At 47.2% G+C, this 72,089-nt stretch overlaps 1 protein-coding gene across 6 annotated transcripts; it reads right to left on the bottom strand.

Annotated features, from left to right (window-relative positions):
• Positions 1-39,463: 39,463 nt before the first annotated feature.
• On the bottom strand, positions 39,464-51,865 carry LOC100193888 (uncharacterized). 6 transcript variants are annotated; one of them, XM_035962055.1, is made up of 28 exons: positions 51,705-51,812; positions 51,221-51,409; positions 50,932-51,072; positions 50,670-50,849; positions 50,471-50,584; positions 50,188-50,346; positions 48,782-48,959; positions 48,553-48,673; positions 48,339-48,454; positions 48,071-48,227; positions 47,862-47,971; positions 47,704-47,773; positions 47,552-47,625; positions 47,343-47,438; positions 47,169-47,264; positions 46,937-47,064; positions 46,604-46,838; positions 46,330-46,494; positions 46,170-46,256; positions 45,927-46,073; positions 42,064-42,171; positions 41,745-41,924; positions 41,538-41,666; positions 41,366-41,461; positions 41,094-41,279; positions 40,842-41,008; positions 40,152-40,410; positions 39,464-39,749 (listed from the first exon to the last, which is right to left on the bottom strand). In XM_035962055.1, the coding sequence occupies exons 3-27, from the start codon at positions 51,009-51,011 to the stop codon at positions 40,200-40,202; spliced, it is 3,390 nt and encodes a 1,129-aa protein (XP_035817948.1). In that variant the 5' UTR covers positions 51,012-51,072; positions 51,221-51,409; positions 51,705-51,812; the 3' UTR covers positions 39,464-39,749; positions 40,152-40,199. The 6 variants fall into 6 exon arrangements, with proteins under 6 accessions (XP_035817948.1, XP_035817949.1, XP_035817946.1 ...); XM_035962056.1 differs by having other exon boundaries at positions 39,469-39,746; positions 48,071-48,224; positions 51,221-51,413; positions 51,705-51,814; XM_035962053.1 differs by having other exon boundaries at positions 39,472-39,746; positions 51,705-51,865.
• Between the last annotated feature and the right edge of the window lie 20,224 nt (positions 51,866-72,089).

Here is a 72,089-nt window from a genome sequence, read left to right as displayed (position 1 = left end):
GCAGCAGGGCGATCTCAGCACGAGCCCTACTCAGCTCGTCTAATGCATGGTCCAGCTCCGTGTTTAGCACGGCGGCTAGGTTGACTGTGCTGCTCAACCTAGGATTGCCCTCACCGACCGGTGAGACAATCACGCCTCCTGTGCTGCCAGATGGACGGCGGGGGTAATACTTCAGGTCAAGACCGTCAGCTGCCCACCGAAAACCGAGCAGTAGTGCGAAAGCGCACGCCGTGCAGCATCCTGCATGGCTGCCTCAGCTGAGTCCCGTTCAGAGATAGAATAGTGCTCTGAGCAGGCCTCCGCACCCTGGAGACTGTTCTCCGGGCAGCGCACCAAACAGGTTGCCTCCCAGCGGTCCGGGTAGACCCCGTGACTGTGCTGGTAGACCACACAGCGATACTCGACGGACCAAGTATGTCGGTTAAATGCCCGACGTAGCAGGGTGTCGAGCGCATCGTGGAAGTGACACCCACGAGCAGCGTCGCGAGTGATGGGTCGAGCAACCCATCCTTCCGGCTCAGGGTTAGCGGAGAAGTCGGTGTCGTGGCTCGAGCTGTCGTCGCCATCTCCGTCGTCTGGGTCTCCTCCAGCAGCTACTCCAGAAGCTGGGGCGCCCAGTGGTGGTGCAGGGGGCGGCTCCAGAGGAAGCACAGGGGAGCAGCTCCTCACAGACTCTATCTCCTGGTGGAGCGAGAAGGAAGAGCTCTGCTGCTCCTGTCGTCGACGCTCCTGCTCCTCACGCAGGCGGTGGTGTAGTCTCTCCAAGTGGCTGGACTGTCCGGCCACGGGACAGCGAAGCGGACGCTCAGCAAGGCGGGAGGGTAAGAAGGGGATGACTGACTTTCGTGCAGTGTGTCTAAGTCGAGCCATCTACAGAAGACATCGCAAGCAAAAGGGTGAGAACAGAATTAATATGACCAGCAAATAATGAATCATAAGTAAATGAAGGATTAGAATAAAACATGATTTTCAGCAAGGTATAATATATAGTAGAACATAGGTTTGGTCGGTATGACCAACTTTTGAAGGGATATCAAAGTCAAGGCAGAGACAGAGGTCTATAGTCCTTAGAATGACCATTCTATTCTAGGTTAGCGGTCCTACAGTCAGCACGGCTTTGATACCACTTATGTCACACCCGGTTTTAGAAGGCAAACCGAATGCGAACCATGTACGTGCCAGGATCAGTTATTCACGTACACAGCAGTTACATAATATGGACATCATCACACAGTGCTCAAATAGTATTAAGAAGGGAAATAGTCGATTACATCATACGTCTGAGACGTCCATATAGTCCTTACAATAAATCAAAGTGCGGAAAAGAAACGTAGATAACTGCGGCCTTCACAGGCAGCCGACTGGGGGTTGCCGCTAACCCACACCTAGAACTCGTCGTAATCTTGGAACTCCTGGAAGTCTCCTTCCACAGCTTCATCTTCGCCTGAGCAGTGGTTGCAATGCTGACAACCTGGGGATGGGGGGGTTTGGTGTGTAGAGCAAGGGTGAGTACACATCAACATACTCAGCAAGTATCCTGTTTGGCTGTAGTGGACTAGCTTTATGTGGGGATAAGTCAAGCAGTTGCTTTTAGTTGGTCAGATTATTACTTACTAGTAGAAAGCCAAGTTTTAGCATTAACCCAAGTTATTAACCCAAACGTACTCCTTTCCAAACGGAAAGAGTACCACTTACCAGCACCATAATCATAATCAAAACCATCAATCTCATATCCACCTGTACCAAAGTATCTCTGATCAAGTATCACTAATCACTGGAGCTCCCTTGGCCGCTCATAACCGTGAGCACGGCTGATATATCAGTTTTTCAAACACTCTGCAGAGGTTGTGCACTTTACCCACAAGTCGTGATTCCCATTCTGCCCGGAGATCATGACTCTCCATTGATCACTACCAAGGTGACCCAGCAGGGCATCACTACGTAGCCTTTACAAAGATTCCCCGGGGCTGTAGCCACCCGTTAGGTTTCCTAAATGCACCGCACTCCTCCCCAAGGGGCGAACCCAAACTTGGCAGAGCGAGCCGCATACACCGAGCCCCATTGACGGCACGACGGCTAAGTGAACTACACCCCGGATCCTCTAATTATTCAGCTAAGGGCACCCCATTCTACCCTCATGGTTGCACTGTTTTCCCGGGCGGTCATCCATAGAACAGGTCCTTACGGAGAGGCACTCGAGAAACCGCTCGAGCCCCCTTGATGACCACAAGTACAACATCATAATAAGAGAAGGGAAAACAGCGTATCATAGATAATCTCATCATGTTCATTGATTATAGTTGAGCAATAGCATAAAGCTAAACAGTAATAATCCAACCCAGATAGGTAAACAAGGACATGGATAACAAAAGCTAGTCAATCCTTAGGCATAAATGTGTAAAGCGGGAGGTGAATTAAATAATGAATAGGACATAGATAGGTCAAGGGACACTTGCCTCCACCAACCGACTGCTGCTCAGGGGCTTCTCCTGCGAGCTCCTCGGGCTCTTCGACCGGATCGTTCTCTATGCGATTGCAAGCATACATACATTCATCCATTCAAATTGGGAAACAAACAGTACATCATACAAGGGAACAAATAAGGTGAATATGCATTAGGTATGACATTCGATATCGCACTCATTATGGTTAGAAAGAAACGGGAAAAGGTCTCGCGGGGGGGGGGGTTAAAGCTTATGCACTAATGATTAGTTACAATTGGTTCTAACAAAAGAATTCAGTTATATGCACTAATGGAAACCTAGTCGTTTTTAGTTGATCAACATTGGACTGGATAAACAATTAATTGTATGAATATCTAGCATAACGAAATTCTAAATTAAGTTTCCTATTTCAATAATATGAACAATGATTAGCCTACCTAAAATAAAATAAGTAACAGTAATGAAAGAAAATAAAATAAAAAAAATAAAGAAAAAGGGGGGGGGGCGGTTGAACCGGCCAGGGGGCGGCTGGGCAGGGGCGGCCGAACCGGCGGGGGGCGCGGGGCAGGGGGGCGGCCGAGCCGGCCAGGGGGGCGGCCGAGCCGGCCGGGGGCGGGGCAGGGCGCGCAGGGGCGGCGGCGGCTGAGCCGGCCAGGGGCGGCCGAGCTGGGCGGCGGGCGGTTGGGCCGGGGCAGGGGCGGCGGCGGCCGAACCGGGTGGGGGGAGAGGAGGGGAGATGGGGAAGGGAGGAGAGGGGGAGGGGGACCTCACCGGGGACGGGGACGGGCGGCCGAGCGGCGGGGGCGGCCGAGCTGCAGGGGGCGGCGCTAGGGCAGGGGGCGGCGCTAGGGCAGGGGGCGGCGGTTGGGGTGGGGAAGAGAGAATGAGGGAGAGGGAGAGGGATTTTGGGGAAATTGGGGAAAAAGGGAGGGGCGGTTGGGCCAATGGGCCCAAAGGGGCGCGCGCGGGGGGCGGCTGGGCCGGCCAGGGGCGGCCCACGGCGCGGGAGAGAGAAAAAGGGAGGGGAGAGAGAAAGAAAAAGAAAAGAAAGGAAAGGGTTTTTCTCCTTTTCGAAATCCGATCTTCCTAGATGAATGCACTTACATTTCTAAGCAATCAAAGAATGCATGGTTCGGCATGGTGCATCAAACAACATAAAGTAATTTAGGGTTTTTCTGTACACGGGAAAATCCAAGCCAAACCCCGCTATAACTTTGGAAAAGGTCAAGGTTTAGCGAGAGAACGAGAAAAGAAAAGGGTAACGCCTGAATTTGGTGAGAGAAAAGAAGAAAAAAATTCTACCCCCAAATTCAGGGCGTTACAAGGCCTTTGCAGCTTTGTGCTGATGGGGGTTACCAGCTGAGAATTAGGAGCCTTGAGGGTACCCCTAATTATGGTCCCCGACAGTAGCCCCCGAGCCTCGAAGGGAGTGTTAACACTCGCTTGGAGGCTTTTGTCGCACTTTTTTGCAAGGGGACCAGCCTTTCTCGGTTGCGTTTTGTTCCGGTGGGTGCGCGCGAGTGCACCCGCCGGGTGTATCCCCCGAGGCCTCGGAGGAGTGGTTTGACTCCTCCGAGGTCTTAATGCCTCGCGCAATGCTTCGGCTGGTCTGGTTGTTCCCTCATGCGAGCTGGCCGTAGCCCGGGTGCACGGTCGGGTCCCAAGTTCTCGGGCTGGTATGTTGACGCTGTCAACGGTTTGGCCAGAGCCGGGTTTGCGAGAGCAGCCCCCGAGCCTCTGCATAGGGCGAGAGGACGGTCAGGGACAGACTCGACTTTTTTACATACGCCCCTGTGTCGCTTTTCCGCAAGGAGGAGGGGGAAAGCGCCATGTTGCCCTCGGAGGGCGCCGAACATGGTGTCTCTTGTGAGCTGCTGGCGGGTAATCCGAGTGAACGCCCGTGCCCCATTTGTTAGGGGTCGGCTAGAGGCCCGGAGGCGCGCTCAAAAGTACCTGCGGGTGATCTGCCGGACCCGGTCCCCTGTCGACGGGGTCCGAGGGCTCGATGCCTCCCTCTGATGGGATTCCGTTACAAGATCGTTCCCGCTGGTCTCGGAAATGTCCTAGGGTACCTCGGGAGCGTAGCCCGAGCCTTGGTTATGTATCGAACGTACCCATGGTCATCCCTCGCTCCGTGTCTGAGGCGGCTGTGAACCCTTCGAGGGCCAGCCTACGAACCCCTGATCAGTAGTGGGCGCGGAGCCCGAGTAGCCTGAGGCGGCCGTTGAACCCTTCCGAGGGGCCAGCCTTCGAACCTCTGACCAGTAGTGGGTGCGGAGCCCACGCGCTTTGAGGCGGCTGTTAAACCCCTCCGAGGGGCCAGCCTTTGAACCTCTGATCAGTAGGGAGGCTCGGAGCCTGTTTCCTTCACGGAGAAGGGTCCTTTTCGGGGTATCCCCCTTTCCCGGTCCCTGTTGTAAGAGAGAGAAAGAGGAAAAGGAAAAGGATACGAAATCAAATGATGTGGCGTACCTTTTTTGACGCGGTCATCATGGCGAAGGCGAAGCGTCGCTCGCTTCCCCTGTCAGAGGCGCCGCCTGTCCCGCCGCGGAGTTAATGCGACGGGGCGAGTAGTTCGCGGGGCGGCCGTTGCGCGTGCGCGAGCCGTTCGAGGAACGGAACACGGGCGCGCCGTCTTCACGCCGTGAGAGAGGGTTCTCTCACTGCCCCAGGATGGGACGTAGGCTTGGCTGACGACGTGACCGCTGCTCCCGCCCGCCTACCACCGCCATTACTACCGGCCCATTTTTGGTCGTATTGACCGTCGCGCCTGGCTGGCACTGCTGGGTCGTACGCAAGGTTGCCTCGAGTCGCGGTACTGGTTCCGCAGTCGAGGAGGCGTGGCAGTGGTGCGAGTGGCGGTGCAGTTGCTTGCACGTAGCGACCGGCGCGCCGGTTGCGTGACGCGTGGGCGTGGCCCCCCATGCTGGGTGTGTTGGAAGCCGGAGAGATGCGCCCACTTGGCGCGGTTGCATGCCGCCTGCATGGCTGCCCGCCCTTTCGCCCGCTGGTCTGGGCGAAGGTGGAGGAATGCCCGTAACCGCTGGGCGGTTGCATGCACCGCGCGCGGCGGTTTGGCTTCTTCTGCTCTGGGCCAGCTTGCATGACGTGTGGGACCCAGCCCCCGCGCCGTAGGGGGAGGACCTTGGAGCGTGTTGGAGAAGACTCAGCCCACGACGACTGGGGATGCAAGTAGGGAGAGTCGCCTTTAAAAGGAGGGTGACCCCCTTGAAAGGCGACCATGTCCTCGCGCTCCCTTATGCATCGTGTCTTTCCACCTTCCGAGCCCCCGGATGGGGGACACCCGCAATCCTTCCACCTTGTCGTTGGAGGAACGCAACTCCGTGGGAGTTGGTACCTTTCAGCCATCGTTCGGCTTCAAGGATTTTCATCATGCAGCCCGGCTGCACCCCCTCGCCGGTGGTCACCCAAGACGGTGACCACCAGCCCCTGGGTGGGGAGAAGCAAGCCGGGCCGCGATCATGGTCCCGCCCTCAGCTTCAAGGATGTTCATCATCCTCGCTGGGGCGGAGGCCGGGCTGAGCCGGAGCTCTACCTCCCGCGCGGGTTCGTGGGTCAGCCTCTCCTTCAGCATTCAAGGGAGAGGGCGCTCACTGGCCCTGCGAGCGGGGCGGACTTCGATAACGCGGGGCTGGTCAACGGCGGGCGTCGTCAGCTTTAGCGCGTTGGGCTCGCCGGCTTGGCTCCCGGCGCCCCCTCCTGCCGCAAGGCCGGTTGTCGCGCCGTGCGCACGGGAGGACCGCCCAAGACGTCGCGCGCTGCCAGGGCGGCGTTCGTGTTCTGGGGCGGTCCTGCCTTTGCACCGGTACGGCGCCCCCACGCGGAGGTCGGTGCTCCACTCGTCCGGGAGGATCCGAGTGGGGATCTGCCGGTGGGCTGGCGGCCCCTGTCGTCGGTGCCGAGGCGGAGGCGGCTCGAGAAGTCCTCGTCGCCGACGGGATCACTGCCACCATCCGCGCTTTGGGCCCCCGGCTCTTTGTACTTGTCCTCGCCCCTCGAGCGTCGGCGTGGGCGAGGGCAAGGTTGCAGCGGCGTTCACCCTGAGGCCATCGCTGCTGCAGTTCGGCCACCCGTAGAGGGGGTCGTTGTCGCTGCTGCTGGAGCGAGTGACGGTGAGCCGTTCGTCGGTCTTCTGTTGCTCCGCAGGCCCCCCAATCGAGTGGGGTTGTTCGTACCTGTTGGTTGTCTGAACCGCTTCACCAAGCGTGATTCGCCCCATACAAAGGTGACGAGTGAGGTATCCGTATCCCGGAGGTGTAGGAGTCCCTCGACTCGGTCGGCCTTGCTGTCCGAGGCTTCTCTTGCTTAGTTAAAGGAACCCCTCGGCCGCTCTTCAATGAGCCGAAGCCAGGGGTAGCGGTGTCAGCACGGACAGAGGCAGAGTTGGCTCGAAAAGAAGACTTGGTCGACTGGAGCCTGGCCGGGTCGTCCGTTAGCGGGACCGACGCCAGAGTTGATCTGCTGAGGCCTCAGGCCGGGCTGATGTCTTCGGGGGACAGCTGGCCGAGGCCTCGGGGTGACCAGCCGAGCCGCCTGCTCGAGCCGGATTCTTGGAGGAGACCCTGGCAGCGATGGCCCGGGCGTGATGATGAAGTCGTCCTTCAGAGTGGAGATCCTCGGACCGCGTCGCCGTCTGAGGCTAGGTCGGACCTCGCCGAAGGTGTAGTCGACGCCGAGGGTGCTGCTGCTCCCTTCGACTGTCAAGATCCGAGCCTGCAGGATCGGATTATCTTGTAGTGTGTGTTTTCTGCGGCCGCCGAGGCCCAAACACACCCTCGTCGTGTTGTAAAGTTGTGCTTCTTTTCCTCTTGTTTCGAGTCTCTGGACTTTTTCTTCGGTAACAGAATTGTCTGTGCGAGCGAGAGCTGCTTTTCACGGAAGGTAATGAGTGAAGTATCCGTATCCCGGAGGCGTAGGAATCCCTCGGCTCGGTCGGCCTTGCCGCTTACGCGCGCTCTTGCCCGTCCATGGGGTTCTGTCACCGGCGTAGTCGAGAAAGCCCGAAGAATCGCTTCGGCAGAAGAGCTTTCGAACGTGAAGACTTGTTCGGTCCGCGGAATCACTTATCCGAACGCGAGTTACTTATCGCAAAAGGTGATGAGTGAGGTATCCGTATCCCGGAGGCGTAGGATTCCCTCGGCTCGGTCAGCCTTGGCTGCTTACGTGTACTCCGTCGTTTTCAGGATCCACTTTCGAAGCAGTCGAAAAGCACGAAAAACATTCTGGCAGAAAAGATCTTTTTTCGAGGAAAATTTTGACGCAGAGGGGGTTCCCCCCTTTTAGCCCCCGAGGGAGGGTCGGGCTTTGCCGAGGCAAGGCTGACCCTTCCTTGATGACTAAACTTTGCGTGGGAGCGAGGTATATGAACAACTTGAAAGCATCTTAAGGGTAGAAGCGACGTAGCTGTTGGATGTTCCAAGCGTTGCTGTAGACCTTGCCTTGACTGTTGGCCAGCTTGTACGTTCCGGGCTTCAGAACTTTGGCGATGACGAACGGCCCTTCCCAGGGAGGCATGAGCTTGTGCCGCCCTCGGGCATCCTGTCGCAGCCGAAGCACCAGGTCGCCCACCTGGAGGTCTCAGGACCGGACCCCTCGGGCGTGGTAGCGTCGCAGGGACTGCTGGTACCACGCCGAGTGTAGTAAGGCCATGTCCCGAGCCTCTTCCAGCTGGTCCAGCGAGTCTTCTCGACTAGCTTGGTTGCTTTGGTCGGCGTAGGCCCTCGTCCTCGGGGAACCGTATTCTAAGTCTGTGGGCAAGATGGCCTCGGCCCCATAGACTAGAAAGAACGGCGTGAAGCCCGTAGCTCGGCTCGGCGTTGTCCTCAGACTCCAGACCACCGAGGGGAGTTCCTTCATCCATCGCTTGCCGAACTTGTTGAGCTCGTTGTAGATCCGAGGCTTGAGTCCTTGTAGAATCATGCCGTTGGCACGCTCTACTTGCCCATTCGTCATGGGGTGAGCCACGGCTGCCCAGTCCACCCAGATGTGGTGATCCTCGCAGAAGTCCAGGAACTTTCTGCCGGTGAACTGGGTGCCGTTGTCGGTGATGATGGAGTTCGGGACCCCAAAACGATGGATGATGTTGGTGAAGAACGCCACCGCCTGTTCGGACCTGATGTTGTTTAGGGGTCGGACCTCGATCCACTTGGAGAATTTGTCGATGGCGACCAACAGGTGCTTGTAGCCCCCGGGTGCCTTCTGCAAGGGGCCGACGAGGTCCAGACCCCACACAACAAAAGGCTAGGTGATGGGTATCGTCTGCAGAGCCTGAGCGGGCAGGTGGGTCTGCCTCGCGTAGAACTAACACCCTTCGCAGGTGCGGACAATTCTAGTGGCGTCGGCCACCGTCGTCGGCCAGTAGAAACCTTGTCGGAAGGCGTTTCCAACGAGGGCTCGAGGTGCTGCGTAATGGCCGCAAGCCCCCGAGTGTATCTCTTGTAGGAGCTCCTGACCTTCGGCGATGGAAATGCATCGCTGGAGGATGCCTGAGGGGCTGCGGTGGTAGAGCTCCTTCCCATCCCCCAGCAAGACGAACGACTTGGCGCGTCGCGCCAACCGCCGAGCTTCGGCTCGGTCGAGGGGTAGCTCTCCTCGGTGGAGATATCGCAGGTACGGGGTCTGCCAGTTTCGATTAGGCGTGACCCCGCTTCGCTCCTCCTCGACGCGCAGTGCCTCACCCTCGGGGGCCGAGGGTACCTCGGGCTGAACCGAGGGTGCCTCGGGCCGAGCTGAGGGTGCCTCAGGCCGAGCCGAGGGTGCCTCGGACTGAGCCAAGGGTACCTCGGGCTGGGCCGAGGGTGCCTCGGGCTCGGGCGTGTCGTCGATCTTGACGGAGGGTTGATGCAGGTCTCGGGAGAAGACGTCCGGGGGAACCGTTGTTCGCCCCGAGGCTATTTTAGCCAGCTCGTCCGCAGTCTCGTTGTAGCGCCGGGCGATGTGGTTTAGCTCGAGCCCGTAGAACTTGTCTTCCAGGCGCCGAACCTCATCGCAGTAGGCCTCCATCTTCGGGTCGCGGCAGTGGGAGTTCTTCATGACTTGGTCGATAACGAGCTGCGAGTCACCGCGAGCGTCGAGGCGTCGGACCCCTAGCTCGATGGCGATCTGCAACCCGTTGACTAGAGCCTCATACTCAGCCACATTGTTGGACGCCGGGAAATGGAGGCGTAGCACGTAGCGTAGGTGCTTCCCGAGGGGCGAGATGAAGAGTAGGCCTGCGCCAACTCCTATCTTCATCAGCGACCCGTCGAAGAACATGGTCCAGAGTTCCGGCTGGATCAGAACTGTTGGGAGCTGGGTGTCGACCCATTCAGCCACGAAGTCCGCCAAGACCTGGGACTTGATGGCCTTCCGAGGGGCGAACGAGATTGTTTTGCCCATGATTTCCACCACCCACTTCGTGATTCTACCCGAGGCCTCTCGGCACTGGATGATCTCCCCCAGGGGGAAGGATGACACCACAGTTACCGGATGAGACTCGAAGTAGTGTCGCAACTTCCGCCGCGTCAGGATTACCGCGTATAGCAGCTTCTGAACTTGTGGGTAGCGGATCTTGGTCTCGGACAGTACCTCGCTGATGAAGTAGACTGACCTCTGGACGGGCAATGCATGCCCCTCTTCTCGTCTCTCAACCACGATCGTGGCGCTAACCACCTGAGTGGTCGCGGCGACGTAGATCAAGAGGGCTTCTCCGGCAATGGGGGGCACCAAGATGGGCGCATTCGTGAGGAGCGCCTTCAGGTTCCCGAGGGCTTCCTCGGCCTCAGGGGTCCAAGTGAAGCACTTAGCCTTCCTTAAGAGGCGGTACAGAGGCAGGCCTCTTTCGCCGAGGCGTGAGATGAAGCGGCTCAGAGCCGCAAGACATCCCATGACTCTCTGTACGCCTTTTAAGTCCTTGATGGGCCCCATGCTGGTGATGGCTGCGATCTTCTCCGGGTTGGCTTCGATGCCCCGCTCGGAGACGATGAACCCCAAGAGCATGCCTCGGGGTACCCCGAAGACACACTTTTCGGGATTGAGCTTCACGCCTTTCGCCTTGAGACATCGGAATGTCACTTCAAGGTCGTAAAGGAGGTCGGAGGCTTTCCTCGTCTTAACTACGATGTCATCGACGTAGGCCTCGACCGTCCGGCCAATGTGTTTGCCGAACACATGGTTCATGCACCGCTGGTACGTCGCACCCGCATTCCTCAAGCCGAATGACATGGTGACATAGCAGTACATGCCGAAGGGCGTGATGAAAGAAGTCGCGAGTTGGTCGGACTCCTTCATCCTGATTTGGTGATACCCTGAGTAGGCATCAAGGAAAGACAGGGTTTCGCACCCAGCAGTGGAATCCACGATTTGATCGATGCGAGGCAGAGGGTAGGGAACCTTCAGACATGCTTTGTTTAGACCAGTGTAGTCTACACACATCCGCCATTTCCCTCCTTTCTTTCTCATAAGCACAGGGTTGGCAAGCCATTCAGGATGGAATACCTCTTTGATGAACCCTGCCGCCATTAGCTTGTGGATCTCCTCGCAAATGGCTATGCGCTTTTCTTCGTCGAATCGGCGCAGAGGCTGCTTGACGGGTCGGGCTCCGGCTCGGATATCCAGCGAGTGCTCGGCGACATCCCTCGGTATGCCGGGCATGTCCGAGGGACTCCACGTGAAAACATCGGCGTTTGCGCGGAGAAAGTCGACGAGCACTGCTTCCTATTTGGGGTCGAGCTCGGAGCCGATCCGGATCTGCTTGGAGGCGTCGCTGCTGGGGTCGAGGGGGGCGGACTTAACCGTCTCCGCTGGCTCGAAGTTGCCGGCGTGGCGCTTCACGTCTGGCGCCTCCTTAGAGAGGCTCTCCAGGTCGGCGATGAGGGCCTCGGACTCGGCGAGGGCCTCGGCGTACTCCACGCACTCGACGTCGCATTCGAACGCGTGTCGGTACGTGGGGCCGACGGTGATGACCCCGTTGGGGCCCGGCATCTTGAGCTTGAGGTAGGTGTAGTTGGGGACGGCCATGAACTTCGCGTAGCATGGTCTCCCCAGTACTGCGTGGTAGGTTCCTCGGAACCCGACCACCTCGAACGTGAGGGTCTCCCTTCGGAAGTTGATGGGTGTCCCGAAGCAGACGGGAAGGTCGAGTTGTCCGAGGGGCTGGACGCGCTTCCCGGGGATGATCCCGTGGAAAGGCGCAGTCCCTGCCCGGACCGAGGACAGATCAACACGCAGGAGCCCGAGGGTCTCGGCGTAGATGATGTTGAGGCTGCTGCCTCCGTCCATGAGGACCTTGGTGAGTCTGACGTCGCCGATGACGGGGTCGACAACGAGCGGGTATTTCCCCGGGCTCGACACGTGGTCGGGGTGGTCGGCTTGGTCGAAGGTGATGGGCTTGTCGGACCAGTCTAGGTAGACTGGCGCCGCCACCTTCACCGAACAGACCTCCCGACGCTCTTGCTTGCGGTGTCGAGCCGAGGCATTTGCCGCTTGCCCACCGTAGATCATGAAGCAGTCGCGGACCTCGGGGAACTCTCCTGCCTGGTGATCCTCCTTCTTGTCGTCGTCGCGAGCCTAGCCACCCTCCGCGGGTGGCCCGGCCCTGTGGAAGTGGCGCCGAAGCATAGCGCACTCCTCAAGGGTGTGCTTGACGGGCCCCTGATGATAGGGGCATGGCTCCTTGAGCATCTTGTCGAAGAGGTTGGCACCTCCGGGGGGTTTCCAAGGGTTCTTGTACTCGACGGCGACGACAAGGTCCGCGTCGGCGGCGTCGCGTTTCGCTTGCGACTTCTTATTGCCCTTCTTCTTGGCGCCGCGCTGAGTTGACGCCTCGGGGGCATCTTCCGGTGGGCGGCCCTGGGGCTGCTTGTCCTTCCGGAAGATAGCCTCAACCGCCTCCTGGCCAGAGGCGAACTTGGTGGCGATGTCCATCAGCTCGCTCTCCCTGGTGGGGGTCTTTCGACCCAGCTTGCTGACCAGGTCGTGACAGGTGGTGCCGGCGAGGAACGTGCCGATGACATCCGAATCGGTGATGTTGGGCAGCTCGGTGCGCTGCTTCGAGAATCACCGGATGTAGTCCCGGAGAGACTCTCCCGGCTGCTGTCGGCAGCTTCGGAGGTCCCAGGAGTTTCCAGGGCGCACGTACGTGCCCTAGAAATTGCCGGCGAAGGCTTGGACCAGGTCGTCCTAGTTGGAGATCTGCCCCGGAGGCAGGTGCTCCAACCAGGCGCGAGCGGTGTCGGAGAGAAACAGGGGGAGGTTGCGGATGATGAGGTTGTCATCGTCCGTCCCACCCAGTTGGCAAGCCAGCCGGTAGTCCACGAGCCACAGTTCCGGTCTCGTCTCCCCCGAGTACTTTGTGATAGTAGTCGGAGGTCGGAACCGGGTCGGGAACGGCGCCCGTCGTATGGCGCGGCTGAAAGCCTACGGACCGGGTGGTTCGGGCGAGGGACTCCGATCCTCCCCATTGTCGTAGCATCCCCCACGCCTAGGGTGGTAGCCTCGGCGCACCCTCTCGTCGAGGTGGGCCCGACGGTCGCGGTGATGGTGCTCATTGTCGAGGCGACCCGGGGCCGCAGGCGCTGTGTTGCGCGTGCGCCCGGTGTGGACCGAGGCTTCCCGCATGAATCGGGAAGTCGCGACGCGATGTTCCGAGGGGTACCCCTGCCTTCGAGAGGCGGAGCTTTCGGCCCGTCGGACCGCAGCGCCCTCCAGGAGATTCTTGAGCTCTCCCTGGATTCGCCGCCCTCGGTGGTTGATGGCTCCGGCATCGCGTGGAGAAGCATTGCCGCTGTAGCCAGATTCTGGCCGACCCCACTGGAAGCGGGTGGCGGCCTTACCCTGACATCGTCGGCGATGCGGTGCTGGATACCCTAGGGTAGATGACGCATTTCTCCGGCCGGAGGTTGGCCCGCCCATTCCTGCCTGATGTCCCAGCGGATCGGCTCAAGTGCTCCTGCTCCCTCGTCGAGCCTGGCCGGCACCCCGCGGATTTGCTCGAGCTGTGGGTCATGACCCCCCGCCTGAACGGGGACCACAGCTAGCTCCCGTAGGATGTCAACGCGAGGCACAGGCCTAGGGAGATCACCGTTCTCCGGCATACTGAGATGGTTGCCTTTGGAGGGACCCCCTAGATCGACGTGGAAACATTCACGACTTGGGCCGCAGTCCTCGTCGTCAAGGCTGCGGCTACCGTCGGAACAGTCGGAAAGGCAGTAGTTGCATGCGGTCATGAAGTCCTGCATGACACTGGGGTTACCAAGTCCGGAGAAATCCCAACAGAAGTCGGGCTCGTCATCTTCCTCGGACCCCGAGGGCCCGTAGGTCGAGACGTCCGTCAGCCGGTCCCAGGGTGACCGCGTACGATACCCCAGAGGGTTCGGACTCGCCTCTGCGAGAGCGTCCGCCAAAGCGAAGCCGCTTGGCGGGTCGAGGCTGAATCCAAGGGGCTTGAGATGGGAATCGGTCGGTACCTCTTGGTCGACGGGCGGTGATGAAGTCACGTCAGGGACTGACTGCACCGTCGTCTCAGGTACGAGGGTGACGCCCAGCAAGCCTTTCGCGAGCGTGCTGGCGTCGTCCATTTGCTTGGAATTGGTGTGTTGCGAGGAGACGACACACGTCTTCGTCTCAAACGCGAGGTCGATGCCCGACGTGCCCCCCGTTGGGGCGCCGGCGTCGTCGACTCGCTCGACAGCCGACGAGGTGTCGCCTCCTGCTTGGCCTTGGTTGCCCCGCCTCCTCCTCCGTCGGCGGGGGAGAGGGCGAGGAGAGCCCGAATGTTGTTCTTCCACCACGCGGGGAAGACGTCGTCGATTCCGCCGCCGGCGGGCGGGCTATCGGCCGCCATTGTCGTTGTCGCACGGCGGGGGAAGGAGTACCATGTCGTAGCTGCCGTCGAGGGACATGAACTCAAGACTCCCGAAACGGAGCACCGTCCCGGGCTGGAAAGGTTGCTGGAGACTGCCCATCTGGAGCTTGACGGGAAGCTGTTCGTCAACACGTAGCAGGCCCCTACCTGGCGCGCCAACTGTCGGCGTTTCGAGACCGGGGGGTCCCTGGACCGACGAGTGAAATGTCGCCGCGTGCCCCAGCCCAGATGGGTCGGCACGAGACGGAGCGTGAAGGGGGGAAAAGGCAGCCGGAGAGAGAGGGAGGTGGAAGTCCCGCGGCCTTCGTGTTTGTCCCGCGCCCAGGTCGGGTGCGCTTGCAGTAGGGGGTTACAAGCGTCCACGCGGGAGAGGGAGCGAGCGGCCTCACGCGAGCGCCTGTCCCGTCCTCTTCCCCACGCGGCCAACCCTCTGTAAGAGGGCCCTGGTCCTTCCTTTTATAGGCGTAAGGAGAGGACCCAGGTGTACAATGGGGGGTGTAGCAGAGTGCTAACGTGTCTAGCGGAGGAGAGCTAGCGCCCTAAGTACATGCCATCGTGACAGCCGGAGAGGTTTTGGCACCCGGTTCGTGTGATGTCGTGGCCGTCGGAGGAGCGTTGGAGCCTAGCGGAAGGATAGCTGTCGGGGCTGTTGAGTCCTTGCTGACGTCCTCTTGCTTCTGTAAGGGGGCTAAGAGCCGCCGTCTTCATAGAGCGTGCGAGGTGCCATCATTACTTGTTTGGCGGAGCAAGCCAGATGGGACGCTGGTCTTGTTCCCCGTAGCCTGAGTTAGCTTGGGGTAGGGTAATGATGGCGCCTCCTGTTGACGTGGTCGGTCCGCGCCCTAGGTTGGGCGATGTGGAGGCTCCTCCGAGGTCGAGGTCGAGTCTGTCTTCCGTGGCCGAGGTCGAGTCCGAGCCCCTGGGTCGGGCGAGGCGGAGACCGTCGGCTGAAGCCAGGGCTGAGTCCGAGCCCTGGGGTCGGGCGAAGCGGAGTTCGTCGTCTTCCGGGGCTGAGCCCGAGTCCGAGCCCTGGGGTCGGGCGGAGCGGAGTTCGCCGTCTTCCAGGGCTGAGCCCGAGTCCGAGCCCTGGGGTCGGGCGGAGCGGAGTTCGCCGTCTTCCGGGGCTGAGCCCGAGTCCGAGCCCTGGGTCGGGCGGAGCGTAGTTTCCTATGGTGCCTGAGGCCGGGCCTGACTGCCTGTCAGCCTCACTCTGTCGAGTGGCACAGCAGTCGGAGCGGCGCAGGCGGCGCTGTCCTTCTGTCAGGCCTGTCAGTGGAGCGGCGAAGTGACTGCGGTCACTTCGGCTCTGTCGACTGGAGGACGTGCGTCAGGATAAAGGTGTCAGGCCGCCTTTGCATTAAATGCCCCTGCGATTTGGTCGGTTGGCATGGCGATTTGGCCAGGGTTGCTTCTTGGCGAAGACTGGGCCTCGGGCGAGCCAGGAGTTTGTTCGTCGCTGGAGGGGGGCCTCGGGCGAGACGGAGATCCTCCGGGGTCGGCTGCCCTTGCCCGAGGCTGGGCTCGGGCGAGGCGTGATCGAGTCCCTCGAATGGACCGATCCTGGCTTAGTCGCACCCATCAGGCCTTTGCAGCTTTGTGCTGATGGGGGTTACCAGCTAAGAATTAGGAGCCTTGAGGGTACCCCTAATTATGGTCCCCGACAAGGGGGACTCAACACCACAACATCTCGCACAGTAGGAACAGGCAATACACAGATAAGTGTTTAATACTACTTAGTAGACAATATTTATTACTTTACAAAAATAGGGGAAGGCCTGGGGGCCGGTTCTAAAGAACGGATGCCCATTCCATAGGGTGGTCCGGAGCCTGTCTGGCCGGTTAGCCTGGTTCCGTATCCAAAATCTTGCACACTCCACCACTCCGTGACGGGTGTCCTAGTATTTAAAACTATAGTCCTGTGCGTCCAACAACCTGGAGGTCCGGCTCCGAAGAACGGGCACTTGTCTCCAGGGGGTCCATAAACCATGTAGCCGCTCAGCCTGGTCATGTACCGTGAGCCTGCATACTCCACCACCCTGCGGCAGGTGTCTTAGTACTTGAAGCCACCATCCAGGGGGTCCGAACACACAACTTGGCTTCCCAAGCTAAAATCCTGCGTACATATGTTATTACATTATGCTCTCAAGCAAATGTCATTACATTCCCTTACAAGCGGGACCCTAGCTCCATTTATGCAGGAATGGAATATGCTGCACCAGCAGGAGTCGCGTTGGAAGCTGGCTCCGGACAGCCCCACCAACGGCGGCGACCACCTCTGCATCGACGGATCGCTGGCGACAACGACCACCTCTGCACCAGCAGCGACAACGACCTCCGCTCTGAGCGGCTCGCTAGCAGCGGCAATCATCTCAGCATGTGCGCCGCTGCGAAAAGGTCCTCGTCCCTGTCCTCCTACGGGGGGCGACAACGAGGCCATTAAAGCCAAAGAGTTGGAGGCTCGGCGGCAGGTGGCACTGATAGTCGCACCGGTGGCGGCAACCACCTCTGCACAGGTGGGCGACAACTGCCTCAGCGTGCAACTGCCCCACAGTTATGTGCCCCTTCATTCTCGGGGCAACCAGCCGTCAGGAAGGTGAACCGCCGCACAAAGGAGCATGCAACCGCCCCGCGGTTAAACGCTCCCTCATCTTTGCCGAAACCAGCGGTCGAAAAGTCGAACCGCCACACGAGAAGCGTACAACCGCCCCGCGGTTATGCGCCCCCTCAGCTTCGCTGCAACCGGCGGTCCAACATGGGGGGCCAGGCCCACATGTCATGCAACCGGCGCACCGGTCACTGGGTGCGGAAAAGTCGCATCGCCACTCGCGCCAATGCCACGACTCCTCGGGGCCGTCGCGGAAAACTAAAAAGATAAGTTTTCAGAACCAGTGCGACGACTTGAGGCACCCCGCGCATGGCCCAGCAGTGCGAGCTAAGTGCGAGAGTCATGGGCCGGTCAACCGTGAAAACGGGCATGGCCGCCGACGTGACCATAGGCGGGCCGGCAGCAACTGCATCAACAGGCACGCAGGAGCAGTAGGCCAACCGCCAATAAGACTCTGGCCCCACCAACAGGGTCATATCCTCTCCTGAGGCGGGCCGGGGGCCACTGTCGGTACCCTAAAATAGGGGTACCCTCTTCTACAGCATGAAGACGCTGCACCCATGCGACGTCTCTAGGACACGCGGAGGACGGTGCCTGACCCCACCGCATGGGTAGGCCAAAGGGCGCCACGTGGCAAGGAAAGACAACACATCCCAGTATGTATCGTGGGGTCTGGACCTCCACAGAAGGGAACCGGACCTCTATACGTATAAGTTTGGAGCCTCCGAGTAAGGTCTGAACCTCAGCAAGGTCCCGGAACGAGGAGGACCCTGGCATGAGTAGGGGTCCGGGGCTGACACGTGTCCAGGCCTTGCCCTTCACTACCCGCTCAGGCGGAGACCCGCTGCTTATGGCCCATGACATAAGCCATCGGGCCGAGCCTGACGTAAAGTCGTGCAGCCCCTCCATTTATTGAGGAGAGGACGCGCCGCCTGCCACTGCGCTGACAGGCGACGTGCCCTCTCGGCATTTAATGCGTCTCGTCCCATCCGGTGGTAGGCGGCGTCAAGGTCATCCAGCAGGCACTGTGTTATCCCTTCTACAAGAAGCTTATCCTGCACGCCGAAGATACGCAGATCTCGGACGACAGGACACAAGGGGATTGCCCCGACAGCAAATATTTATAGTCCCAAGTGTTATATTCTCTATGTCCCTGGGCCCACATGTTGGGGCATAGTGCCTTTGTGCATGCCCCCCTTCAGCTATAAAAGGGGAGGCATGCAACGTTACAAGACAGATCCAGACCCAGACTCACAATACATTACACAGTGGAGTACGGTATTACGCCCCGGCGGCCCGAACCACTCTAAACCCTCGTGTGCTCTCGTGTGTTCATCCACCAACCTCGTAACAAGCAAGACGCTTAGGCCTCTCCTTATTTTTAGGAATTAGGGCGGGTGCAATCCGCCACCCGGCCGAAGAGATTTACCCTCCGACAGCCCCCAACATATTTGGCAACTATTTTGCCTGATTTGTTAGTTAAAACATAGGATGCATCAAAAGTTTTAAATGAAACATTAGGTTCATTTTATGTTGTAGGAGATTTCTTTTTAGGCATTTTAACATGAGTAGGATGCCTAGAGCTAGAAGCCTCATTTTTATATATAAAAGCATGATGAGAAACAGAATGAGTCTTCTTAGCATGAATTCTCCTAATCTTGTGCTCAGGATAACCAGCAGGATATAAAATGTAACCCTCGTTATCTTGAGCCATGGGAGCTTTACCCTTAACGAAATTAGACAATCTTTTAGGGACATTAAACTTGACATTGTCTCCCTGTTGGAAGCCAATGCCATCCTTAATGCCAGGGCGTCTCCCATTATAAAGCATGCTACGAGCAAATTTAAATTTTTCATTTTCTAGTTCATGCTCGGCAATTTTAGCATCTAGTTTAGCTATATGATCATTTTGTTATTTAATCATAGTAATGTGATCATGGATAGCATCAACATTAATATCTCTACATCTCATGCAAATAGAAACATGATCAACAGTGGATGTAGAGGGTTTGCAAGATTTTAATTCATCTATCTTAGATTTTAGCATGGCATTTTCATCTCTAAGATAGGAAATAGAAACATTGCAAACATTTAAATCCTTAGCCTTAAAAATTAGTTTATCATTCTCAATCTTAAGGCTAGAAATTGATTCATGCAATTTGTCAATCTTAGCAATTAAACTAGCATTCTCATTTTTAAGATTGGCAATTGAATCATCACATTCATTTGACTTCTCAACCTTAGCAATCAATTTGGCATTTTCAATTCTAAGGTTGGAGATAGTGTCATGACAAATGCTAAGCTCACTAGTCAATTTTTCACATTTCTCTATTTCATGAGCATAAGCATTCTTTACCTTAACATGTTTTTTATTTTCCTTAATAAGGAATTCCTCTTGGTTATCCAAGAGTTCATCCTTCTCATGAATGACACCTATCATTTCATTTAGTTTTTCCTTTTGTTGCATGTTAAGATTGGCAAAAAGACTAAGCAAATCATCCTCATCTTCACTAGAACTACCCTCATCACTAGATGTTGTATATTTAGTGGAGGCTCTAGATTTTACCTTCTTCTTTTTGTCGTCCTTTGCCATGAGGCACTTGTGGCCGACGTTGGGGAAGAGGAGGCCCTTGTTGACGGCGATGTTGGCGGCGTCCTCGTCGGAGGAGGGGTCGGTGGAGCTCTCATCGGAGTCCCATTCTCGGCATACATGGGCATCGCCGCCCTTCTTCCTGTAGTATCTTTTCTTTTCCTTCCTCTTTCCCTTCTTGTCGTCGCCCTGCCACTATCACTAGATAATGGACATTTAGCAATAAAATGGCTGGGCTTACCACATTTGTAGCACACTTTCTTGGAGCGGGGTTTGTAATCCTTCCCCCTCCTTTGCTTGAGGATTTGGCGGAAGCTCTTGATGATGAGCGCCATTTCCTCGTTGTTGAGCTTGGAGGCATCAATGGGGAGCCTACTTGATGTAGACTCTTCTTTCTTTTCCTCCGTCGCTTTGAATGTGATGGGTTGTTCCTCGGGCGTGGAGGTGCCACCTTGCTCGATGATTTGTTTGGAGCCTTTGATCATTAACTCGAAGCTCACAAACTTTCCTATTACTTCCTCGGGAGACATTAGCTTATATCTAGGATCACCACATATTAATTAAACTTGTGTAGGATTGCGAAAAATAAGTGATCTTAGAATAACCTTGACCATTTCATGGTCATCCTATTTTGTTCTCCCGAGGTTGCGCACTTGGTTGACCAAGGTCTTGAGCTGGTTGTACATCACTTGTGGCTCCTCTCCTTGGTTGAGGATGAATCGACCGAGGTCCCCCTCGATCGTCTCTCGCTTGGTGATCTTGGTTACCTCATCCCCTTCGTGTGCGGGCTTTAGCACGTCCCAAATCTCCTTGGCACTTTTCAACCCTTGCACCTTATTATACTCCTCTCGACATAGAGAGGCGAGGAGTATAGTAGTGGCTTGAGAGTTGAAGTGTCAGATTTGGGCGACCTCGTCCGAGTCGTAGCCTTCATCCCCCACGGATGGTACCTGCGCTCCAAACTCAACAATGTCTCAAATGCTAGCATGGAGTGAGTTTAGTTGATGCCTCATTTTATCACTCCACATATAATAATCTTCACCGTCAAAACCGTCGGTTTACCTAATGGGACAAAAAGTAAAGGAGTGTGTTTGGAAATGCGGGGATAGCGTAAGGGGATCTTACTAAACTTCTTGCGCTCATGGCGCTTAGAAGTAACGGACGGTGCGTCAGAGCCGGAGGTGGAGGGCGACGAAGAATCGGTCTCGTAGTAGACCACTTTCTTCATTTTCTTCTTCTTGTCACCACTCCGGTGTGACTTGACGCGGGGAGGTGAGTCCTCTCTTCCACTACAGGAATCCAGTTAATTCTCGTCGGCTAAAAACCGATGGGAATAATCTATAAACCGACGGGAATAACTAATTCCCGTCGATAATAGGCTAACTCCCATCGGCCTCAAGTCGTTGGCTGTCAGGTGTCGGGGATAACATTATTCCCGTCGGCGGTTGACGGGAATAAGTAATCCCCATCGGCCAACTACAAGCCGACAGGAATAAGCTGTTAACTCCCGTCGGCCAGGGCAACCGACGGGGATTAATAGTTAATTCCCGTCGGCCAGGGCAGCCGACGAGGATTAAATGGGCCGACGAGAATTAATAGTTAATTCCCGTCGGCTATGGTCAAACCGACGGGAATTAACTGGGCCGACGGGAGTTAACCTATAATGCTGCAAAAGCAACACCAAATTAGGTCACTATTTCTCCACAATTGCACACAAAACATACACAGAACATATACATCACAAACATATGACAAAACATATATATCATCACATGAACATACACATCACAAACGTATTGATATGATTCACACATCATAAACTTAAGATCAAGTGTTTACACAAACATAACGTCCACGAGTTAAAAAACATAACGAGCACGAGTTCAAGTGTTTAGAGATAACCACCACTTGTGTGGTTAGAGCTTTGACGGCTGCCGCCACCAGGAGGAGGGAACACGAAGAGGGAGTCAACAAATCCAGTCCCTGCTGCGGGATCAGACCCACTACCACCCGCTTCGGGCGTAACCTATGCAAGTTAGCAAATATCAACATTTGTTATACAAATATCAAAAAATATACAAGTGTATAAATTAATCGAGAGTTATCAAATGTACCCAATCTCCAGGTGTAGGTATATGTGTCGGAGGGGTGTTGAACTGTGGTGGCGGAGCTGGTGTGTTTACGAACTGGCTCACTTGTGGTGGCGGTGGAATATTTGTTGCCATGCCCTATTGCTGCATTAATTGTTAAACATATGTGTTACTATTTGAAAGTCGCCTAGAGGGGGGGTGAATAGACAAATCTGAAATTTATAAACTTTAAGCACAACTACAAGTCGGGGTTAGTGTTAGAAATAAAATCGAGTCCGAAAGAGAGGGCGAAAATAAATCACAAGCAAATGAAGAGTGTGACACGGTGATTTGTTTTACCGAGGTTCGGTTCTTGCAAACCTACTCCCCGTTGAGGTGGTCACAAAGACCGGGTCTCTTTCAACCCTTTCCCTCTCTCAAACGGTCACCTAGACCGAGTGAGCTTTTCTCCTCAATCAATTGGGACACTTAGTCCCCACAAGGACCACCACACAATTGGTGTCTCTTGCTTTGCTTACAAAGATGTTGAGAACAAGAATGGGAAACAAGAAAAGCGATCCAAGAACAAGAGCTCAAAGAACACGAGTAAAAACTCTCTCTCTAGTCACTATTTGCTTGGAGTGGAAATGGGACTTGGAGAGGCTTTGATTGTATTCAATTTGTGTCTTGTATTGATTGCACTAGCTCTTGTATTGAATGTGAAGTCTGAAAACTTGGATGCCTTGAAGTGTGGTGGTTGGGGGGTATTTATAGCCCCACCCACCAAAATGGCCGTTGTGGAGGCTGGCTGTCGATGGGCGCACCGGATAGTCCGATGCGCCAGCCACGTTACCCAACCGTTAGGGTTCGACCGTTGGAGCTCTGACAAACTGGGCCATCGGACAGTCCGGTGGTGCACCGGACAGTCACTGTTCACTGTCCGGTGCGCCTTCTGGTGCCTGCTTTGACTCTACGCGAACTGTCCGTGCACTATAGCTCACTGTTCACCTTTTGCAGACGACCGTTGGCGTTGTAGCCGTTGCTCCGCTTAGCACACCGGACAGTCCGGTGACACACCAGACAGTCCGGTGAATTATAGCGGAGTGGCTCTCCAAAAACCCGAAGCTGAGCAGTTCGGAGTTGATCTCCCTGGTGCACCGGACAGTCCGGTGCGCCAGACCAGGGCAGCCTTCGGTTGATTTTTGCTCCTTTCTTTTGAACCCTATCTTGGATTTTTTATTGGTTTGTGTTGAACCTTTGGCACCTCTAGAACTTATAATTTAGAGCAAACTAGTTTGTCCAATTATTTGTGTTGGGCAATTCAACCACCAAAATCATTTAGGAAAAGGTTTGACCCTATTTCCCTTTCAATCTCCCCCTTTTTGTGATTGATGCCAACACAAACCAAAGCAAATTTATAAGTCCAGAATTGAACTAGTTTGCATAAAGTAAGTGCAAAGGTTGCTTGGAATTAAACCAATTTATACTTTCACAAGATATGCATGGATTGCTTTTATTCTTTTAACATTTTGGACCACATTTGCACCACTTGTTTTGTTTTTGCAAATTATTTTGGAAATTCTTTTCAAAGTCTTTTTGCAAATAGTCAAAGGTATATGAATAAGATTTTGAGAAGCATTTTTGAAATTTTCTCCCCCTGTTTCAAATGTTTTTCCTTTGACTAAACAAAACTCCCCCTTAATGAAATTCTCCTCTTAGTGTTCAAGAGGGTTTTTACCATTTGAAAGAGAATCAAATATTTTAGACACTAATTTTGAAAAACTCCTCCTTAAAACATAGATACCAATGAGATAGAATTTCTTAGAGGAATACTTTTCAATTGAAAACAACTTTGTTACGAAAAATTTTAAAATTGGCGTGGTGGTGCTGTCCTTTTGCTTTGGGCTAATACTCTCCCCCCCTTTGGCATTAATCGCCAAAAACGGAGTCTTTTAGAGCCCTTATTAAATTCTCTCCCCCTTTGGCAAGCGATATATAAGTGAAGGATTATACCAAAGTGGAGAGTGATGCGGAGTGACGGCGAAGGGTAAGTAATACGATGGAGTGGAGTGGAAGCCTTGTCTTCGCCGAGGACTCCATTTCCCTTTCAATCTATGGCTTAGCATGAAATACACTTAAAAACACATTAGTCATGGCAAATGAAAGAGATATGATCAGAGGTATATAAATGAGCTATTTGTGCAAAGTATCAATCAAAATTCCGAAAATCAAGAATGTTTAGCTCATTCCTAAGTTTGGTAAAGGTTTTCTCATCTAATGGTTTGGTAAAGATATCGGCAAATTGTTCTTTGGTGCTAACATAAGCAATCTCGATATCCCCCCCTTTGTTGGTGATTCCTCAAAAAGTTATACCGAATGGCTATGTGCTTAGTGTGGCTGTGCTCAATGGGATTATCCGCCATGCAGATGGCACTCTCATTATCACATAGGAGAGGGACTTTGGTTAATTTGTAACCATAGTCCCTAAGGGTTTGCCTCATCCAAAACAATTGCGCGCAACAATGGCCTGCGGCAATATACTCGGCTTCGGTGGTAGAAAGAGCTACTGAATTTTGTTTCTTTGAAGCCCAAGACACCAGGGATCTTCCAAAAAACTGACAAGTCCCTGATGTGCTCTTTATATCAATTTTACACCCTGCCCAATCAGCATCTGAATAACCTATTAAATCAAAAGTGGATCCCTTGGAGTACCAAAGACCAAACTTAGGTGTATGAACTAAATATCTCAAGATTCTTTTCACGGCCCTAAGGTGAACTTCCTTAGGATCGGCTTGAAATCTTGCACGCATGCATACGGAAAGCATAATATCTGGTTGAGATGCACATAAATAGAGTAAATATCCTATCATCGACCTGTATACCTTTTGATCTACGGATTTACCTCCCATGTCGAGGTCGAGATGCCCATTGGTTCCCATGGGTGTCTTGATGGGCTTGGCATCCTTCATTTCAAACTTGGTGAGTATATCTTGAATGTACTTGGTTTGGCTGATGAAGGTACCCTCTTGGAGTTTCTTCACTTGAAATCCTAGAAAATACTTCAACTCCTCCATCATAGACATCTCGAATTTTTGTACCATTATCCTACTAAACTCTTCACAAGTAGATTTGTTAGTAGATCCAAATATGATATCATCAACATAAATTTGGCATACAAACAAATCATTAGCAATGGTTTTAGTAAAGAGAGTAGGATCGGCTTTGCCGACTTTGAAGCCATTAGTGATAAGAAAATTTCTTAGGCATTCATACCATGCTCTTGGGGCTTGCTTGAGCCTATAAAGCGTCTTAGAGAGTTTGTAAACATGATTAGGGTACTCACTATCTTCAAAGACGGGAGGTTGCTCAACATATACCTCTTCCTTGATTGGTCCATTGAGGAAGGCACTTTTCACGTCCATTTGGTAAAGCTTAAAGCCATGGTAAGTAGCATAGGCAAGTAATATGTGAATTGACTCAAGCCTAGCTACGGGTGCATAGGTTTCACCAAAATCCAAACCTTCGACTTGTGAATATCCCTAGGCTACAAGTCGTGCTTTGTTCCTTATCCCCACACCATGCTCATCTTGCATGTTGCGGAAGACCCACTTTGTTCCTACAACATTTTGATTAGGATGTGGAACAAGATGCTATACCTCATTCCTTGTGAAGTTGTTGAGTTCCTCTTGCATTGCCAACACCCAATCTGAATCTTTTAATGTGTCTTCCACCCTGTATGGCTCAATAGAAGACACAAAAGAGTAATGTTCACAAAAATGAGCAACACGAGATCGAGTGGTTACCCCCTTATGAATATCGCCGAGGATGGAGTTCACGGGGTGATCTCGTTGTATTGCTTGGTGGACTCTTGGGTGTGGCGGTCTTGGACCCTGATCATCTTCCTTGTCTTGATCATTGGCATCTCCCCCTTGATTATTGTCCTCCTCTTGATGGAGCTCTTCTTGATCTTCATTTTCATCATCTTGAGCTTGATCCTCATCTTGAGTTGTTGGAGATGCTTGCATGCAGGAAGATGGTTGATCTTGTGCTTGTGTGGGCTCTTCGGATTCCTTAGGACACACATCCCCGATGGACAAGTTCCTTAGTGCGATGCATGGAGCCTCTTCATCATCTAACTCATCAAGATCAACTTGCTCTACTTGAGAGCCAATAGTCTCATCAAACACAATGTCACAAGAAACTTCAACTAGTCCAGTGGACTTGTTAAAGACTCTATATGCCCTTGTGTTTGAATCATATCCTAGTAAAAAGCCTTCTACAGCCTTAGGAGCAAATTTAGATTTTCTACCTCTTTTAACAAGAATAAAACATTTGCTACCAAAGACTCTAAAATATGAAACATTGGGCTTTTTACCGGTTAGGAGTTCATTTGATGTCTTCTTGAGGATTCGGTGAAGGTAGAGTCGGTTTTATGGCGTAGCAAGCGGTGTCGCCCAAAACCGGTCTGAAGTCTTGTACTCATCAAGCATGGTCCTTGCCATGTCGAGTAGAGTTCTATTCTTTCTCTCCACTACACCATTTTGTTGTGGTGTGTAGGGAGAAGAGAACTCATGCTTGATGCCCTCGTCCTCAAGAAAGCCTTCAATTTGAGAGTTCTTGAACTTCGTCCCATTATTGCTTCTAATCTTTTTTATCCTTAAGCCGAACTCATTTTGAGCTCGATTTAAAAATCCCTTTAAGGTATCTTGGGTTTGAGATTTATCCTGCAAAAAGAACACCCAAGTAAAGCGAGAATAGTCATCCATAATTACAAGACAATACTTACTCCTGTCGATGCTTATGTAAGCTATCGGGCCGAATAAGTCCATGTGGAGTAGCTCAAGCGGCCTGTCGGTCGTCATGATGTTCTTGTGTGGATGATGAACACCAACTTGCTTCCCTGCTTGACATGCGCTACAAATCCTGTCTTTCTCAAAATGAACATTGGTTAGTCCCAAAATGTGCTCTCCCTTTAGAAGCTTGTGAAGATTCTTCATCCCAACATGGGCTAGTCGGCGATGCCAGAGCCAACCCATATTAGTCTTAGCAATTAAGCAAGTATCGAGTTCAGCTCTATTAAAATCAACTAAGTATAGCTGACCCTCTAATACTCCCTTAAATGCTATTAAATCATCACTTGTTCTAAAGACAGTGACACCTATATCCGTAAAAAGACAGTTGTAACCCATTTTACATAATTGATAAACAGAAAGCAAGTTGTAATCTAAAGAATCTACAAGAAAAACATTCAAAATAGAATGGTCAGGTGATATAACAATTTTACCAAGTCCTTTGACCAAACCTTGATTTCCATCCCCGAATGTGATAGCTCTTTGGGGATCTTGGTTTTTCTCATAGGAGGAGAACATCCTTTTCTCCCCTGTCATGTGGTTTGTGCACCCGCTATCAATGATCCAACTTGAGCCCCGGGATGCATAAACCTACAAAATAAGTGACTTCCTAGAATGATGAGAGCTAGATGCCTCACTCTTATTCATAAAAGCATGATGAGAGCTAGAGTGCGACTTCCTAGAATGAATTCTCCGAATTTTGTGCTCAGGATAACCAGCAGGATATAAAATGTAACCCTCGTTATCCTGAACCATGGGAGCTTTGCCCTTAACAAAGTTAGACAATTTCTTAGTGCATTAAGCTTGAAATTGTCTCCCTATTGGAAGCCAATACCATCCTTAATGCCAGGGCGTCTCCCACTATAGAGCATACTTCTAGCAAATTTAAAGTTTACATTTTCTAAGTCATGATCATTAATTTTAGCACTAAGTTGAGCTATGTGATCATTTTGTTGTTTAATTAAAGCTAGGTGATCATGGATAGCATCAACATTAATGTCTCTACATCTCATGCAAATAGACACATGCTCAACAGTGGATGTAGAGGGTTTGCAAGCATTTAATTCATCAATCTTAGCATGTAACATGGCATTCTCATTTCTAAGATTGGAAATAGAATCATTGCAAAAATTTAAATCCTTAGCCTTAGCAATTAAATTATCATTCTCAATCTTAAGGCTAGAAAGTGATTCATTCAACTTGTCAATTTTAGAAATCAAACTAGCATTATCATTTTTGAGGTTGACAAGAGAATCATCACAAACATTTAACTTCTCAACCTTAGCAATTAATTTAGCATTCTCATTTCTAAGGTTGGAGATAGTATCATGGCAAATGCTAAGCTCACTAGTTGATTTTTCACATTTTTCTATCTCCTGAGCATAAGCATTTTTAACCTTAACATGCTTCTTGTTTTCCTTAATAAGGAAGTCCTCTTGGCTATCCAAAAGTTCACCCTTATCATGAATAGCACTAATCAATTCATTTAACTTCTCCTTTTGTTGCATGTTGAGGTTGGCAAAAAGTGTAAGCAAATCATCCTCATCATCACTAGAGCTAGGCTCATCACTAGATGTTGCATATTTAGTAGAAGCTCTAGATTTTACCTTCTTCTTTTTGCCGTCCTTTGCCATGAGGCGCTTGTGGCCGACGTTGGGGAAGAGGAGGCCCTTGTTGACGGTGATATTGGCGGCGTCCTCGTCGGAGGAGTCGGTGGAGCTCTCATCGGAGTCCCATTCCCGACACACATGGGCATCGCCGCCCTTCTTCTTGTAGTATTTCTTCTTTTCCTTCCTCTTTTCCTTCTTGTCGTCGCCCCTGTCACTATCACTAGATAATGGACATTTTGCAATAAAATGACTGGGCTTACCACATTTGTAGCAAACTTTCTTGGAGCGGGGCTTGTAATCCTTCCCCCTCCTTTGCTTGAGGATTTGGCAGAAACTCTTAATGATGAGCGCCATCTCCTCATTGTCGAGCTTGGAGGCATCGATGGGGAGCCTACTTGACGTAGACTCTTCTTTCTTCTCCTCCGTCGCTTTGAATGCGACGGGTTGCACCTTGGGTGTGAAGGTGGCGCCTCGCTCGAGGATTTGTTTGGAGCCTTTGATCATCAACTCAAAGCTCACAAACTTTCCTATAACCTCCTCGGGAGACATTGGCTTGTATCTAGGATCACCACGAATTAATTGAACTTGTGTAGGATTAAGAAAAACGAGTGATCTTAGAATAACCTTGACCATTTCATGGTCATCCCATTTTGTGCTCCCGAGGTTGCGCACTTGATTCACTAAGGTCTTGAGCCGGTTGTACATGGCTTGTGGCTCCTCCCCTTGGTTGAGCATGAATCGACCGAGCTCCCCCTCGATCGTTTCCCGCTTGGTGATCTTGGTCACCCCATCTCCTTCGTGCGCGGTCTTGAGCACGTCCCAAATCTCTTTGGCACTCTTCAACCCTTGCACCTTATTATACTCCTCTCGACTTAGAAAGGCGAGGAGTATAGTAGTGGCTTGGGAGTTGAAGTGTCAGATGGGCAACTTCGTCCGAATCATATCCCTCATCCCTTATGGATGGTACCTGTGCTCCAAACTCAACAACATCCCAAATACTAGTGTGGAGTGCGGTTAGGTGATGCCTCATTTTATCACTCAACATACAATAATCTTCACCGTAAAAAACCGATGGTTTGCCTAATGGGACAGAAAGTAATGGAGTACGTTTAGAAATGCGAGGGTAGCGTAAGGGGATCTTACTAAACTTCTTGTGCTTTTGGCACTTAGAAGTGACGGACAGCGCGTCGGAGCCGGAAGTGGATGGCGACGAAGAGTCGGTCTCGTAGTAGACCACTTTCTTCATCTTCTTCTTCTTGTCGCCACTCCGATGCGACTTGACGCGGGGAGGTGATTCCTCCCTTCCTTTAGCGTCGGACTCCTTTGATGGAGCTTTCCCGCGGCTTGTGTCGGTCTCCATCTCCCTCTTGGCGGATGCTCCCAACATTACTTCGAGTGGTTAGACTCTAATGAAGTACCATGCTCTGATACCAATTGAAAGTCGCCTAGAGGGGGGTGAATAGGCAAATCTGAAATTTATAAACTTTAAGCACAACTACAAGTCAGGGTTAGCGTTAGAAATAAAATCGAGTCCGAAAGAGAGGGCGAAAACAAATCACAAGCAAATGAAGAGTGTGACACGGTGATATGTTTTACCGAGGTTCGGTTCTTGCAAACCTACTCCCCCTTGAGGTGGTCACAAAGACCGGGTCTCTTTCAACCCTTTCTCTCTCTCAAACGGACACCTAGACCGAGTGAGCTTTTCTCCTCAATCAATTGGGACACTTAGTCCCCACAAGGACCACCACACAATTGGTGTCTCTTGCTTTGCTTACAAAGATGTTGAGAACAAGAATGGTAAAGAATAAAAGCGATCAAAGAACAAGAGCTCAAAGAACACGAGTAAAAACTCTCTCTCTCTAGTCACTATTTGATTGGAGTGGAAATGGGACTCGGAGAGGCTTTGATTCTATTCAATTTGTGTCGTGTATTGATTGCACTAGTTCTTGTATTGAATGTGAAGTCTGAAAACTTGGATGCCTTGAAGTGTGGTGGTTGGGGGGTATTTATAGCCCCACCCACCAAAATGGCGTTGGGGAGGCTGGCTGTCGATGGGCGCACCGGATAGTCCGGTGCGCCAGCCACGTTACCCAACCGTTAGGGTTCGACCGTTGGAGCTCTGAAAAACTGGGCCACCGGACAGTCCGGTGGTGCACCGGACAGTCACTGTTCACTGTCCGGTGCGGCTTCTGGCGCCTGCTTTGACTCTGCGCAAACTGTCCGCGCACTGTAGCTCACTGTTCACCTTTTGCAGACGACCGTTGGCACTGTAGCCGTTGCCCCGCTAGCACACCGGACAGTCCGGTGAATTATAGCGGAGTGGCTCTCCAAAAACCCGAAGCTGAGCAGTTCGGAGTTGATCTCCCTGGTGCACCGGACACTGTCCGGTGGCACACCGGACAGTCCGGTGCGCCAGACCAGGGCAGCCCTCGGTTGATTTTTGCTCCTTTCTTTTGAACCCTATCTTGGACTTTTTATTGGTTTGTGTTGAACCTTTGGCACCTGTAGAACTTATAATCTAGAGCAAACTAGTTAGTCCAATTATTTGTGTTAGGCAATTCAAACACCAAAATCATTTAGGAAAAGGTTTGACCCTATTTCCCTTTCACTATTGAAGACGTTGTATTGAAATATAATAATTTAGAGTTCGGATTATGTATACTCACTTGATACATCGCTTGGGTATATGTATTGCAAGCCTCCATAAATTCATGTTGTTGTCTCATCTCTTCACGCATCCTCATAATCTCCAACTCTTGCTCGTTCGGTCCATGAGAGCATGAGCTACGGGAAGACGAACCCGTCCTCTGAGATCTCACCGACAACGAGTCAATGAATCCGTCGAAGAGTGTGTATCTATAAGTGATTCAAAAATTGTGATTACTGCATAATCAATTTAGTGTCAACCATATAATTTCATAAGTTAGAGCTTATCGTCCATGCGCTTTGTCACCACCACTTGCGTACACCACCGAGGGATCCACCGGTTCATATCGCCAGTCGAAGTCAGGGCCATGGTGACGAACCATCTCCTCCCCATATGCCACATATACATCATTCACAACCTTACAAATGCAGGAATTTCTATACTTTGAACGTTTGTACTTTTGGGCCAAAACTCACCAGCCGATCCGTGGTTGTCTGGCTGCAGAGCTGGTCAGGGTTGTTAGGGTCTGTTCCTTTGAGGCCCTCCTGGTAGACCTCAATGTCACTAGTCTTTTGGCCACTCGTAGCTTCCTGTATAAACAAAAAACATTCATAAGCAATCGTATTATTTGCTAATCGACATAGCTAGATCAAACTTACCATTCTTTTAGCTTTTCGTAGCATGTCGTCACCGCCAAACTTGTGGTTAGGATTGGTTCCTCGACATTGTCTGTGATGCGCTGACGCTTTCTAGAATCCTTCGGAAGCCCAATATCGACATCAAGCATAGTACGCTTCAGGCACGGGCGCCATCCATGGAACCATCACTTGCACACACAATGTTACTTATTATATCAATCACAACAATCAATAAAAATGGTAAAACAAATTGAATAATAACCTCACGATATTGATCCTCAGTCAAATATATTCGTCCTCACCAGGAGTGCATAGGCGTTCGCGAGGATTTACATCGTACACAACCCTCCATGTAGACAACTTTTTGCATGGATATGTCGAGAAATAAACTTGGTCTACCTGATGGGCAAGGATATACGTGTCGTGTCCTTGAAGCAATTTTTCAGGTTGGATCTGTGTCATCCCAAATTCGGTCCTATAATACTTCGTGTCATACCATTTACACTCAAAGAAAACTAGCGCTAAAGGCTTATTTCCAGCAAATGTAATCTCGATTATATTTTTGATTTCCCCGTAATAGCAGGCTTCGTGTCCTTCCATGTCGGTTGCCCTAGTAACGACTCCACTATTTTGAGTGGCGGTCATAGAATGACTCGATTCGAAAATGCTTGAACGAAAGCGATATCCATTGACGTCGTAACGTCCATAGCTTTTGGCAGTTACGCTTCCAATAGATAACTGACGTAAGTCATCATTCAAATTAATTTCATCCCCAAACTGTCAATTATGCCACAAAGCATTAGCAAATTCTGTAATATTAGTTAACTAAAATTAGGTCTCGGAGCCACATAATTAAGACTTACACGGTCCCGAAGCCACATAATGAAATTAGGTCGCCCATGCATACCATCACGTCGCAATTTGTCTATGTCTCTCGCTATTTGCCTACCGAGACACCTCATGTTTTGTTCATCAAACTCGCTGTCAAATATTATTGTATGACATGAGATATTTGATAACATAAACTAATTCACATATGAACAATTTAAGGAAATAAGTCTTACACAAAGTATTTCTCCACCTCAGGCATATTGGTGAACATGTACAGTAAAGCAGACTTCCGTTCTTCCATAGTGAGGTGATATGCCTTGGGTGGACCAACGGCTTTGCCGTTTGTCTGAAAAATCGAAAGATCACTACATGGAGGCATCTCTCGTTCATCATCATGGTACCTTTTCTTTCGAGCAAATACATTATGTTCTTCTGCAAAGTAACAACTTGTGAAGTGTGCTATCTCCTTCAGTTTAAATTGTTCCACTATACATCCTTTAACTCTTGCCATATTGCCCACCATTTCTCTAAGCTTCTTTAATGCTCTTTCTATATGAAACATCCACCTGTACTGAACAGGACCACCGACCTTAGCCTCATATGGAAGATGTATAAAGAGATGCTGCATAGGATTGAAGAAACCCGGTGGAAAGATTTTTTCCAATTTGCACAAAAGCACTGGTGCCTCTTTCTCCAGCTGTTCCATCACATCTCTTCTGATTTCTTTAGCACACAACTGTCTGTATAAATAGCTAACTTCAGCTAACGTTTTCCACACAGCTTCGAAAATGTACCCACGAAACATTACAGGCATGAGCCTTTCCATAATTATGTGGAAGTCATGGCTCTTCAGTCCATTCATCTTCATTGTCTTCAAGTTCACAGATCTTCTAAAACCAGCAACATAACCATCGGGGAATTTAATATCCTTCATCCACTTCATCACCTCTTTCCGTTGCTTAGGTTTCAGACAATAGTCAGCTTTTGGTTTGCCTCCGTTTTCTCTAAGCACTTGGGTTGGACAATCACATATCACTGCTAAGTCCATGCGTGCCTTGTCATTGTCTTTCGTTTTATCAGAGAAATCCATGCATGTATTTATGAGCGCTTGGCAAAAGTTACTCTCTTGATGCATGACGTCGATGTTGTGCATAAAAATTAATGACTTAGCATAAGGAAGCTCCCACAAGCCACATATGTGAGTCCAGTTATGCTCCTCACCAAAACCTTGATACCTTTTCCCACTCTTGTCTAGGACAAGTTTCATATGCTCTTCTGTAATTTCTATCCCACTATGTCGCTTGGGTGGTCCCTTCGTGACGATGGTGCCCTTCCTAAATTCCTTTCTTTGCCTTCTAAAGGGGTGATTGAAGGGTAGAAAACATCTATGGCAATCAAAGTAACATATCTTGCCACCAGCACTAAGACGAAAACAATCTATATCTGTAGCACAATAAGGACACGTCAATCTACCATGCACGCTCCATCTAGAGAAAATACCATACGCCATAAAATCATGAACCGAGAACAGATATGCAACACGAAGACTGAATTTCTACTTGAAGCAGTCATAGGCTTCCACACCTTGTCATAGCTTCTTTAACTCTTCAATCAGTGGTTGAAGCATCACACTGAGGCGTACGCCAGGATGCTCAGGCCCAGGTATAACAAGGCATAGGAACATAAACTCATATTTCATGCAAAGAGCAGGTGGAAGGTTGTACGGTATGGCAATGATAGGCCAACATGAATACGACGCAGCGGTCATATTGAACGGTGTGAAACCATCAGTTGCCAAGCCGATACAAACGTTTCTTGCATCGCTGGCAAAATCTGGATCGAAGTTGTCAAGAGCCTTCCATGCATCACCATCTGACGGGTGCACCATTAACCCATCTTATCTGTTCGTACAATCTTTATGCCACCTCATGTGCATAGTGGTCTTCCTCGAGAGAAACAAATGTTTCACTCTAGGAGTGAGAGGCATGTACCGAAGCTGTTTATGTGCAACCTTTGTCACCACCTTCTCACCATCTTCATTTACAAGCTCCACATACCTCGACTTCCCACATTTTAAGCATTTCTGCTCTCTGCCATGTTCCTTCCAAAAAAGCATACAGTTGTCCTAGCAAACATCAATCTTCTCATACTCCATACCAAGACCTTCAAGCAATTTCTTGGACTGGTACATGTCTTTGGGCATCTTGTGACCCGTAGGAAGAACCTCGCTAATCAAATCCACAAGCTCCTTGTAACAATTAATTGAGAATGCAAACTTGGACTTGATTGACATCAGCCGGGTAATGAATTCGAGGACGGTCACGTCAGTGTGCCCGTGAAGAGGCTCTTCTGACGCTTTGAGGAGGTCCAAGAACTTTTGAACCTCCGGTGTAGGTGAATCATGATGATCTGGGGCCAGTTCAGGCTGCAGATCCTCAAGCATCTGGTCCATCCTATCAACATCATCTTCACTGTCATCAACTTCTACTTCTGTTGCTCGTTCAACATCTTCACCGTGGAGATACCAGACCTTATAGCCTGGCACGAAACCATGTGAGTACAGGTGTAGTGTGACCTACCTCTTGGTGTGGCTCATCATATTTCTACATTTATTGCATGGACACCTAATATTATCTATTTGTGACAAAGCAGTTGCATGGTCCAGAAACATTTGCGTCTTGGCAAACCATTCACTTGTGTGACACTCACCCTTCTTGAAACCTTCATACATTCAATCACGTCTATCACCCATTATTGCGGTTGTGTGTACGAGTAAAGAGTGTGTGTGAGACAATCACGTTTCTAAACGTCACACATACATCTATAGGTAAGTAGTAAAACTATATATATACATAAATAACTATATATATACATAAATAACATTAAATTTATCAATATCGAAACCTTCATACAACCTAATATTATAAGTTAATCTAATCAATAAATAACATCAAATTCAACAATTTAATAGCATAAGTTAAATCTATTATAATAATAGAATTAATACTTATACCTAACATCAAGGCACACATGTGATATTAAACTAACTCTAATCACACTCTAATCACATGTGATATTAAACTAACTCTAATCACACTCTAATCACACCCTAAACTAACTCTAATCACATGAAAGTTAACTCCCGTCGGCCATAAAAAACCGACGAAAATAAACATTTATATACACATTTAACAATTAAACTCGCATTTACATTCAATAATTCAAAATTTTATATACCTCAATGGTCCGGGGCGGCGGCGGCGCTTGGGCGCGGCGGCGACGCTCGGGGAGGCGGTTGGGGCGGCGGCGGCTCTCCGGGAGGGGTTCGGGGGGGCGGGGGTGCTCTGGGGCGGCGATGTTGGGGGCGGCGGGCGGCGCTTCAGGGGCGGCGGCAATGGGAGCGGGCGGCGGTTTGGAAAGAGAGAGAGGAGAATGAGCCGAGCGGGATGTCCACCGGCCCATAAAGCAATAATCCTCGTCGGCTGGCGTCAGGGCTGACGGGAGTTAACTAATTCTCGTCGGCTGGCGTCAGGGCCAACTGTAGTTAACTTAAGGCCCGTCGGCCGGCGGCTGGGCCGACGGGAGTTAGCTAATTCCCGTCGGCTAGCCTCAGGGCCGACGAGAGTTAACTTCAGGCCCGTCAGCTGCTTTATAGCTGACAGGAATTAACTAATTTCCGTCGGCCTTTGCTCTGGCCGACGGGAATTAAAATGGCCGACGGGAATCTTCAGTATTCCTGTAGTGTTCCTTTGGCCCCAGACTCCTTTGATGGAGCCTTCCCGCGGCTTGTGTCTGTCTCCATTTCCCTCTTGGCGGATCCTCCCGACATCACTTCGAGTGGTTAGACTCTAATGAAGTACCGGGCTCTGATACCAATTGAAAGTCGCCTAGAGGAGGGTGAATAGGTGGAAACTGAAATATATAAACTTAAGGCACAACTACAAGTCGGGGTTAGCGTTAGAAATAAATCCGAGTCCGAAAGAGAGGGGAAAACAAATCGACCAAAGAAATATAGCGGATGACACGGTGATTTGTTTTACCGAGGTTCTGTTTCAAAGAACCTCGATAAAATAAATCATCGTGTCATCCGCTCTATTCCGTTGAGGTGGTCATAAAGACCGGGTCTCTTTCAACCATTTCCCTCTCTCAAACGGTCACCTAGACCGAGTGAGCTTTCTCCTTAATCAAACGGGTCACTTAGACCTCACAAGGACCACCACACAATTGGTGTCTCTTGCTTTGATTACAAGTTGCTTGAAGAACGAGAATGGGGAAGAAGAAAGCGATCTAAGAACAAGAGCTCAAAGAACACGAGCAAAACTCTCTCTCTAGTCACTAGGTGTTTGGAGTGTAATTGAGACTTAGAGAGGCTTTGATTCTTTTGAATTGTGTCTTGTATTGATTGCACTAGCTCTTGTATTGAATGGGATGTCTGAAAAACTTGGATGCTTGGAGTGGTGGTGGTTGGGGGGTATTTAGCCCCAACCACCAAACCAACCGTTGGGGAGGCTGTCTGTCGATGGGCGCATCGGACACTATCCAGTGCACCAGCCACGACACCCAACAGTTATGGTTCTGACGGTTTCGACCGTTGGAGCTCTGACATCTTGGGGCATCGGACTGTCCGGTGCCGCACCGGACAGGCATTGTTCACTGTCTGGTGCGCCTTCTGGCGCTGCTCTGACTCTGCGCGAACTGTCTGCGCACTGTTCACGTTTGCAGGCAACCATTGGAGTTGACCGTTGCACTCGATAGTCGTTGCTCCGCTGGCACACCGGACAGTCTGGTGGCCCACCGGACAGTCCGATGAATTATAGCGGAGCGGCTCTCCAAAAACCCGAAGGTGAAGAGTTCAGTCTATAAGGCCCCTGGTGCACCGGATATCTGATTTCCCCATTCCGTGGGTGATGGTGGGCTGCTGGGTATGTAAGTACTCACTCTTGCTTATTTGTTGTTTTACAGAGAAGGAGATCGCTAATCGGGTAAGTGTTACACATGTCCCCAACCATGCATGTGGCTGTTGGACCACTGATTTGCTTCGCTGCTAATATCGGGCTGCCTTAACCCCACTTTGATGATATGTCCCGAGTTATGGACCAACTCTTAAAGTTGATCACATTTATTGGTTTGTCTCGTTTAATTAGATCTGAAACCATTTAATGTATAAATGTGTATACTAGCCTCATGTGACTAATATTTGAATCACATTCATAGAGGATTGAGACGCTTTAGATCGTAATGTTAGCACGGGCTATGTACTAGTAAGAGACATACGACACGTATAAAATAAGAGAAGACACCCAGAGCTTGGTGTCGGTCTATGATAGCAAACTCGGCGTGACCATTACACTAAGGTGTTGTCACCTTCTATGATGATGTCGATACATACACCTATGCCGACGTCGTTACCTCGTTACAATTACAAATACCTCGTCACTATGATCTATGCCACCAAAAAGTTGGCTAACCTCGACGTTATTATGGCGCCAAGCTTGCACCAATATCCAAGGTCCAAAATGGACTTTTTGCACCAGAGATCTAAAAGTGAAACTATAATTTAGAGAGAGAGAAATAGTCAATAGTGCCACAATGTGCTCCAATTCCAACCATGTCCCCGCGAGGATGGACCACTCTGTAGTAGGGGTATATTCAGATGTCTAGAGATCCAAATTATTCATATTTATATTCGTTTAAAATGCTAATATCAATATTCGTATTCGTATTCGATTTTAATATGGATATTAAATGTATGTATATGAATTTGATTTCTAGTTTTTTCTCTACCTGAATCCATATTCGTATTCGACAAAACCGTGGAACATCTGTATTCGAGAAGAAAAAATATTCTATGAAACCATTAAAATTTTATTTTTATTATGAATTACTAATTAAAAATGATTTTATTTTTCATAATATGCTAGAAAAATTATGTACGTCATTTAAAGTATTAAAAATATTTATATGATAAATAAATAATTATAGTAGTCTTATATTACTAGTGATATAAAATAATAAAATTAAATAATATTTAAAATATTAATTATAAATACATTACATTATTGGAATTTTTTGAATCCAAGATACAAATATACCTAATATAAAAAATTAGAATCCAAAATACCTAATCAACTACAACTCTCCACTTTACAATATATATATATATATATATATATATATATATATAAATTTCTTCATTATTTTTTATTTAATTTTTTGTGCACACACCCATATACTTCGTTCATTTTGGAATGGCGGATTTAAATTTCTAGACATATTTACTACTACCTCCGTTCTCGAATATTTATCACCTACTAGCTAATTTTTGAACTAAACAGCGATAAATAAAAAAGAACGGAATGAGTATTTTATAACAATTAAATGAATCACTAGATATATATTTATAAAAATTGTAAAATAATATGTAAATGTGGTCATATATATATATATATATATATATATATATATATATATATATATATATATATATATATATATATATATATATATATATATATATATATATGACATAAGATAAATTTTGTTTTAATAAAGCATAAAATATATGTTTTCTATTGTTTAGGTGAGTTTGAATATGGAACCAACAAGCAAGGTTTAAACACTCACTTATACATAATTTTACCTTACTTTTTATATAAACTCTCATATTATAGTAGTACAGAAGAGATTATAGGAGTGCGGGTTGATTCTAAAAAAATGTAGGATTTTTTAAAAAAAAATATTGACACGAGACGACCGTTGAAACTGGTGTTTTAATATAGTAGAGAAACATGACATATTTTTATTGGTAAATAATATATTTTTATTAATGAATATGCTCATAAGGTATCTATTGCTATGCTTATAATTTACTTGTAACATGATTCTTTGTCAACTATAAATCTATAAAAAAACAAATTGATAATTATTACTTCATCCATTTTTTTTATTTGTCGTGGTTTAGTTCAAAAATAAACTAGCATACAATAAATATTTAAGAACGAAGGTAGTACAACATTATGTTCCAAGTCTTGTGAGTATCCAAATTCCAATCAAATTCAAACTATTCTTTTGTACTTTATCTGACAATATTCTAACAATATTCGTATCTGAATTCAAATTAAAATGTGATAAATAGTGACATCCTAATTCGTATCCGTGCGCATCAAAATCCATCCCTACTCTGTAGTGCAAATTTCATGCATGATTGAGTATACATGTTTCTTCTGACAATTTCAACACCTTGATAGAAAAACTGCCAATCAAAACACCGACGCAAAAATCACCATGGTGAGGCAGTTCATAAAAAACGGCGGATCGGGGCCAATAGGCAAATGAAACAAGATACTTTCACTAAGTCATAAAATGTAGGAGCCAAACTGATAGTTGTCTACAGCTTATCTACTGATAAGAACTCCTTTTCACAGCACAGTAAACAAAGCAAAATGAAATACTAGAACTATCCTCTTCACTCGATACAGTCAATAGAAATATATATAAGCAACGGATAAACTGCTGTTGAGCTTGTTTTTATTGAGCCCATTGTCCGAGTCCCTTGGAACCGATCTGCCAAGGTTAGTTGCACCACCTTTTGAAGCCCATCTGCTGAACAGGATGAGGTTATGAACTGAACAAAAACTCTTTCCTGCAGATCTGAATTAACAATATGTTTCCTTTGGTATTCATCAAACACTGGGGGCTTTTGTTCAGCAGTAAGGGCGTGTTTGGGAAGGATTTTAGTCCGCTCAATCCCTTTCCAATTCACTTGCTCCCAAACAAGTCCTAAAAGAAGTATTCCCAAACAAGTCCTAAAAGAAGTATTACCCTGTCGAGCAAAAAAAACTATATTCTTGGTTCACACGATTATATTGATCATGTTTTTATCTAAATCATAGCAGTTTATCGGCCAAACTTCTAAACTGCATCAATACGTTATAAATGCTCTATACAAACATGGCAAGAAATTTAAAATAAAGTTCCAATTTGTTTCATTAACTTAAGATATACCTTGGTTAGACTCATGCCACGAAAAATCTACCAGTTCCATCTTCTCAATCATCTTTCAGGTTGATCAGAACTTGAAGCTCCATTAGGAGGCGGTGCGGACAAGTTGCTAGCAGACCCATTTTCTACCGGTGGAGGATTTCCCCATTTTCTATCTGATTCCAAAGGTTCCAACACAAAAACACCACCATCAGTCAGCCCTAGAGCAAACTGACTCGCTTCCGAAGGGTGTGCCGCAACCACAACAGGATGAACACTCGGACTACAAGAGAAAAATATCAAAGCAACCATCAGCAATTTGTTCAAAGTTGAACACGACTGTGTTAAACACATGAGTTACTTATTACAGAAACATTTGAAAGAATGAAGACTCATACAAAATGTATAAGATGCAAACATACATGCTGCAGACAATCAAGTGGCACTAAGTGGCAAAATCCCAATGTTACCTTTTCTGAATTAGGAGTAATATAAAATTCCCCCACCCCACCCCCGCGTGCAGCACATGCAGGAGTTATGTCCTAGAGACACACACAAGGTGATGCGGCAACTAGAACAGGCAGGTGTTACGAGCATGTTTGCTCAACTTTTATCTTAATTTTATAATCTCAGAACAAGAATGTCAATTCAATCGAAGACAGACGTCATTCCTGAAAACAATGCTAAAAACAAATTTTGTGTTTTATAGAATACCTGATATTTGGGGGGAGATACGAAGCTGGAAGAATCCGACATTGAAGTCTCAAACTCGATGCATTAAATATGCCAACAGTGGCATCCATAAAGCTTGCATAGATCAGTTGACTGTCACACGAGAATGCAGCATGTGTGATTGGAGGTGAATTCTCTCGAACAGGCCACTGTAAGTGAAGTTATGGTGGGAAATGAGAACATACTGAACTCCATTGCAAGTGTAATCTGCAGACAAGTGAGGAGACAGTTTACCTGCTTCACTGGTTCTAGTTTTGTAGTTTCATAGATGGCAATCTGGGTTTCATGCACAACAAGAAAGTGCATTTGATCTTGGTGGAACTGAACACGAGTGTCCAAGATATTAGATTGGCGACCTGACGGTATCTGCAAAAATCTGTTCTTTTGCTTTTCCCATCCATCCGTGTTCCAAACACATAACTAAAAGTGGAAACGGTTAAAAATGGTGAAAATATAATACAATAAGTTTGTCAGATATGATCTGAATTGACAGTTCAGTAAATAACCTGAGCATCAGCTCCGGAAGAGACTAAGACATTTAGCACATTTGAAAAGGCAAGACCCGTGATTCTCTTAGAGTGACCCCTGAGCTTGCTTTTGACCTGTACAAAGAATAAATAAGCCATATACTAACTGTGTCCTGTTCAATGGAAAGAAAAACAAAGCCACTGTGAATACCTCATCAATTCGGACATTATAGATTTGGATGGTTGAGTCATCCATTCCAATTGCAATTATGTTGTTATCTTGGGGGTGAAATGCAAGAAAAGTTGCTGCCGGCGGTGCAGGCATAAATGTTGTCATTGTCTGCAGTAAAAATAAAGATCAAAGATTGTTTCTACAAAAAAAAAAACTAATTGTATGTAAGTGTAAAGATTTACCAACCTTGAAAGTCATCATGTTAAACAGAGAGATTTTTCCTCCAGAAGCGGACATGACATATGAATCATTCTTCGACAAAGCAAAGCAGTGAACAGCTTCTTCAGGATTGTTGTCAGTCGTGTCATTAGTCATCAAAATGCCACTTGGTGGTTGCCATAGTGTGGGAGACACACTCGCGCTTGCCTATAAGATTGATGAATAGCAAACTGAACAATTTAGTAACAATCTACCATACACAATTTTCACCAATGATATGCAGAGAAGATGAGCGATCTGAACACTATTTATGCACATCTATATGTACATAAGAATCGGATCTCACCTTTCCAGAATTCCGATCACTGCGTGGCCATTTCCAGAGTAGATGAACAGCACTTGAAGTTAAAGCCAAGATAGCAAGACCAGAATTTGTGTAAATCAATCTCGAGATCTGCAATTATAAATTTCTTCAAACAACCTTATGATAAAATCAGCATAGTCAATGCCAAGGATAATTGAGAAATAAAGATCACAAGTCATATATGAGATGGCATCCATTCCATTGAATTGAACAAGCATCACATATATTGAACTGAAAAATCTAAGGTGAACATGCAGACAAGAGCTTAGGTGCCGTTTGATTCACATATTTGTAACATGATGGATAACCGATAAAATCAAATCATGTTTGTTTAAGTCCAACCGTAATCAAATACCACACTAGAAACTAATATCGACATATTCAAATTTGTCGTTTTTTTGCTATTTGGCCCTTTTTCTGAAAAAAAAAATCACGTTTGGCCCCTGGACGACTTAATGTCATTTTTGGACCCTTTGCTCGGCTCCGAGGTAACACGTCTCGGCGCCATGACTTATGGCGCCGAGGTACCGAATGTGTTGGACTTTGCATGCTGCGCTGGCGTCTACGTGGTCGAGCTCGGCGCCATAGATCGTGGCGTCGAGCTTGCTGCCAAAGCTGCCTGTCTGCGAACGACACGCCTGGCCCGGGACAGGGCGGCCTCACATGTCCATTTTTAAGGTGGACGATGGTCGACGGGCCGGATAGACAAACAGACACCTAGAACAAATAATTTGCATCGTGCTTCATGTGCAGTGCAGGTTTATCCCATCACGCCGATCGTGTCCAAAATCAAAATTCATTTGTCACTAACTCAACGTATGGTCGATGGACTGCCGTGGCATTATGAGATGGACCGCCGTGGCATTAATTATTCGTTTTTTTTGTCGTTATTAAATTAGAAAAAGAAACCAAATGTACACATGCACGACGTGTGGCGACACTCACGCTATATATACGTGCACGTGCTACACTGATTACATGCAGTGCATGAATATCTGCTGCTGTTGCTGGTAAAAATATACAAAAATATAGTCCTAATGTCGTCTAAGAGCATCTTCAACAAGGTAACTCAAAATAGTGTCCTAAAAATTAAAATACTACTTCCACCGTTCCAAAATAAAATATGTTTTACCTTTTAGTTGATACATACAATAATTAATCCATTTGACCATGGACATACAATTCAAGAGCTAAAACGATTAATATTTTTGGGACTGAGGGAGTACATTATCTATGCTGATGATGTGGTCCTGTTTGTTAAACCCATTGAGGAAGATTTGAAATGTGTTAGATTGATTCTGAATTGTTTTGGGTCGGCCTCCGGATTGGTTACCAATATGAATAAGAGTTATGCTATTCCTATCAGATGTGAGGAGCATGTGGTTCAAGAGGGCTGCAATGTGCTGAGGTGCAGTTTGGCCTCATTTCCTTATTCTTACTTGGGTCTGCCAATCTCAGACAGGAAGCTGAAGCGAAATGATCTTAAGCTGTGGATAGATAAAATTGCAGACAGACTCCCTAACTGGAAGGCTCGTTTATTGAACCTGGCCGGGAGGATAACATTGGTGCGGTTTGTCTTATCTGCCATCCCGATTTATCTCCTTGTTGCCATTAAAATTCCCAAATGGGTTATTAAATCAATTGACAAGATTCGATGAGGGTTTCTTTGGAAAGGGCGAAAGAAGGTGAATGGTGGAAGTTGTATTGTTCCCTGGGAAAGTGTGACAAGGCCACTAAGTTTAGGGGGTCTTGGTGTTCCTAATTTGCAATTGATGAGTTGGGCACTGCAGGCTAAGTGGCTCTGGTTAGAGAAGACTGATCCAACTCGGCCGTGGCTTGGTTTGAGTATCCCCGTGCAGCAGCAAGTTAGACAATTTTTTAAAGCTTCGGTGATCTCTGTTGTTGGGAATGGGACCAATACTTTTTCTGGTCAGACAGATGGTTGAATGGGCAGAGGATACAGGATTTTGCCCCTGAAGTTGTAAGTATGGTGAGCAGCAGGCCATTTAGTTCGAGAACTGTTGCTCAGGCGTTGCATAATTGGCAATGGGTTTGCGATATCACGAATCCTTTATCTTTGATTGGTCTACATCAGTATTTGCAGCTGTGGGATACTTTAAGTGGAGTGGTGCTTAATCAGGAGGAGGACAGACATGTGTGGGTGCATTCGAGCTCCGGTGTTTTCTCATCCAAATCTTGTTATTCGGCGTTGTTTATGGGAGCTATTTCTTTCCAGCCATGGAAATGGGTGTGGAAGTCGTGGGCACCCCCCAAATGCAAATTTTTTGTTTGGCTGGCGATAAGGAATAAATGTTGGACTGTGGATAGACTTCAGAGGAAAGGACTACCGCACCCGGTGGTCTGTCCATTATGTGATCAAGAGCAAGAAACTATCTTGCACCTCTTGTGCTCTTGCAGTTTCGCTAGACAATTTTGGCATGTTATATTTTCAGCTTTGAGGATGGGACATCTTACGCCTACTAGAGAGGCGGGCTCTTTTGTGGATTGGTGGGACAAGGTGCATAGGAGGGTCCCCAAACATATCAGAAAAGGTATCCATAGTCTCATTATCCTGGGGGCCTGGTGTTTATGGCTGCATCGCAATAAGGCGGTATTTGATAGTGTCAACCCTTCATTGAGCACCATTCATAGGCTTTTCTTGGATGAAGTGGAGTGCTGGTGTATGGCTGGTGCGAAGCAGCTCGAGAGTCTTGGGCTTCTGACTGCTTTTGCTAGGGCCAGGGCTATTCCTAGTGCATGAGGCTGCACTGTTTTTTTCTTTTTATTTTTGCCTGTTATGGCATTGTACTTTGGTCCATTTCGGACCTTTCTCTCTTTCAATATAATGATGCGCAGTTCTCCTGCGTGTTCGAGAAAAAAAAACTAAAACAAATCATGCCCCAACAGTTAAGCCCCTAAACCATGTATTTAGGAAGTAAATTATATGATTAAGAAAATGTTGAGGATGATGTAGAAAACAAGGATAGATCACTAGTCTAGGGTGTAGTATATTTGGGTCGCTTCACGGTGTGCGACGTACGTACTATGTATTGTGTGTCAAGTAGTACGCATCAATTTGATACTTTAGTATACCCTGGCCGAGAAAACACATAAAATCTAACTTTTAAAATCGATTTTTTTTTCTATTCATATATATGTCTTGGAGCTTGACAAATAAAGGTGCATCGCCATCGGAATCTGGTGGTGTTTTTTGATTGGTTACCACTGGGAGGAAGTGAGATCAACTGGCACATTTGCTTGCCTAGCTCGGCGCCGTGATCTATGACGACAAGCTAGGCCACATAGGCGCCAGCGTATACTATGGCCGCCAGCACACCAGTATCTCAGCGCCATGGGCTATGGCGCCGAGCCATGTTAACTCGGTGCCATGGCCTATGGAGCCAAGCAAAGGGTCCAAAAACGACATTAAGTCATCTAGGGGGCCAAACTTGAATTTGTTTAAAAAAAGACTAGATAGCAAAAAATCGGTCAAATTTGTTACCGCTGGTACTCAGGCGTTAATCATTATCATTACTATTTACGTAACATTTGGTGAACCAAACAGCACCTTGGTCCCCTAATGTTCCCCAACTTCATGTATAGATGAAAATGGAGGGCTGTTCCCCATCTTCAATAGTAATGGAGGGTTGTTTGGTTCAAGGTAATAATTAGTTAATGTTCCAAGCTCAAATGACAGAAAGATCTGCCATACCAAAAAATGAATTCATGTATACATGAAAATCATGCCCAAATAATGATGTGCCCCAACTTCATGAAATAAGTTGTGAAAAGAAACCATATTTTATAGATTAAACAGAGAAGTGGAGGGTTTAAGATATTATTACCTTGCTCGTTCTCATGTTGTCTGCCAGTTTAATTGATCTGCACTGAGTTGACTCAGTTATCTCCATAAGCTTCCACGCCTTTGACTTGTCCAGTGACTCATCAGCTATTCTAGGTTTTACATCAACCAAACTTCTGGTATCCCCATTCTGTTCATTTTCCAGAGTACAACAAATGTAGTTGGGATCATAGTTGTTTTGTAATAGAAGAATACAGGATCAGCTGAAGAGGTAATATGTGCAGACCATTGCAGTTACAGCTGACGGAGCACCAGCTCCTGAACTGCTTGCTGCAGCTGCATTTGCCGCAGCAGTCAAGGGATTTATTAGAGGCTGCATAAACAAGGATTGATTAGATGATGCTTGCAGATATTCTTCTCAGAATTTTTGTGGTTACAAGCATAACCTTTGTTACAGCCTCAGATGCATTACGAGAAGCATCAAAAGAACGATTTTCCAGCGTGCGCAGCAACCGAAGTCCATCAGCATTTGCTAAGATCTTGATGCCATTGTCAACGGTAGAGACAGCCAAAAGAGTTCCTTCCTTGTTGAAGCGTATCCGTGGACTTGCCTGATGATTATGGGCCATGTTAATACAACAGGGAAATTCCATACTGTATCGTATGCAATCAACTATTCAACATAACAAAGCACGCAAGAGAATAAGAAAAACAACTCACAATTAAGCCACCATCTGCATCAATGGTAGTTAGAAGACCCGTGCTGTCCATGTCCCATATCTTAATCATGAATTCATCCCCAGCGGCCAAAAACCTGTTCCGTGTGGTATCGAATTGCACGACACCCATGGATCGCTTACGAAATCCCTGATATGTTCTCTTCACTGCTCCTTCACTTTCATTCCATTCTACTAGATGTGATTCACCATCCTTGCTAGTCCCACATGAAAATAACCTATGCATAAAGGATAAAAAAATTAGTGGAAGGCTGGAAATAAAATACAGACACCCACATTCTCCTAATTTCAAGAACAGAAAAAGAAAAGCAGGAACCTTGAACCATCTGCGCTATATGCCATTGTAGTGCACCAATGACCTGGTGCATCATAGTCAACTCTAGATCCCATATTATCATATAGCCATGCCTTGATCTTCCCATCTAAAGCAGTCGAGAAGATGAACTGAACAATAATAAGAAAATAAAAAGGCAAAACCATTAGGTTTCGATGGTTCAAAATAACCAAAACGGCTATCAATTAGTCTGTTGTAATAACTGGACAAATACCTGAATATTTTCCTTGTAATGTGGACAAACTGAATAAACAGGAGCTTCATGTCCTTCAAATGTAAATTGCTTAGCTCCACTGGTGGCCTCCCATACCTATTAATATAAAATATTCAGAGCTTCATATCTGAACAAAATGATTAGCCCAGGAGCTAAATCATCACAGAAACTCACCTTAATTGTCTTATCATCTCCACATGTAATTATACATAACTGCTTATTTGGATGAGCAAATGCAATGTCATTTACACCACCAATATGTGCATCAATCTGAAGAAAGCAAGCGCATTAGTCAAAAATATGAACCAACATAGTCAACTATACAAAAGAGAACACACCAAACAACTATGAGGTAGAAAGAATTAAGAAACATGCAGTCAAACCTCCAAGTGTTGTCTAATATCGTCGCCACCATTATAGGAATAAATTTGTACAATATGCCTTGAATAAGCAACACCTATTAAAATAATAAATACATCAGAATTGAAGCCATCAAAAGGACAACAAAAACACTGATTAAATCATCTCATCTTACCAAACAAGGTTCCATCAGGACTCCATATTATGCGATTAACTGACACAGCTGGATCCTTAACCAGTGATGCCTGTTGAATGTTGATCAATTTATTATGTGTTATATGAAGGCTAATAGAATATAACAAGTGCCTGAAACACATAGTGCAACAAACAGACCTGGAGAATCATTGTACATTTACTGAGGTCCCAGACTTTGAAGTTCCTTACAACGAGTCTGTCTTTGGTACCAACATCCCACAATCCAATGTCGCCAACATTGGTACCAACTGCAGTGAGCCAAGGGTAAATACAGCATACTGAGATGGTAGAACAGGGACTAACCCAAACTTTTATAATAAAGAAGCATTAATACAGTAAGAATTTACCAAGAAGAAGAGTTTGTTGAAGTGGATGAAAATCCATGCTCATCGGTGTTGATCCTTGGCTCAAGGTCCGTGCAACAGTTTTATGGAAATCATCTTGTTGGTAATTATGGCTCTGCGGATAAGTCACAGGCAGCATATTCACCGGAAGATTCACCTGCTACGTTAGATCATCATAAGTGCATGATTAGGTGTAACGAACAGCACCAAGTACTAAGAGCAAGAATCTAGTAATGGCATTGCATATTTCAGGGCAAGATATCACACATACCTCCTCAGACATGCCAACTGGTCTAGTTCTCTTGGAGATGTGATCAGAATCTCCTGATGGATAATCCATACCAGGATTAGCAGTTGTGGGTGTTCTAGGATGCTTCAACAAAGCGGCTACAAGATGTAAAGACAGATAGATATAGTCAACAGACACACACACTACTATGATTCAGGCCATTTCATTATTCTTTGCAACAAGATGACATAAATACCAGGATTTGTAGGAGTGCCAAATCCAATGGCACCACCAGACACAGCAGGATGTGTTACTGCTGGAGGGTTTGACATCCACCCAGCCAGAGGTGGAACAGGTGTTGGTGAAGGTTGAAAAGGCTGTAAAAGACATAAGTCATATTCTAAAGAACTGTACCGAACAAGCTCTAAAGAATTGTACATATGAAGCAGCCAAATCCAAATATGATTAACATTTAACAAACTTACTCCATGGGCACCCAATGGAGGGAAACCTCCAGGTTTGGGCATAGATCCGAGTAATGGATTGTTTGCTGGTGATGGAGCACGTGCACCATTTGGTTGTCCACATGAATGATCAACAAATAGAGTCTTGATGTCAGGATTAGGCCTGGGATTTTTGCAAAGCTGGTGCTGCCAGTTTAAGCTGTCAAACATATACAGAATAAGGTTACCCCCCATATAAAATGAAAAAGAAGACTTGAACAGAGCTCTTATTAATATTATAATCTCTTTGCACAAATTAAAACATATAAACCCAGATCAAGAGAGACAGCATGCCAATCCGAAAAGGCAAGACACACAGCCCATCAATATGAGGAGTCAAGAGACAACACGCCAGTGTGAAACTAAACCTAGAATCACCTACTGCTAACCCCGATCATCTAAGAGACGCCACACAGGATCTTGTATATATGAAAGATAATCAATGTAACTAGCAACATATAACAAGAAAACAGAAGAGACCATGTAGTATGCAAAGATTTCAGAGTCAAGAAAATGAAATGAATTCAAATAAATAAGTGGTATCCCAAGGTTATAAAATCTTGGCTTGGGTACACCAACAGTCTTATCTACATTCAACTTCAAAGCATATCAAACTGCCTAGAAAATGTAAATACGAGAAAAAATAAGTAGTTAAACATTAAAAATTCCTGAGCTCAATGTCCATAACAATCAGCATGTAAAATCAATCATCATAACAATGTTAAAACAAGATCAGAAGCTAAATGTGTTTAAGGCCCTGTTTGGGATAGCTCCGGCTCTAGAAAATTTGGTGAAGTTGGTAGAGCAGGTCATTAGATGCTCCAGAAAATCATGGAGCTAGAGTTGTAAGTCTTTAGAAGACATTTAGATAAGTTATTTTATTTATCATTTAGATTAAAAATATTTTTAAAACTATTTAAATTGATATTATAAACTACAGCTCCACACTGGAGCTGGAACCTGAAGCCATCCCAAACACCCCCTAAGTATAACTAGTTGTGGTGAACCAAAAATGTGTATTACACAGATACTTTTGAAGATCAAATGTACCAGATCCAGATGTGTTTGGAAAAAACCTGTTAAAACTAAAGATATTAATTCCGATTTTCATGCTTCATCTGTGAACTTCCCAAATCATCAAAACTTCTTCTGAAGCCCATCAAAAGCCTCTTTAGCTATTCATGTACGCTAACTCGCTAAAGTTGGCCTACTTTTCAGGTTTTGAAAGCTTAAGGGTGTTGCTCAACTAAACAAATATTCTAAACCAAAATTGATATTAATATCAGATTCAGTTGCTAAGGCCATAAGTGTAAACTTACAGGAAAAAATAAAATGGTGTAATGTCTGAGAGTAAAGAGCACAGAGATAATTCTTTTACATGGGACTACCTCTGGTTAATAAGTGTCCGCAGCCTAGAATTCTTCAGGCTAGGAAATTGTAGCTTATCACGGAACAAGGGGTTAGCTTCAATCAGCTTCTTCAGCTCAACAAACATTATTGCTCTTGCAGATTTTGTATCGCCATACTTAGAAAGCTGCTCATTTTCCCTATTAACAAGGCAAAAGCAGAAATCACTTGCTGAACAATCCAGAAACAGCTAAAAGCCACGATAATAATGACAACAGATCAATGCATACAAAAAAAAACAAGGCTGGTCAGTCCGCGCTTTACCTAAAGTTCTCCAAGGTCAGAAGCTGTGTGATCTCCTTAAACAACTCCTCATTAAAGGATGCAAATACCTTAAGGTCCTTGACCAAGATTTCAACAGCCTTTGACCGATCATGCCTGATAGGTAAGCAAAAAAAAACCTGGTCAGAAAGGCACACCACTCGAGCACCACAAACAACGCTGCACAACACCCTCCACTTACTTATCAAGAGCCTCGAGATACTTCTGTTTGCGGATCTCAAAGAATATCTTCATGGAGTAGCGGTTATCGTCGACCTTTGTGAATCCACCAAGGTAGCGCTCCACCTCATCCCAATTCCCATTGACGACCTCGTCCTCAAAGTACTTCATGTTGAAATAGAATCCGGACTCCTGCTCAAGCCTAAACAGCAACAAGAACGCGAACTGAGCGAGAAATGGACACTAAAGACAGGTCATTTTCATCTTTGGTTCAAATCACACACTTGTGGACGGTCTCTTTGAATTTCTCCTCATCGAGGAACTGCAGAATGAGGAAGACCAGCTCCCGGCTGAGCGACGACATCCTCCCTCCTCCGCCTCACCCACGTGGAGGCGGATGCTCCTAGGGTCACCCTATGGGGTCTCTGTACAGTACCAGGACGGAGTCAGTGTAGAGCTCCCCCGACTTCTCCCCCATGGATTAGAATTTGATTGCCCACGGCGAGCAAGAGATCTCCCACGATAAATAAATCTCAGGGGGGGAAACATCGAAGCAAAGTTAGGGTTCCTTACCGCAACCCTAGGTCCAGTCGGATCGCCGCCCCACTCCTATGCAGTGGAAACCGACGCCTCAGGGGCGAGGCAAAGGGCGGCCAGCGGAAGGGGAAGCTGGCGGCGGGGTCGCCGGCGACGAAGCGAACGAGGAGCAGAGAGAGAAGATGCGGTGCGATCGAGTCTTTGAGGTCTAGCGCAGGTCCAGGTCTGCCTGACATGGTGAGCCCGAAAGCCCAGAACGGTTATTAGTACTAATAGCTTTCCCAATAAATGTCTTCCGTCCATGGCAGAGTGAGAAAAAACAAAGCCATGGCAGCCTTCTGAGCAGAAACTTCAAAATAAAACATCGATATTGTCCGAAGCTTGGACTGGGAAAGAGCACGGAACTCCGCATAACCGCATAAATATTTTGCCCTAATTTTCACTCGGCTTCAGATCTGTGAAATAAAAACAGACAAAATCTACATGCATCTAAAAATAGACGGGGAATCATGGCTATCACCTAGGAAGCTCTCGATCGATCCGATCTCGCCCTGGGAACGACTGCCGGGCCGAGTTGTTTACTACGGAACCGCCTGGTAGAGGGAGATAATCACACCACCGAACCAGGTTGAGGAGTAGAAACTGTTAGGACACCGAGTTGAGCGATAATTTATACTGCTAGGATATGAGACAGTCTGATATGTGCGCTGACTTATCAATCTGCTTATCTAGTTATTGCCTGTGATAAGTCAAGTTGGAGAGAGTGGTAGGGCGCGCGGGGGCTATGGACATTGACGCGGCCACGCGGGGGAATGCCCGAATCCAGTGGTGGCTGTGGCCGTGGCTGAATTTCAGGCTCGCGATTGAGAGGCACTGTATCGGACTCGACCCATCCGCTTGCTGCGTATGCACGATAGTGTTTCTTAGTTAAGAAAAATTAATAATAGATTATGAATAAGTTTAAAAATAGTATTTTATGATTGTAATGATTATATGAGGAGAATTTAAGAGCGATGCACGAAAGAAAAAGTATGAGTGAAATCTAGGTGACGTAACTGTACATTGTATTTTAAGGGAAAAAAGAGGAGAACGTTGTGATCAATCTAATGAAGATAAAGATTTTTCTCAACCGGAGAAGAATGATTTGGTTTCAAAAGGATCCGAAAGGCAATTTTTTCAAAAGGATACGAGAGACATTTTCACACTTAACATCGGTGACTTTGGAAGCTATAGAATAATTATTCCGTCATAGCAATTAAAAAAAAGGCTCAATCCACGTTCGATCTCTATTGCGTCCAAACGGATCTAAACGATAAGATATGTTTATCTTCTTCTTCCTCGAGACGACTGGGGAGGGGTACGCAACTGATGAAGAACATTGTTGAGACAAAAGTGATCATCGTTGCCAGCTTAAGCTACAAGCAATTGATGAAGAACAGGGTTAAGTTTGTTAGAAGCAACCACATGTCAAAGATTTTCGCTTAACAACAACACTAGTGCACTAGCAAACAGCTACTGAGATGTGAGTTGTGACATTAATTGGGATTGTTGTTCTTCTACACCAATACAGTCTAATTGGCGAAGAAATAAGAACAATGATGACTAATAACAACGGCAAAAAGATTTGTTTACCTGGAGCAATGTATAAGTATCCATAAGAACCAGCAATGTGTGCACATGGTGTTTCCTTACTGTTAAAGCCGGATGGAAATGGGCCCAACGAGGCTATCCATGTCTTCACAATTACATGCATGCATTCGTTCATCCACCTACGGCTTCTATCGTACCAACACATCCCGTCTCTAGATACTTCTAGCTGACATTTGGTCTTCGTTTCGTCTACTTGCTTGGGAGGACCCTCGCTTCCTTCGCCTCTCTAGGTTTGCAGTCGACACTCTCCGTCCTCGTTCCTCTTCCTCTGTAATACTCAAAAATGTAATAAAGAGGATATAGATAATCTCAATGGTTTGTGTCCTCTCCTATTCATTACATGTGATCAACACTAGTTAAAAGTGGATAATTAGAACGAAGAACACATAAATGACTTGTGCATCATGCCGGATCTTATTTCGTGTGCATTTTTGTGATGATATAAAATATAGTAAACAAGAAAAATAATAAGATAATAGACATCAGAAGTAGAATTAAGCCCTAATTTTGAAAATAGGGTTTGGAAAATAAGAAAAAGAGAAATGATATAAAAATATAAAAACATAGATATCCTTAAACTTATTACTGTTAACTGCACAAATATAGTGTAAAAGATGAGCCACAAAGTTTGAATTTAAACTTGAATTCAAAATTTGGGATTAGAAAAGAATTAGGAATAAAAAAAAAGAAGAAAAAAAATGCTGGGACTCGTCTTGGGCCGAATTTGCCCTGGCCCAACTCCCCACCACGCTACTGTTCTCACTAAGCCGTGGGGCCCACATGTCAACGGTCTCAACCGGAATATGCGCGCGCCACTGGCTACATTTTTCACTGAAGCCCGGGTCCCGTTGGCGAGCTCAGCACGTTATCCTGGATCCACCTCCCTCTCGCTGACTGCGGGCCCGAATGACAGACCATCTTCCTCCTCGTATCGTTGCGCCTGATGCCGATGTCCGCGCCCCGCAACAACCCGCCGCGCAGATCTCGGGCCGACCTACCGGTCACCGCCTCCTCCTCGCTCGGACTCGGGGAAAATAAATACCCACATGTTCTCCCCTGCTCCCTCAATCCTCGAAGCCGAATGATTCCTGCGGCAGGGATCCAGCGTCGGGGGAAACCACCACGCCATAGCTGGGTTGAGCCCCTAGAACATCGAGTCGCTAGGTAGCGCTGAAAGAGAGAGAGTGCGGGCGCCATGGTAGGCCAGCCTCGCCGTCGACCCCCCCGGCACGTTCCTCCCTCGTCGCCAGTGGAACTCCCTCCGCTTACCTAACCATCCTTGCCCTGCGCCTTGGCTCTTGGACGTCGTGCTCATCCATGGTAGCAAATCCACACCCTCGTTCCCAAGCTCCTGCTCCACCGTACCCCTCTGCTCCTGCGCGAGGCTAGTCCGGCTTATGCTCTGGCATAGCGTCCGCCGCGGTGGGCTCCCTGGCCGCCGTGGGCCCCTTGCCGCGCTAAGAGAATGAGCCTCGACGCTGCTCCCTCTCTTCCTCGGTCCGCACCCAGCCACCGGCGTGGGATTAGGCAGGGGTGTGAGGAAGATGAACATGCCTGGTCTGTTGATGCTTTACCGGATGGTGGAGATCATACTGGGAACACCTCATCGTTCTGTTGAATCGGAACCGTGGGATGCTGAGTGAACGGCTGAGATCATATTGCCAGATACCCCTTCGCGAATAAATGTGAGTCATCGATCCATGATCATGTGAATCCCATTAGATCTCTGTTATTTTAAATCCATACCCTCGATATCAGATCTTAGGGCCGCTGCTGGATATCGTTCCAGTTGGTACCGATTTAATCGTGGTCGTAGAATCCTGATCGGGCGGCCCATATCCAACGATACCCCTTCACTAGCTTCTTTTGCGATTACACCCCTCCACTTTTCCCTAAACTAACTCGCAGTACTGCTCGGGTATAGTTGTGTCTGGAAAAATTTATATCTTGGCCCCTGAACTTTCTGGAATTTGACGCCCGGTCCAGTGAACCAAGAAAATAGTAAAAATAATATAGTAAATACTTTTTAGTACATAAATAAACCTAGAAACTCAATAAATTCATAGAAAATTCATATTAAAACATTTTTGGTCCATTCCAGTGGCATTAATTTTGTGTTAATATTTTCCACCCACTAGTAACACTATTTAGCCATGAAACTTGAATTAAAATTGTTCATTCGAATTAATCTGTTCTAGGTGCTAAATAACTTCAGAAATTCATAACCCAATAACCGTAACTCCGTTTTGATCCATTCTAGTTGCATCAATCTCACAATAATAATTATTATCATATGGTAACTTTGTTTTATCATGAAATATAGGTTAAAATGTTGCACTTACTCTATTCTATATTTAACCATGTAGATCTTCGGAAAACCATAACTTAATAATTGTAGCTCCGAATTTAGTGGTTCTTGTTCCCACGATCTTGTAGCAACGCATAGATCATTATTACGTAAGTTGTTCTTATGTTTGGTGTAATGTTAATTTTTCCTATACACTGTTTGTTTGTATTGCTACGACTAGCGCGAGGCTACGAGTCACCTGAAGATCATCCTGGTACCTGGAATCTCAAGACCCAGGCAAGTTGTGCCCTTGATCACTTCTTTTTACCCAGCCATGTTCTGATTAATCATAATGATCTGCATAGGTTAATTTTGATGGGACCCAATAGGTTACCCTAGTTTGATTATCTTTATACCTTGTTACCACTGAACTTTTTGGGTAGTACTTGCTAGTGCTTTATGTGGTTTTGAGAGCACCTAGAGGGGGGGTGAATAGGTGATCCTGTAAAAGTTCAAAACTTAAGCCACAAAAACTTGTTAAGGGTTAGCACAAGTATGGCCAAGTGGCTAGAGAGAACTCAAAACACGATAACCACAAGAAAGCAATCACAGAGTTGACACGGTGGTTATCCCGTGGTTCGGCCAAGTACAAAACTTGCCTACTCCACGTTGTGGCGTCCCAACGGACGAGAGTTGCACTCAACTCCTCTCAAGTGATCCAATGATCAACTTGAATACCACGGTGTTTTTCTTTCCTTTGATCTTTTCCCGTTTGCGAGGAATCTCCACAACTTGGAGTCTCTCGCCCTTACAATTGAGTTCACAAAGAAATACGGAGTAAGGTGGGAATGAGCAACGCACACAAGACTCGAAAATCAGAGCAACAACACGCATACAAGTCGCAACAAGAGCTCGCAACGCAACACAAAGAGTTCACAACTCCACAAGAGCTCTATATGCTATCACAACGAAACGAATGCGTGAGATTGATGTCTTGGTGCTTAGAAGAGTTGTAGGAATGCTTGGTATCCTCCTCCATGCGCCTAGGGGTCCCTTTTATAGCCCCAAGGCAGCTAGGAGCCGTTGGGAACAAATCTGGAAGGCCATCTTTGCCTTCTGTCTCGTGGCGCACCGGACAGTCCGGTGCACACCGGACACTGTCTGGTGCCCGATTTGTTTCCTTAAACAGCGCATCCGACCGTTGCTGTCAGAGTCAGATCTGCGCACCGTTGGCGCACCGGACATGTCCGGTGCACACCGGACAGTCCGGTGCTTCCTTCCGACCGTTGGCTCGGCCACGTGTCGCGCGCCGATCGCGCGGCCGACCGTTGGCCCGGCCGACCGTTGGCTCACCGGACAGTCCGGTGCACACCGGACAGTCCGGTGAATTTTAGCCGAAGTCGCCGGAGAAAAAACCCGAGAGCGGCTGGTTTGCTCCGCGCTGGTCTGGCGCACCGGACACTGTCCGGTGCACACCGGACAGTCCGGTGCCCCAGCCCGAAGCAGCCTTTGGCTGTACACAGCCACTCTCCACTTCTTTTCTTTTCTTCTTTCTCCTGTTTCTAACACTTAGACAAGATGTTAGTACACAAAACTAATGTACTAAGGCTTAGAAACATACCTTTACTTGTGATTTGCACTTTGTTCATCCATGAGCATATTATCACATTTAAGCCTTTGTGTTTGCACTCAATCACCAAAATACTTAGAAATGGCCCAAGGGCACATTTCCCTTTAAATCTCCCCCTTTTTGGTGATTTATGCCAACACAACATAGAGCAACTAGAACAGGTGCAAAATCACTTCAAATAAAAACTGACTTTGAGTTTTATTCAAATTTTGGCATATATGGATCATCTTTTGCCACCACTTGGTTTGTTTTTGCAAATCAAACTCAAATCTCTATCTCTAAGTCAAACACACATGTTGAAGCATAACGAGAGTCATTCCAAAAGAGATTGATCAAAGATTTCAAAAACTCCCCCTATTTCCCATAATCAACACTTCTCCCCACAAGAAGCCAACTTTTGACAATAGAGACAATAAGAGACAATAAAAGCTTTTGACAAAACAAAAACTCTATTCTACTATTTTCAAAATCTCTCAAGTGGTAGCTGATCCATTTATCACTTTGGCCTTTATTTTCTCCCCCTTTGGCATCAAGCACCAAAACGGGATTAATCTTGGCCTTCTAACCCCATTGCCTCACCAAAGTCTTCAATTAAGAGCAAATGGCAATAAGATTTCATGAGATGAACTTGGAATTAGTTACCCTCTCATCGGAGTGCAGTGGAAGTCTTTCATGGTCCAAGTCCACCTTTTCCCTTTCAATCCTCCTTCGAGACTAAATTACCAAACTCAAGCACATGGTTAGTCTCAAAGGGTCAAGTTGTAACACATCTCCCCCTAAACATGTGCATCACTTTGCAACGGACTTGTGAGGTCCAGGGAGTGTTTGTACAACTTGAGCACCATAATAAGCAACATAATGCAAAAAGGAACATGATCAAAAGCATAACTACATGTATGCTACAATTCAATCCAGGTTCCGCGAATCTAAGACATTTAGCTCACTACGCAACCTGCAAAAGGTCTTCTCATCTAGAGGCTTAGTGAAGATATCGGCTAGCTGGTTCTCGGTGCTAACATGAAACACTTCGATATCTCCCTTTTGCTGGTGGTCTCTCAAAAAGTGATGCCGGATGTCTATGTGCTTTGTGCGGCTGTGTTCAACAGGATTTTCCGCCATGCGGATAGCACTCTCATTATCACATAGGAGTGGGACTTTGCTCAGATTGTAGCCAAAGTCCCTGAGGGTTTGCCTCATCCAAAGTAGTTGCGCGCAACACTGTCCTGCGGCAACATACTCGGCCTCAGCGGTGGATAGGGCAACAGAGGTTTGTTTCTTAGAGTTCCATGACACCAGGGACCTTCCTAAGAATTGGCACGTCCCCGATGTACTCTTCCTATCGACCTTACATCCAGCATAGTCGGAGTCTGAGTATCCAACTAAGTCAAAGGTAGACCCCTTTGGATACCAGAGCCCGAAGCAAGGCGTAGCAACCAAATATCTAAGAATTCGCTTCACCGCCACTAAGTGACACTCCTTAGGATCGGATTGAAATCTAGCACACATGCATACGCTAAGCATAATATCTGGTCTACTAGCACATAAGTAAAGCAAAGAACCTATCATTGACCGGTATGCTTTTTGATCAACGGACTTACCTCCTTTGTTGAGGTCGGTGTGTCCGTCGGTCCCCATCGGAGTCTTTGCGGGCTTGGCGTCCTTCATCCCAAACCGCTTTAGCAGATCTTGCGTGTACTTCGTTTGGGAGATGAAGGTGCCGTCCTTGAGTTGCTTCACTTGGAACCCAAGGAAGTAGTTCAACTCGCCCATCATCGACATCTCGAATTTCTGCGTCATCACCCTGCTAAACTCTTCACAAGACTTTTGGTTAGTAGAACCAAATATTATGTCATCGACATAAATTTGGCACACAAACAAATCACCATCACATGTCTTTGTAAAAAGAGTTGGATCGGCCTTCCCAACCTTGAAAGCATTAGCAAGTAAAAAGTCTCTAAGGCATTCATACCATGCTCTTGGGGCTTGCTTAAGTCCATAGAGCGCCTTAGAGAGCTTACACACATGGTCGGGGTACCGTTCATCCTCGAAGCCAGGGGGTTGCTCCACGTACACCTCCTCCTTGATTGGCCCGTTGAGGAAAGCGCTCTTCACATCCATTTGGTACAACCTGAAAGAATGGTGAGCGGCATATGCTAGCAAGATTCGAATTGACTCTAGCCTAGCCACAGGAGCAAAGGTCTCCTCGAAATCCAAACCTGCGACTTGGGCATAACCTTTTGCCACAAGTCGAGCCTTGTTCCTCGTCACCACCCCGTGCTCGTCCTGTTTGTTGCGGAACACCCACTTGGTTCCCACAACATTTTGCTTCGGACGAGGCACCAGTGTCCAAACTTCATTGCGCTTGAAGTTGTTTAACTCCTCTTGCATGGCCAACACCCAGTCCGGATCTAGCAAGGCCTCTTCTACCCTGAAAGGCTCAATAGAAGAGACAAAGGAGTAATGCTCACAAAAATTAACTAATCGAGATCGAGTAGTTACTCCCTTGCTAATGTCACCCAGAATTTGGTCGACGGGATGATCCCTTTGAATCATCGCTCGAACTTGGGTTGGAGGTGCCGGTTGCACTTCTTCCTCCATCACATGATTATCTTGTGCTCCCCCTTGATCACATGCCTCCTGTTGATGAACCTGTTCATCGTCTTGAGTTGGGGGTAGCACCATGGTCGAGGAAGAAGGTTGATCTCGTTTATCTTGTTCCTGTGGCCGTACTTCTCCAATCGCCATGGTTCGTATAGCGGCTGTCGGAACATCTTCTTCATCTACATCATCACAATCAACAACTTGCTCTCTTGGAGAGCCATTAGTCTCATCAAATACAACGTCGCTAGAGACTTCAACCAAACCCGATGATTTGTTGAAGACTCTATACGCCTTTGTATTTGAGTCATAACCTAACAAAAACCCTTCTACAGCTTTGGGAGCAAACTTAGAATTTCTACCCTTCTTTACTAGAATGTAGCATTTACTCCCAAATACACGAAAGTACGATACATTGGGTTTGTTACCGGTTAGTAGCTCATACGATGTCTTCTTGAGGAGGCGATGAAGGTAGACCCTGTTGATGGCGTGGCAAGCAGTGTTAACGGCTTCCGTCCAAAAGCACTCGGGGGTCTTGAACTCTCCTAGCATCGTCCTCGCCATATCGATGAGCGTCCTGTTCTTCCTCTCTACCACACCATTTTGCTGTGGTGTGTAGGGAGCGGAGAACTCGTGCTTGATCCCTTCCTCTTCAAGGAACTCCTCCACTTGAAGGTTCTTGAACTCGGATCCGTTGTCGCTCCTTATCTTCTTCACTTTGAGCTCAAACTCATTTTGAGCTCTCCTGAGGAAGCGCTTGAGGGTCCCTTGGGTTTCAGACTTATCCTGCAAAAAGAACACCCAAGTGAAGCGGGAAAAATCATCAACAATAACTAAACCATACTTACTCCCTCCTATGCTCAGATAGGCGACAGGTCCGAAGAGGTCCATATGCAGCAGCTCCAGGGGTCTTGAAGTGGTCATCACGTTCTTGCTGTGATGCGCTCCTCCCACTTGTTTACCTGCTTGACAAGCTGCACAAGGTCTATCTTTTTCGAAATGCACGTTAGTCAAACCTATCACGTGTTCTCCCTTTAGAAGCTTGTGAAGGTTCTTCATCCCCACATGTGCTAAGCGGCGATGCCACAGCCAGCCCATGCTAGTCTTAGCTATTAAGCATGCATCTAGACCGGCCTCTTCTTTTGCAAAATCAACTAAATAAAGTTTGCCGTCTAATACACCCCTAAAAGCTAGTGAACCATCACTTCTTCTAAAGACAGACACATCTACATTTGTAAATAGACAGTTATACCCCATATTGCATAATTGACTAACAGATAGCAGATTATATCCAAGAGACTCTACTAAAAACACATTAGATATGGAGTGCTCATTAGAAATTGCAATTTTACCTAAACCTTTTACCTTGCCTTGATTCCCATCACCGAATACAATTGAATCTTGGGAATCTTTATTCTTGACGTAGGAGGTGAACATCTTCTTCTCCCCCGTCATATGGTTTGTGCATCCGCTGTCGATAATCCAGCTTGAACCCCCGGATGCATAAACCTGCAAGGTAAATTTAGGCTTGGGTCTTAGGTACCCAACTCATGTTGGGTCCTACAAGGTTAGCACATATATCCTTAGGGACCCAAATGCAAGTTTTATCTCCCTTGCATCTTGCCCCTAACTTCCTAGCAATTACCTTCATACCCGTTCTACAAATTGCAAAGGAAGTATTTAAAGCACAATAAATTGTAGAAGGTTCATTTGCAATTTTCCTAGGAGCATGAATAACATTCCTTCTAGGCACATGATGAATAGCATTTCTTTTAGGAACAACATTTCTCCTAGTAACATTTCTATCATACACATAAGAGGAACTAGGAGCAAACATGGCATGAGAATCATAAACATATGAATCAAAAGCATCATGACTTACATTTCTAGTTTGTCTTCTATCATGATACAAAAATGCATGGTTCCTTTTAGCACTAGTAGCCCTAGGGGCCTTCCCTTTCTCCTTGGCGGGAATGGGATCCTTATGGCTTGTTAAGTTCTTGGCTTCCCTCTTGAAGCCAAGCCCATCCTTAATTGAGGGATGTCTTCCTATTGTGTAGGCATCCCTTGCAAATTTTAACTTATCAAATTCACTTTTGCTAGTCTTAAGTTGGACATTAAGACTAGCCACTTCATTATTTAGCTTTGCAATAGAGGCTATGTGTTCACTACAAGCATCAATATCAAATTCTTTACATCTATTGCAAATAGCAACATTTTCTACACAAGTTGTTGATTTACTAGCTATTTCTATCTTAACATTCAACTCATCGTTAATGCTCTTTAATTTAGAAATTGTTTCATGGCATGAGGATAATTCACAAGTAAGCATCTCATTTCTTTTAACTTCTAGAGCATGAGATTTTTGAGCTTCTAAAAATTTATCATGCTCTTCATACAATAAATCCTCTTGTTTCTCTAAGAGTTTATCCTTCTCATTCAATGCATCAATTAATTCATTAATTTTGCCAATTGTAATTCTATCTAGACCTTTAAATACACTAGAATAGTCTATTTCATCATCGTCACTAGAATCATTATCACTAGAAGAAGCATAAGTAGAGTTTCGAGTACTTACTTTCTTCTCCTTAGCCATGAGACACGTGTGACGCTCGTTGGGGAAGAGGGCCGATTTGTTGAAGGCGGTGGCGGCGAGTCCCTCATTGTCGGAGTCGGAGGAGGAGCAATCCGAATCCCACTCCTTGCCTAGATGCGCCTCGCCCTTGGCTTTCTTGTAGTGCTTCTTCTTCTCCCTTTTGTTCCCCTTTTCCTGGTCACTTTCATTATCAGGACAGTTAGCAATAAAATGACCAAGCTTACCGCATTTGAAGCATGATCGCTTCCCCTTGGTCTTAGTCTTGCTCGGCTGTCCATTGCGACCCTTTAGCACCGTCTTGAATCTCTTGATGATGAGGGTCATTTCTTCATCATTAAGACCGGCTGCCTCAATTTGCGCCACCTTGCTGGGTAGTGCCTCCTTGCTCCTTGTGGCTTTGAGAGCAAAAGGTTGCGGCTCGTTGATCGGTCCATTCAAGGCGTCGTCCACATACCTTGCCTCCTTGATCATCATTCGCCCGCTGACGAATTTTCCTAGGACTTCTTCGGGCGACATTTTGGTGTACCTGGGATTCTCACGAATATTATTCACCAAATGAGGATCAAGAACGGTAAAGGACCTGAGCATTAGTCGGATGACGTCGTGGTCCGTCCATCGCGTGCTTCCGTAGCTCCTTATTTTGTTGATAAGGGTCTTGAGCCGGTTGTATGTCTGAGTTGGCTCCTCGCCCCTTATCATCGCGAATCGTCCAAGCTCGCCTTCCACCAACTCCATTTTGGTGAGCAAGGTAACGTCATTCCCCTCATGAGAAATCTTGAGGGTGTCCCAGATCTGCTTGGCGTTATCCAAGCCGCTCACTTTGTTATATTCATCCCTACACAATGAAGCTAGAAGAACAGTGGTAGCTTGTGCATTCTTATGGATTTGCTCATTAATGAATGAAGGGCTATCCGAGCTATCAAATTTCATTCCACTTTCCACAATCTCCCAAATGCTTGGATGGAGAGAAAATAGGTGAGTACGCATTATGTGACTCCAAAATCCGTAGTCCTCTCCATCAAAGTGAGGAGGCTTGCCAAGTGGAATGGGGAGCAAATGAGCATTTGAGCTATATGGAATGCGCGAATAATCAAAAGAAAAGTTTGAGTTAACCGTCTTTTGTTTGTCGTGGTCGTCGTCCTTTTGGGAAGAAGAGGACTCATCGCTGTCGTAGTAGACGATCTCCTTGATGCGTCTTGTCTTCTTCTTCTTCCCATCTTTTCGCTTGTGGCCCGAGCCCGAGTCATTGGACTTGTCATCCCTTGGCTCGTTGACGAAGGACTCCTTCTCTTTGTCGTTGATCACAATTCCCTTCCCCTTAGGATCCATCTCTTCGGGCGGTTAGTCCCTTTTTGAAGAGAATGGTTCTGATACCAATTGAGAGCACCTAGAGGGGGGGGGGGTGAATAGGTGATCCTGTAAAAGTTCAAAACTTAAGCCACAAAAACTTGTTAAGGGTTAGCACAAGTATGGCCAAGTGGCTAGAGAGAACTCAAAACACGATAACCACAAGAAAGCAATCACAGAGTTGACACAGTGGTTATCCCGTGGTTCGGCCAAGTACAAAACTTGCCTACTCCACGTTGTGGCGTCCCAACGGACGAGAGTTGCACTCAACTCCTCTCAAGTGATCCAATGATCAACTTGAATACCACGGTGTTTTTCTTTCCTTTGATCTTTTCCCGTTTGCGAGGAATCTCCACAACTTGGAGTCTCTCGCCCTTACAATTGAGTTCACAAAGAAATACGGAGTAAGGTGGGAATGAGCAACGCACACAAGACTCGAAAATCAGAGCAACAACACGCACACAAGTCGCAACAAGAGCTCGCAACGCAACACAAAGAGTTCACAACTCCACAAGAGCTCTATATGCTATCACAACGAAACGAATGCGTGAGATTGATGTCTTGGTGCTTAGAAGAGTTGTAGGAATGCTTGGTATCCTCCTCCATGCGCCTAGGGGTCCCTTTTATAGCCCCAAGGCAGCTAGGAGCCGTTGGGAACAAATCTGGAAGGCCATCTTTGCCTTCTGTCTCGTGGCGCACCGGACAGTCCGGTGCACACCGGACACTGTCCGGTGCCCGATTTGTTTCCTTAAACAGCGCATCCGACCGTTGCTGTCAGAGTCGGATCTGCGCACCGTTGGTGCACCGGACATGTCCGGTGCACACCGGACAGTCCGGTGCTTCCTTCCGACCGTTGGCTCGGCCACGTGTCGCGCGCCGATCGCGCGGCCGACCGTTGGCCCGGCCGACCGTTGGCTCACCGGACAGTCCGGTGCACACCGGACAGTCCGGTGAATTTTAGCCGAAGTCGCCGGAGAAAAAACCCGAGAGCGGCTGGTTTGCTCCGCGCTGGTCTGGCGCACCGGACACTGTCCGGTGCACACCGGACAGTCCGGTGCCCCAGCCCGAAGCAGCCTTTGGCTGTACACAGCCACTCTCCACTTCTTTTCTTTTCTTCTTTCTCCTGTTTCTAACACTTAGACAAGATGTTAGTACACAAAACTAATGTACTAAGGCTTAGAAACATACCTTTACTTGTGATTTGCACTTTGTTCATCCATGAGCATATTATCACATTTAAGCCTTTGTGTTTGCACTCAATCACCAAAATACTTAGAAATGGCCCAAGGGCACATTTCCCTTTCAGGTTTTGGGTATGAAGATACATTACTCATGATTATACTTTTGTTATCCGTTGTTATTTATCGTTCATGATAAGATCATTATGTTAATTGGAACATGGAGCGACCACCCGGGAAAACAGTGCTACCACATGGGTTTAATGGGACGCCCTTGGCCGATTAATTAGGAAAGCTAGTGGAAGACTACCTTACCCGAAAGGGGCAAGGGCAGTAGGGGAGTGGTCAGTGTAGGGAGGCCCTCAGGAGGATTTTGCTGCGATGGCGGTCCTGCAAGGGATTCCTGCATTGGAGCTTCCTATAAACTGTAGCGGGTTTTCTGAAGCTAGTGGAACTTTGTAAAGGCCTCGTAGTGTTACCCTGCCTCGCCTCCTCGGTAGAGGTGTATGGGAAGTCGCGATCCCTTGGCAGATGGGTAACATGACTTGTGGGTAAAGATGCGCAACCTCTGCAGAGTGTAAAACTGGTATACTAGCCGTGCTCACGGTCATGAGCGGCTCGGACACTCACATGATTAAATTATGGAACTTAAACTCAATTTGTCATATGCATTGCATCGCAGGTGAGGTTGTTACTTTTGTTCTACTACTTAATTGGGTTGGTATTTACTTACACTTAGTAACTGCTAATAAAATTTTGACCAACTTTAAAAGCAATGCTCAGCTCTAACCATCTCCTTTGGTAAGCCTTACACTTCACGTGAGCTCCCACCTTTGGCGAGTTCATGCACATTATTCCCCACAACTTGTTGAGCGATGAACGTATGTGAGCTCACTCTTGCTGTCTCACACCCACCCCCACAGGTCAAGAACAGGTACCGCAGGATGAGGCGCTTGGAGGATGCTGCGATGTGTTCGTGAGAGGTCTAGGTCGTCGTCTCCCAGTCAACTTTGGGTTGCTGGACCGTTGTCTCCTTATAATGTAATTATTTATTTTGTACAGAACTCCTATTATATAGTAAAGATGTGACATTCGATCCTGTGCCATGATTCATCATATGTGTGAGACTTGGTCCCAGCACACCTGGTGATTATGTTCACACCCGGATTTTGGACATATAGGCATAAATATAAATAAATAAAATTCATAAGATAAAAAAAACTAGATTATCCTCCATTAAAGTGGTATCAGAGGAATGTTGACTGTAGGACGAAACCTAGATAGAACTGGACAACCATTATCTACTTACCTCTGCTACTCTGATTCTTTTCTAAACTTTTCTTAATCTTTTCTCATCTATTTCCGCTTTACTCTGATTATTCTTACCTTTTCTTTCTAAATAACAAATGTGGATTTCACACTTTGAAATCTCGTACCTAAAGTGACTCTTAGGACTAGGAGACCTACTCTTAGGAAAAAAACAAAACTATTTTTATAGTTATCTATTAACTTGAATGTTTGTTCTTATGATACTTGTTTGATCTGGATCTTTTATTGAGTGTGATGAGTTGTGGAGTAGTGTCCACAATTGCATCTACATATACTTAGGCATATATATATATAAGATAACAAATCAAACTTAGATTGTTTGTCATTAAAAATGTATCTACCTTAATAGATCCACCTTATCTTAAAAGACTCTCTCTTATCTTAATAGATCCATCTCATTTTAAAAGAGTCCCTCTTATCTTAATAGATACATCTTATCTTGAAAAGATTTAATCCTTATCCTAATAGATCTAACTAACCTCAAAAGATTCTACCTTATCCCTATGAATGCATCTTGCCCTAATAAGCATACTTACCACACTCTAGTGTAACAACCATGATCTAATCCAAAGTAATTAGACATTATCTAGTCTAACCTAGTTGTACCGATCTAATCTAGATCCCATCTAATCTACTATGATCCAATTTAAAGAGAGTGACCTAAGAAGTTAGTTAATCCTGGTGAAATACATTAGACCCTGCTCCTATAAACAAGTTTGAGATCCTAGATCAACTCGGCCATACCCAACAACTTGACCTACATAATAGATCTATCTTAAACCTCCTGTCCCAAACCCGGATGGAGACACCAAAGAGCAAGAAGGAGGAGATCAACCTCGACATGGAAGAATAGGAGTCAAATCAGATCTCGAGATGATTCAAATTTACCACCTTGGACGGAGTCTTCCCTTACCAAGTTTTTCTTACCATCAGCTAACCTCACTCTGACCATCTCTCTTCTTACCTGTGTGTCTAAACATAGAAAATACCCATGCATTTCTAAGTACTTGCTAAATAGTATTTTAAAAAGAGAAAGAGAGAGACTCTTAATTTTTTAATCAATTAGAAACTACAATCTCAATTATAAACCAACCTCGGTATAACCCTTCGGCTTACTAATCTCGAGGACGAGATTATTTTTAAGGGGGGTAGGATTTGTAATACTCAAAAATGTAATAAAGAGGATATAGATAATCTCAATGGTTTGTGTCCTCTCCTATTCATTACATGTGATCAACACTAGTTAAAAGTGGATAATTAGAACGAAGAACACATAAATGACTTGTGCATCATGCCGGATCTTATTTCGTGTGCATTTTTGTGATGATATAAAATATAGTAAACAAGAAAAATAATAAGATAATAGACATCAGAAGTAGAATTAAGCCCTAATTTTGAAAATAGGGTTTGGAAAATAAGAAAAAGAGAAATGATATAAAAATATAAAAACATAGATATCCTTAAACTTATTACTGTTAACTGCACAAATATAGTGTAAAAGATGAGCCACAAAGTTTGAATTTAAACTTGAATTCAAAATTTGGGATTAGAAAAGAATTAGGAATAAAAAAAAAGAAGAAAAAAAATGCTGGGACTGGTCTTGGGCCGAATTTGCCCTGGCCCAACTCCCCACCACGCTACTGTTCTCACTAAGCCGTGGGGCCCACATGTCAACGGTCTCAACCGGAATATGCGCGCGCCACTGGCTACATTTTTCACTGAAGCCCGGGTCCCGTTGGCGAGCTCAGCACGTTATCCTGGATCCACCTCCCTCTCGCTGACTGCGGGCCTGAATGACAGACCATCTTCCTCCTCGTATTGTTGCGCCTGATGCCGATGTCCGCGCACCGCAACAACCCGCCGCGCAGATCTCGGGCCGACCTACCGGTCACCGCCTCCTCCTCGCTCGGACTCGGGGAAAATAAATACCCACATGTTCTCCCCTGCTCCCTCAATCCTCGAAGCCGAATGATTCCTGCGGCAGGGATCCAGCGTCGGGGGAAACCACCACGCCATAGCTGGGTTGAGCCCCTAGAACATCGAGTCGCTAGGTAGCGCTGAAAGAGAGAGAGTGCGGGCGCCATGGTAGGCCAGCCTCGCCGTCGACCCCCCCGGCACGTTCCTCCCTCGTCGCCAGTGGAACTCCCTCCGCTTACCTAACCATCCTTGCCCTGCGCCTTGGCTCTTGGACGTCGTGCTCATCCATGGTAGCAAATCCACACCCTCGTTCCCAAGCTCCTGCTCCACCGTACCCCTCTGCTCCTGCGCGAGGCTAGTCCGGCTTATGCTCTGGCATAGCGTCCGCCGCGGTGGGCTCCCTGGCCGCCGTGGGCCCCTTGCCGCGCTAAGAGAATGAGCCTCGACGCTGCTCCCTCTCTTCCTCGGTCCGCACCCAGCCACCGGCGTGGGATTAGGCAGGGGTGTGAGGAAGATGAACATGCCTGGTCTGTTGATGCTTTACCGGATGGTGGAGATCATACTGGGAACACCTCGTCGTTCTGTTGAATCGGAACCGTGGGATGCTGAGTGAACGGCTGAGATCATATTGCCAGATACCCCTTCGCGAATAAATGTGAGTCATCGATCCATGATCATGTGAATCCCATTAGATCTCTGTTATTTTAAATCCATACCCTCGATATCAGATCTTAGGGCCGCTGCTGGATATCGTTCCAGTTGGGTACTGAAAGGGAATTAGGCTTACACCTAGTTCCTATATAATTTTGGTGGTTGAATTGCCCAACACAAATCTTTGGACTAACTAGTTTGCCCAAGTGTATAGAGTATACAGGTGTAAAAGGTTCACACTCAGCCAATAAAAAGACCAAGTTTTGGATTCAACAAAGGAGCAAAGGGGCAACCGAAGGCACCCCTGGTCTGGCGCACCGGACTGTCCGGTGCGCCACCGGACATGTCCGGTGCACCAGGGGGACTCAGACTCAAACTCGCCACCTTCGGGAATTTCCAGAGGCGACTCGGCTATAATTCACCGGACTGTCCGGTGTACACCTGACAGTGTCCGGTGCGCCAAGGGAGGTCGGCCTCAGGAACTCGCCAGCTTCGGGAAACTCCAACGGCTAGTCCACTATAATTCACCGGACTGTCCGGTGTGCACCGGACTGTCCGGTGCGACTCCGGAGCAACGGCTAACTCCGCTCCAACGGCTCTCTGCGGCGCAATAAATGCGCGCGCAGCGCGCGCAGATGTCAGGCGAGCCCATGCTGGCACACCGGACAGCAAACAGTACCTGTCCGGTGTGCACCGGACACCCAGGCGGGCCCACATGTCAGAAGCTCCAACGGTCAGAATCCAACGACAGTGATGACGTGGCAGGGGGCACCGGACTGTCCGGTGCGCCATCGAGCAGACAGCCTCCCAACGGCCACTTTTGGTGGTTGGGGCTATAAATACCCCAACCACCCCACCATTCATTGCATCCAAGTTTTCCAGCTTCCAACCACTATACAAGAGCTAGCATTCATTGCAAAGCACACCAACAAGAGATCAAATCCTCTCCCAATCCCATTTAAAAGCCCTAGTGACTAGAGAGAGTGATTTGTAGTGTTCATTTGAGCTCTTGCGCTTGGATCGCTTCTTTTCTTTCTTGATTCTTTCTTGTGATCAAACACTCACTTGTAATTGAGGCAAGAGACACCAATCGTGTGGTGGTTCTTGCGGGAACTTTGTGTTCCAAGTGATTTGAGAAGAGAAGCTCACTCGGTCCGGGGGACCGTTTGAGAGAGGGAAGGGTTGAAAGAGACCCGGCCTTTGTGGCCTCCTCAACGGGGAGTAGGTTTGAAAGAACCGAACCTCGGTAAAACAAATCCGCGTGTCACACACCTCATTATTCGCTTGCAATTTGTTTTGCGCCCTCTCTCGCGGACTCGTTTATATTTCTAACGCTAACTCGGCTTGTAGTTGTGTTTATATTTGTAAATTTTAGTTTCGCCCTATTCACCCCCCCTCTAGGCGACTTTCAATTGGTATCGGAGCCTGGTGCTTCATTAGAGCCTAACCGCTCGAAGTGATGTCGGGAGATCACGCCAAGAAGGAGATGGAGACTGGCGAAAAGCCCACTACAAGCCACGGGAGCACTTCATCGGAAGAGTCCCGCACCAAGAGGAAGGAGAAGAAGAAGAACTCCTCCAAACGGAAGGAGAAAAAGTCTTCCTCTTCTCACCACAAAGAGAAGAAGGAAAAATCTTCTCCCCACAAGCCGCATCGGAAAGGCGACAAGCACAAGAGGATGAGGAAAGTGGTCTACTACGAGACCGACACTTCATCAACATCGACCTCCGACTCCGATGCGCCCTCTGTCACTTCTAAGCGCCAAGAGCGCAAGAAGTATAGTAAGATCCCCCTACACTACCCTCGCATTTCCAAACATACACCTTTACTTTCCGTCCCATTAGGCAAACCACCAACTTTTGATGGTGAAGATTACGCTAGGTGGAGCGATTTAATGCGATTTCATCTAACCTCGCTCCACAAAAGCATATGGGATGTTGTTGAGTTTGGTGCACAGGTACCGTCAGTAGGGGATGAGGACTATGATGAGGATGAGGTGGCCCAAATCGAGCACTTCAACTCTCAAGCAACAACAATACTCCTCGCCTCTCTAAGTAGAGAGGAGTATAACAAAGTACAAGGGTTGAAGAGCGCCAAGGAGATTTGGGATGTGCTCAAAACCGCGCACGAGGGAGACGAGCTCACCAAGATCACCAAGCGGGAAACGATCGAGGGGGAGCTCGGTCGGTTCCGGCTTCGCAAAGGGGAGGAGCCACAACACATGTACAACCGGCTCAAGACCTTGGTGAATCAAGTACGCAACCTCGGGAGCGTAAAGTGGGATGACCACGAGATGGTTAAGGTTATTCTAAGATCTCTCATTTTCCTTAACCCTACTCAAGTTCAATTAATCCGTGGTAATCCTAGATATACTAAAATGACCCCCGAGGAAGTTATCGGGAATTTTGTGAGTTTTGAGTGCATGATCGAAGGCTCGAGGAAGATCAACGAGCTTGATGATGCCACCACATCCGAAGCTCAACCCGTTGCATTCAAGGCAACGGAGGAGAAGAAGGAGGAGTCTACACCAAGTCGACAACCAATAGACGCCTCCAAGCTCGACAATGAGGAAATGGCGCTCGTCATCAAGAGCTTCCGCCAAATCCTCAAGCAAAGGAGGGGGAAGGATTACAAATCCCGCTCCAAGAAGGTTTGCTACAAGTGTGGTAAGCCCGGTCATTTTATTGCTAAATGTCCTATATCTAGTGACAGTGACCGAGGTGACGACAAGAAGGGGAGGCGAAAGGAGAAGAAGAGGTACTACAAGAAGAAGGGCGGTGATGCCCATGTTTGTCGGGAGTGGGACTCCGACGAAAGCTCAAGCGACTCCTCCGACGACGAGGACGCCGCCAACATCGCCGTCACCAAGGGACTCCTCTTCCCCAACGTCGGCCACAAGTGCCTCATGACAAAGGACGGCAAAAAGAAGAAGGTTAAATCCAACTCCTCCACTAAATATGAGTCTTCTAGTGATGATAATGCTAGTGGTGAGGAAGATAATTTGCGAACTCTTTTTGCCAACCTTAACATGGAACAAAAGGATAAATTAAATGAACTAATTAGTGCCATCCATGAGAAGGATGATCTCTTGGACTCCCAAGAGGACTTCCTAATCAAGGAAAATAAAAAACATGTTAAGGTTAAAAATGCTTACTCTCTACAAGTTGAAAAATGTGAAAAATTGTCTAGTGAGCTAAGCACTTGCCGTGAGATGATTGACAACCTTAGAAATGAAAATGCTAGTTTAAATGCTAAGGTTGATTCTCATGTTTGTAATGTTTCAATTCTCAATCCTAGAGATAATAATGATGATTTGCTTACTAGGATTGAAGAATTAAACATTTCTCTTGCTAGCCTTAGATTAGAGAATGAAAATTTGATTGCCAAGGCTAAAGATTTTGATTTTTGCAATGCTACCATTTCCGACCTTAGAACTAAGAATGAAATGTTGCATGCTAAGGTTGTAGAACTTAAATCTTGCAAACCCTCTACATCTAATGTTGAGCATGTTTCTATTTGCACTAGATGTAGAGATATTGATGTTAATGCTATTCATGATCACATGTCGTTAATTAAACAACAAAATGATCACATAGCAAAACTAGATGCTAAAATTGCCGAGCATAACTTAGAAAATGAAAAATTTAAATTTGCTAGAAGTATGCTCTATAATGGGAGACGCCCTGGCATCAAGGATGGCATTGGCTTCCAAAAGGGAGACA

The sequence above is a fragment of the Zea mays genome, chromosome 9 (genome assembly GCF_902167145.1).
Source record: "Zea mays cultivar B73 chromosome 9, Zm-B73-REFERENCE-NAM-5.0, whole genome shotgun sequence".
NCBI lineage: Eukaryota > Viridiplantae > Streptophyta > Magnoliopsida > Poales > Poaceae > Zea > Zea mays.
The sequence above is the reverse complement of the archived record's forward strand: the minus strand, read 5'-3'. Positions and strand labels throughout refer to the sequence as shown.

Excerpts from the sequence above, each read along its gene's own strand:
- LOC100193888 (XM_035962053.1), bottom strand. The coding sequence starts at position 51,011 with ATGTCGTCGCTCAGCCGGGAGCTGGTCTTCCTCATTCTGCAGTTCCTC. Across the intron at positions 46,495-46,603 it reads ATGCAGATGGTGGCTTAATT|GCAAGTCCACGGATACGCTT; the intron begins GTGAGTTGTTTT and ends CATAATCATCAG. Across the intron at positions 41,925-42,063 it reads GTGATCGGAATTCTGGAAAG|GCAAGCGCGAGTGTGTCTCC; the intron begins GTGAGATCCGAT and ends TCAATCTTATAG.